We start from the raw sequence: 72,089 nt of genomic DNA on the forward strand, positions 1-72,089 counted from the left end.
TCTATAGAGAATGGGTTACAGATGAAAACAGAAAGACAAATTAGGGTTATTTTTTTGTATAAATTCCCTACATTGTCCACACCGATTGTATTTATTTCTGAATTTTGTAACTCTTTGCTGTTAAGGGTATGTGGTAACACATGGGACTGGTAAAAACTGAGAAGTGCCACTAGTTATATACTATGAATTCAACCACAGGCTGAAGGGTTGAAAATGTAATTTTATTAAGGAAAAGTATAGGAAAGGCCATTACTTGTTACTACACAGGCAGTAACCGGTCTATAGCACAGGATGGACAAATCGCCAGAAAGGTTTTCTCTACAACAGTGATTTATTATCAGATAAAAAGGAAAGCAAAGAATGGATTTTATTCAGGTATTCAGGAATTTCATGTCAGTTTTATTGGGGAATTTCTTAATAATATGAACATCGATGAAATTCAGGCTGAACAATGATTTAGGTAAAGTGTTTCTGTAACCTGTGTCCTTTACACTTCACCTCAGGATTTACCAGGATATTGTAACATTTGGGTATAAACATGCAGAACAATATTCCTCCCCCTGAGGACAATATGGCAAATATCTCTACGATGACCATGTATTTCCCTCTGCTGCTCAGATAGGCCGGGATGGCACAGATCCAGACACTGCAAAACAGCAGCATGCTGAAGGTGATGTACTTGGCCTCATTATAGATATCAGGTAATGCCCTCACCATGAAAGCCAGAACAAAGCTCACAGCCGCCAGGAGCCCCAAATAACCCAACATGAGGTAAAAGGCCAGGACAGAACCTTCATTACACTGGATGATGGTCTTCCCAGGATAATCCCGGTTATAACCTTATTATCTAGATGAAAATGTAAAACAGTTTTCATAGCTATTAAAAATACCGCCTTCTCTTGTAATGACAGTGAGTGGTGTATTATAGGATAATTCTTATTATAAAATTGGATCTCATCCGACTCTAGCAAATGCAGCTCCTGTCAAAAAAGTACACGATAGATAGAGGATAAAATTGGTTTCCAAGTCAGAGTTTCCTTGGAGAGTTAAGGTCGTTTACATTTAGCAAAAATAAATTAGATCGCATTTATAGTCTTACAATAATCTTATTCAATCTATTAACAGAGGAAAATAATAGTCATAGTGTAACTTCTTATATTTACCGTATTACAAATTCTAATCCTGGTAAAAATCCTGGTAACGGAAGGTTCCCATGGGCCATAACCAAGTTTCCAAATATTTTTTTTGTTTTTGAGCTTTACAACATACTGACTCTGAGGGACAACATTTATGGTTATAAGTTTTGAACGCTTTAAATGACCAAAACGATTTTGTGATTGTTTTTTGTGACACATTGAACTTATACTGGTAAATTTTGGTTGATATGCTTTGTGTTTATTTATAAAAACGTTGTTTATTTATAAAATATAAATGACGAAATTTGTAATTTTCTAAATTTGCAATTAAGCTTTTGAGACTGATAGTAACTCATTTCAATCAAACGGAGATTTAAAATTTTTTTCCAAATGTATTAAATTGAAATTTTTGGAATCATTATTGTTTTAAATGAGTTTGAAATATAATTATTTCTATTAGATTCCCACTATGACCCCCCTTTTTTTAAAGTACACCCCTCAGATTCTTTTAGTAAGTTTTTTAACCCTTTGCACGGTGCATAGTAATTAAAACAATATTGAGGTGAAGTTTAGAATGGTCTAATTTTGTTTGTAATTAATTTATCCCTAAAATTTACACATTTCTAAAAGAAAAAAGAGAAAACCCATCTTTAAATGGATTTAAACGTAATATTTGTTTAATGGGTCAATCCTCCCCCAGGTTTCAATAAGATACATTTTTCATGATAAGTTTCATGTTAATTTTTACAATTTTTTCCCCTATTTTCCTTAGGTGCAGTAAAAGAGCCCATGAGGTAAGGTTAAAAGAATAATAAAAAATTACCAACAAGATCATAATTTAAGAAATTCATTTACCTTCTGGGTTCTTTACTCTACCACTCTATCAAGTAATACTATAGTATTATCACCATAATTGTAAAAACTTTAATGATGTCATATGGATTTATAGATAACATATTTTGTAAGGGAAAGCACAGACTTTCCTAACACACAATTATTAGTCAGTGTTAGATTTATGAATTATTAAAGTCAAAACTGTGATCATGTATTGGATATACACTACTTACACTGGCAAGAAAAAAACTTGTAACCAGATGGACGTTCCCTGATGTCCTGAGGTCTTATAAACAGACTCGGATAAGAACCCCTGGGTGTCAATGCCCCAGTAACTAGTAATGTGCATGAGGACAATAAACAGACTCCACAGGTGACCAAACAAGTGAAATAAAACCTGGGGTGCTAAGGCCAAGTTCTCATGGAAGAGGGAAATAAACATAAAAGTCCACCGGTAATAAAGCAACAGATTGAGAGACAGGTCTAGGCATCAACGGCCCAAAGGAAGTTGGTATTTTTTTAGGTGGAACATAAATATCATCCCAGGAGATCAACAAACCATTTGGCTAAGACCTGGCAAATGAGCGCCCATCCCTAATACAAGAACCCCATCCTAAGAAAGAAGTGACCTACGACAGAGATGTCAATATCTTATCACTGCAAGCCGATCGGAGAAGAGTCATCATAGGCCGAGAGATACCTCAGTAGGATGGAGGCATGGGCATTAGTAGTTGTGATAACAGTTTGAGGAATGCCTCCTCAATGTCCTATACTGACATAAACTAACCTCACATAACATGACTGATGGTTACATCACTAAAGCTAACTGCAAAATTACAAGACTGCTAGGCTATATCTGGACTATATATATATACATCTCATCTTGTTTTACTAACTATTTATTTTACCTTTTAGTTTTACCTTCTGTAAGTTTAGACTCTACATCTCTGAAGACAATTGCAGGATAGGACAATAAGCAGGGACAACCCACTAGTTACAGTCAGACATCCATTGCATTATTTTTTTTTCTGTTGAACTACAATGCAAATGTAATCCATTGCAGGGATCTATTTCTAACAGAAATATGCCAAACATTTTTTTCCACATTTTTACATTTCCATAGGGGTTAAAAGGGTTGGCCACATATGCCATATTTTTACAAGACAAATTTTGGGTCTCCTATATTGGGTCTTCTATCCTGTGTCCTGCTAGCTCCCGGCAGAGGGTGGAGGCCATGCAGAAATTTCTGTCTTCACATGTCCTCCATCATAACTACTCCTATGTCAGTGGTTGGAGGGGCATGCCGATGTCTTTGGTACTCCCTCCAGCCACTGACATAGGAGTAGTTATGATAGAGGAGACGTGTAGACAGGAATGGTCTGCATGGCCTCCACCATCTGCCGGGAGCTAGCAGGACACAGGATGTCACAGGAGTCCTGCTGCCTTGGGGTCATGTGACACATGGCTCCTTGTAGCTCCTTGTAAATGTTAAAATGGTAGGTAGAAAATGTTAGACCCTATTAAGATCTTATACTTTCCTGTTAAAGTTTAATATAAGTTTATATACTTTATTAAATTAATCCCACATAAAGATCTCTATTTATTTATTATAAGTTTTGCAATGTTTGAGAAAACATAGAAGCGTCATTCCACATTGTACATAATCTGGAATAGGAGATTTCATGTTCATATAGTTTATGTGTAATATGTGTATACATTACCATTATTACCATTGTGAACAAGGAGTAAGAATTTGCAATCATTCCTTTCTTCTACCCAGCAAATCAGATTTTCTGTGCATTTCTGATTTATTCAAAATTATTAAACATTTTGGGAAAAACACACAACCCAAAAGTCCAGCACTAGAAGCAAGGACAGCGAATACCTCCACAGCCACCATGTATTTCCCTCTGGTGCTCAGATAAGCCGGGATCATGGCGATCCAGACACTGCAGAACAGCAGCATGCTGAAGGTGATGTACTTGGCCTCATTAAAACTGTCCGGTAATGTCCTCACCATGAAAGCCAGAACAAAGCTCACAGCTGCCAGAAGCCCCATATAACCCAACATGGAGTAGAAGCAGATATCTGACCCCTCATTACACTGAATGATGATCTTCCCAGGAGAAGACTGAGTGTCCGTGTCCTGATACGGGGGAGAATTAGACAACCAGATTACACAGATTACCACCTGTATGTTTGAACAAAACAACACTATGGTATAAGACAGTTTCACACTTAGCAATTTTCTCCAGGGGCTTCCAGGCTTGGTGGACTTAAAGGCAACACAAACCATAACAGTCTTTGCGAGAAGTGAAGAAATGGCTACTGAGAAAAAAACTCCAAAACTGGTTTTACTTAATGAACAACTTATATCACTGGGACGACCGAGAAACAAAAAGACAGATAGGAAACTAAGGAAGATGGAGACCAGGAGGAGATAACTCAGGTTCCGGTTATTGGCTTTCACAATAGGAGTGTCCCGGTGGTCAATAAATATTTTGAATATGAAGCCGGTCACCAGACATCCGAAGAGCGAAAAACTGGAAAATACAGAAGCCATTGTGTCATTTTGGTAAGAGATTAAATCCATCACTTTGGGGAGACATTGACCCCTCTTCTCATCTGGCCATTCATCAATTTGGCATTTAATGCAGTTTTCAGCATCTGTAGGAATATTACATACATTTTTACATGTTAAGACGTAAGTGTGACCTGAGGCGTAATCAAACCATGTAGCAGATTTATGAACGACACCTGCTTCCTTATTAAGAAATATACATGTATAGATTTTAGATTCACACATGTGAGTTACTATCACACACATGTATACACGCATATATACACACATTTGTCACGGGTGCTGTGATTTTATTCCCCGTTGTGACCCCGGATATGTTCCCGTTTATGTTCCTCTGCTGGCAGCCCTGACCTTGTGCTCTGCCTCTGACTCCGAACCTCGGCTTCCCATCTTGACCTCCGGCCTGTCCCCGACCATGAACTTGCCTAACGACTCTGTACCTCACCTTGGCTGCCACTGCAGACAAAGTCACACCTGTGGAACGACCTGGTGGTACCACGCCGCAACAAGTCCACTCCCTTTTGCAGTGGGCTCTGGTGAAGAACCACTTAGAATCCGGTCCCAGGTGTCTTCTTTCATTGTCTGTGGTGGTCTATTGGGTCTGCTACCCTTGGAGCCTGACAACATTTATGTACATATATGTATACTGCATACACACAGTTTATACACACCGTATACCATATACACACACACATATATACACTCACCGGCCACTTTATTAGGTACACCTGTCCAACTGCTCGTTAACACTTAATTTCTAATCAGCCAATCACATGGCGAGAACTCAGTGCATTTAGGCATGTAGACATGGTCAAGACAATCTCCTGCAGTTCAAACCGAGCATCACTATGGGGAAGAAAGGTGATTTGAGTGCCTTTGAACGTGGCATGGTTGTTGGTGCCAGAAGGGCTGGTCTAGGTATTTCAGAAACTGCTGATCTACTGGGATTTTCACGCACAACCAACTCTAGGGTTTACAGAGAATGTTCCGAAAAAGAAAAAACATCCAGTGAGCGGCAGTTCTGTGGGCGGAAATGCCTTGTTGATGCCAGAGGTCAGAGGAGAATGGGCAGACTGGTTCGAGCTGATAGAAAGGCAACAGTGACTCAAATCGCCACCCGTTACAACCAAGGTAGGCAGAAGAGCATCTCTGAACGCACAGTATGTCAAACTTTGAGGCAGATGGGCTACAGCAGCAGAAGACCACACCGGGTGCCACTCCTTTCAGCTAAGAACAGGAAACTGAGGCTACAATTTGCACAAGCTCATCAAAATTGGACAGTACAAGATTGGAAAAACGTTGACTGGTCTGATGAGTCTCGATTTCTGTTGCGACATTCGGATGGTAGGGTCAGAATTTGGCGTCAACAACATGAAAGCATGGATCCATCCTGCCTTTTATCAACAGTTCAGGCTGGTGGTGGTGGTGTCATGGTGTGGGGAATATTTTCTTGGCACTCTTTGGGCCCCTTGGTACCAATTGAGTATCGTTGCAACGCCACAGCCTACCTGAGTATTGTTGCTGACCATGTCCATCAGTTAAAGGGCTAAACTGCCTAACAAGGAGAGATTTCCCTGCTGGCGATCAGCAGGACAAAATAGAAGTACCCACTATTTAGGACAATCTATCCCGTCCTGCATTGGGAAGCAGTCAATTATAACTTTGACTTGACCGGTACATGATCACTGTTTGATAAGTTGTGTTTTGTTTCCTTGGCAATGTCTGGCAGCTGATATACTGGCTAATACTTTGTACATGTTAAAGGCATTTGAATGAATTCCATGCTTTAGAAGAATGACAATTTCACCCATACCATCACCCCTACCACCTAGTACCAATAGGATGGATTTCATATTCTTTTGTTTTAAAATGAACTTTTTAGGTTTATTTTGGACATTAACCCCTTATTGCTCAGCAGCGGATATATCCACCTCTGAGCTGAAGCCGGCTCAGCTCTGGATCGGAGCTGAACCGGCATCGGGAAACACGGGATGCTGGCTGTAACTAATAGCCGACCCCCCATTGTAACACCCGGGATCGGAGTGGGCTCCGATCGTGGGTGTATAACCCGTTAACCTGCCTTTGGGGGGACTTTCCCTCACGATCGCCACCACTGCTGTGGCACATTAGACTTCGACCACATTCATGTGAACGTTTTGTTTCATATGTCTTGTGTTTACAGCCATAAATTCAGGACGTTTTACACCCGTATGACACTGTAAGCGAGCCGTATTCTTATAAAATATGGTGGGCAGAGAAATGACAAAATGGTGACAAATGATAGTCCTGCCCCAAATTTGGTCATCTGGTCAGACACAATTAGATAGATACTTACCCTTTCAGGACGCTGTCAGCTTAAGTCTCAGCCCCATTTTTTGGATTCTGTCATGCGTCGGTTTATATGGTTATAACTCTTAAACACTTTTACTTATCAAAGAGATCTTAAGATAGTTTTTTTGTCACATGGTGTTCTTCATTTTATTGGTAAATTTTGGCTGATAAGTTTTGCGTTTATTTATAAAAAAAATGTAAAAAATTATAAAATTTTAGAAAAATTTGCCATTTGGCAAATAGTTTTACCACCTAAATAGGTTTCTGAATAACATTTCCCATATGTTCACTTTACGTTTTCATAATTATTAAAATTTCTGGAAAATGTATTTTGATGTCACGCGGCTTACAAATTGAACATTGATTTTCCGTATATTTTTTAGGAAATTTCTGAATTTAGTTTTTTTGGGATCATTATTGTTTTTAATGAAATTTGAAATATATAATATTAGAAATCCCCTATATCTCAACCCATTTTAAATCTGATCCCCTCAGAAACCTCTCAATTTAGCCCTAAAATTTATTTGTTTCCAAAAGATAAAAAGAGAAAACCCATTTTAATATTTGTTTTGCAGTTTTTCCTGTGCACAGAGACCCCCCACATTTGGATGTTACTTATTGTAGGGGCGCACAGCGAGGCAGAGAAGGGAAGGAGCGCCCTGCAGCTGCCAGTTTTGTCCTATAGACATTGCCACCATTTTGTCAGCTATCAAATTCTAGCTTTTCCGTTAGTGGGACCATGTGTGGGCATTTTTTTGTAGGATGAGATGTATTTTCTGCTGATATGATTTTGGGGTTGGTATCCCCTATTGTTGAAAACATTTTTTTTGGGTGTGGAGGAGTAGAAAAAAATCTATTTAATTTTTGGTGTTCACCTTATACAGGCAGTCCCCGGGTTACATACAAGAAAGTGTCCATCAGTTTTTTCTTAAGTTTAATTTGTATGTAAGTTGAAACTGTGTATTTTATAATCGTAGGTCCAGAAAATTAGCTTTTTGCCCCAGTGACAATTGGATTTTCAAAATTGTGGCTGCAATGGGACCAAGAATTATCAATAAAACTTCAGTACAGACACCTTACATCTGATCACTGCAGTCTGGGACTATAGTACAGCATCCAGAGAGCTTCACCAGATATCATTGTGGGCAGAGGGGTCCATCTGTAACTAGGGGTCGTCTGTAAGTCTGGTGTCCTTAAGTAGGGGACTGTTTGTAGCCTAATAAACATCTTATTTTTATTCTGTGGGTCAATAGGATTATGAGGAAACCAGACTTAGATATTTCTTCTTACATTTAACTAAATGACTCAAAATAAAACCTATTGGGACACATTTACTAAGTGTCGGACTTTGTGAGTTCTTTCTAGTGTAAACTGCCTGCACAGGTATTTAAGAATGGGGTGTTTGAGTGCTCAGTTGGAAAGTGCACCTGATTTATCAATGTTTGTTGCACGCCCTATGTTAAAGGTGAACCACAAAAAAGTTGGTGAACTCTGTTGGGCCAGTGCAGGGACAGATTCATGATTTCTGGTGCAAGCTCTTAATGGATGTGTCGCAACGTGCATAATACACGGACTTTTAGTGCAGTTTCCCACATTCTTAGTTAATGTGCCCCAATATGGGAAAAAAATCTATTGTTTTAGTATCGCCGTCTTCATGTTATCGCATGCTTTGTTATCACACAACACTTTTATTTTTTTGTCTACAGAGCTTGTGGAGGGCTTTTTTTGCGAGCCTTTTTGCCAGTATCATTCTGGTGTAGATCACTGGTGTTTTGATCACTTTTCATAACATTTTTTGTGAGATGAAAATGGTAAAAAAGATGTTTTTTACAGTTTTTTTTACGGTGTTCTTTGTTGCTGGTTTAAAAATGATATCATTTTATTCTACAGGTCTTTACAGACGCGGTGATGCTATAAATGTGAGGATTGTGTAATGATTCTGACCGTTTTCACATTAAATGTCATTTTATGTGTTAATGGGGATTTTGGGCGATTTTATCAATTTATTTTTTATTGAACAACAATTTTTTTTTACTTTTTTACTTGCACCATGGGACATGAACAAGCAATCAGGCTGACACTGTGCCTTCAAGATCCTGCCATCGGACCTCAGTGCTGCCATTGCAGCGATCACCGCCCCCTGAAAATGGCACGAGGATGAAGGGGTGATCGTGGGGGAGAGAACCCCAGAAGGCAGTTTAAATGCTGCGGTTGCGCTGTCTCTGTGTCCCTCCAAATCATTTAAATAATGGTCCAATAAATCATCACAAACCCTGGTGAGTAGAGATAAGCGAGCACTAAAATGCTCGGGTACTCGTTATTCGAGACGAACTTTTCCCGATGCTCGAGTGCTCGTCTCGAATAACGAGCCCCATTGAAGTCAATGGGAGACTCGAGCATTTTTCAAGGGGACCAAGGCTCTGCACAGGGAAGCTTGGCCAAACACCTGGGAACCTCAGAAAAGGATGGAAACACCACGGAAATGGACAGGAAACAGCAGGGGCAGCATGCATGGATGCCTCTGAGGCTGCTTAATCGCACCATTATGCCAAAATTATGGGCAACAGCATGGCCATGACAGAGTGACAGAATGAAGCTAGATAGCATCTAAAACATCCAATAATTGACCCTGACACTATAGGGGACGGCATGCAGAGGCAGCGGCAGCAGGCTAGAGAGTGTCATGGCGACATACCCTAAATGGACTCAGGCTTCAAACCAATGGGTGGCAGAGAGGAACCAAAGGAGGTGAGCAAGAAGCGCTCAAATAATATCGGTACATGATAAAAGTTTGCCAGTATATTTTGTGGATTACACAGCAGGGTGGCGACAAAGTTAACATGGAAGCCATGAAAACAACCCAAAATTCTGCCTGACACAGCTCGTTTGATAAGGGGAACATGTATGGAGGCAGTGAACTAGTAGTAGATTAAAGGTGCTGCAGTTAAAACTATGTTAGTTGGATCTTGGCATGGAGCTGGCGCTCCGCTGCCAGGCGAGCTTTCGCCAATCCAAGCCCCTGTCTCTAGGCTACTCCCCAAACAGCACTTCTAAGAACCTTTTGTATAAGATCAAGTGTAGTAGCGTTCTTATAAGTTTGGGATATGGCGGGTGAGGGGAATGTAAACAGATGCGCAAGAAGCGCTGAAATAATATCGGTAAATAATAAAAGTTTGCCAGTATATTTTGGGGATTACACAGCAGGGTGGCGACAAAGTTAACAAGTTTGATGTGGAAGCCATGAAAACAACCCGAAATTCTGCCTGACACAGCTCGTTTGATAAGGGGACCATTTATGGAGGCAGTGAACTAGTAGTAGATTAAAGGTGCTGCAGTTAAAACTATGTTAGTTGGATCTTGGCATGGAGCTGGCGCTCCGCTGCCAGGCGAGCTTTCGCCAATCCAAGCCCCTGTCTCTAGGCTACTCCCCAAACAGCACTTCTAAGAACCTTTTGTATAAGATCAAGTGTAGTAGCGTTCTTATAAGTTTGGGATATGGCGGGTGAGGGGAATGTAAACAGATGCGCAAGAAGCGCTGAAATAATATCGGTTAATCATAAAAGTTTGCCAGTATATTTTGTGGATAACACAGCAGGGTGGCGACAAAGTTAACAACTTTGATGTGGAATCCATGAAAACAACCCAAATTTCTGCCTGACACACCTCGTTTGATAAGGGGACGATGTATGGAGGCAGCTATATGGACGACTTTTGGAGGTAGCAATGGAGACAACGTGTGGAGGCTGCTATGGAGACAATTTAATTTGGATAGTGCCTGTATGTGGCAGTCCAAAAAAGTTTTCAAACCAGAGGAGCAGGTAGGTGGCCCTCCAGAAAAATGGAATAGATTGAGTGCCTGTATGTGGCAGTCCAAAAAAGTTTTCAAACCAGAGGAGCAGGTAGGTGGCCCTCCAGAAAAATGAAATAGATTGAGTGCCTGTATGTGGCAGTCCAAAAAAGTTTTCAAACCAGAGGAGCAGGTAGGTGGCCCTCCAGAAAAATGGAATAGATTGAGTGCCTGTATGTGGCAGTCCAAAAAAGTTTTCAAACCAGAGGAGCAGGTAGGTGGCCCTCCAGAAAAATGAAATAGATTGAGTGCCTGTATGTGGCAGTCCAAAAAAGTTTTCAAACCAGAGGAGCAGGTAGGTGGCCCTCCAGAAAAATGAAATAGATTGAGTGCCTGTATGTGGCAGTCCAAAAAAGTTTTCAAACCAGAGGAGCAGGTAGGTGGCCCTCCAGAAAAATTGAATAGATTGAGTGCCTGTATGTGGCACTCCCAAAAATTGTTTAAAACAGAGGACCGGGTAGGTGGCCCTCCAGAAAAATTAAATGCATAAAGTACTATAGCTAGAGCCAGTGGGCCCTGTCAAAAAATAGCCAGTTTCCTCTGCTTTAGTGTACAAAGAGGAGGAGAAGGAGGAAAATGAGGAGGAGGAGGAGTGCATAAATTATTCAGGTTGAGCTTCCTTCACCTGGTGGAGATTGGAAATTATGAGAAATCCAGGCTTTATTCATCTTAATAAGCGTCAGCCTGTCAGCGCTGTCAGTCGACAGGCGTGTACGCTTATCGGTGATGATGCCACCAGCTGCACTGAAAACCCGCTCGGACAAGACGCTAGCGGCAGGGCAGGCAAGAACCTCCAAGGCGTACAGCGCCAGTTCGTGCCACATGTCCAGCTTTGAAACCCAGTAGTTGTAGGGGGACAGGTGACAGTGTCTTGCTGGGGTGACATAAAGCTGGCAAAAGCCTTGTAAAGCGTACCCTTGCCAGTGCTGGACAAGCTGCCTGCTCGCCTACTCTCCCTCGCTACTTGTCCCGCAGAACTACGCACTCTGCAGCTAGCGCTGTCAGAAGGGAAATACTGTGGGTCCAGGAGAGTGAACACCCAGTAATCGGTGCTGGAATAAATTCTTTGAACGCGAGGGTCACGGGATAGGCAGCCTAGCATGAAATCTGCCATATGCGCCAGAGTCCCAACGCGCAAGAATTCACTCCCCTCACTGGCCTGACTGCCCATTTCCTCCTCCTCCAGCTCCTCCAACTCCTCTTCTTCTGCCCATACACGCTGAACAGTGAAGGTCTGAGCAATGCTCCCCTCTTGTGTCTCGCCAACATTCTCCTCCTCTTCCTCCTCATCCTCCTCCACCTCCTCCGATATGCGCTGAGAAACAGACCTGAGGGTGCTTTGGCTATCACCAAGGGAATCTTCTTCCCCCGTCTCTTGTGACGAGCGCAAAGCTTCATGCTGATCAGAGAGTTTTTCAACAGGCCAAGCAGCGGGATGGTGAGGCTGATGATGGCGGCATCGCCACTGACCATCTGTGTTGACTCCTCAAAGTTACTCAGCACCTGACAGATATCAGACATCCACGTCCACTCCTCATTGTAGACTTGAGGAAGCTGACTGACCTGACTACCAGTTCTGGTGGAAGTTGACATCTGGCAGTCTACAATCGCTCTGCGCTGCTGGTAAACTCTGGATAACATGGTTAATGTTGAATTCCACCTCGTGGGCACGTCGCACAACAGTCGGTGAGCGGGCAGTTGGAGGCGGCGCTGCGCTGCCCTGAGAGTGGCAGCATCTGTGCTGGACTTCCTGAAATGCGCACAGATGCGGCGCACCTTCGTGAGCAAATCTGACAGATTGGGGTATGTCTTGAGGAAACGCTGAACTATCAGATTTAACACATGGGCCAGGCATGGCACATGTGTCAGTCTGCCGAGTTGCAGAGCCGCCACCAGGTTACGGCCGTTGTCACACACAACCATGCCTGGCTTCAGGTTCAGCGGTGCCAGCCACAGATCAGTCTGCGCCGTGATGCCCTGTAATAGTTCTTGGGCGGTGTGCCTTTTATCGCCTAGGCTCAGCAGTTTGAGCACCGCCTGCTGTCGCTTAGCGACGGCACTGCTGCTGTGCCTAGAGCTAGCGACTGATGGCGCCATGCCCACGGATGGTAGTTCGGAGGAGGAGGTGGAGGAGGGGTGGGAGGAGGAGGAGGCATAGTAGGCCTTTGAGACCTGGACCGAGGTAGGCCCCGGCGTCGGCAGTATATGACCAGCCCCAGGGTCAGACTCGGTCCCAGCCTCCACCAAGTTAACCCAATGTGCCGTCAGCGATATATAGTGGCCCTGCCCGGCAGCACTCGTCCACGTGTCCGTGGTCAGGTGGACCTTGTCAGAAACGGTGTTGGTCAGGGCACGGATGATGTTGTCTGACACGTGCTGGTGCAGGGCTGGGACGGCACATCGGGAAAAGTAGTGGCGGCTGGGGACCGAATACCGAGGGGCGGCCGCCGCCATGAGGTTGCGAAAGGCCTCGGTCTCTACAAGCCTATAGGGCAGCATCTCCAGGCTAAGCAATCTGGAGATGTGGACATTAAGGGCTTGGGCGTACGGGTGGGTTGCACTATATTTTCTTTTCCTCTCCAGCGTCTGGGGTATGGAGAGCTGAACGCTGGTGGATGCTGTGGAGGATCGTGGAGGCAACGATGGGGTTTTTGTGCCAGGGTCCTGGGCAGGGGGCTGACTATCAGCTGACACAGGGGAAGGAGCAGTGGTGTGCACGGCCGGAGGTGAACGGGCTTGGTGCCACTGATTCGGGTGTTTAGCATTCATATGCCTGCGCATACTGGTGGTAGTTAAGCTAGTAGTGGTGGAACCCCTGCTGATCCTGGTTTGGCAAAGGTTGCACACCACAGTCCGTCGGTCATCCGGTGTTTCCTTAAAGAACCTCCAGACTTCTGCAAATCTAGCCCTCGCCGCGGGAGCCCTCGCCACGGGAGCTTCACTACGTGACACATTTGGCGCTGATGCACCTGCTCTGGCCCTGCCTCTCCGTCTGGCCCCACCACTGCCTCTTCCAACCTGTTCTGCTATAGGACTCTCCTCCGTCTCAGAAGCACTGTGTTCACCCGGCCTCTCAACCCAGCTTGGGTCTGTCACCTCATCATCCTCCGATCCCTCAGTCTGCTCCCCCCTCGGACTTCCTGCCCTGACAGCAACTTCACCACTGTCTGACAACCGTGTCTCCTCATCGTCGGACACCTCTTTACACACTTCTTCCACTACGTCAAGAAGGTCATCATCACCCACAGACTGCGACTGGTGGAAAACCTGGGCATCGGAAAATTGCTCAGCAGCAACCGGACAAGTGGTTTGTGACTGTGGGAAGGGTCCAGAAAACAGTTCCTCAGAATATGCCGGTTCAAATGCCAAATTTTCCTGGGAGGGGGCAGACTGGGGGGCAGGAGGCTGAGGTGCAGGAGCTGGAGGAGTGCCGATTTCGGTGACATGGGTGGACTGCGTGGAAGACTGACTGGTGGACAAATTGCTCGAAGCATTGTCGGCAATCCACGACATCACCTGTTCGCACTGTTCTGGCCTCAACAGTGCTCTACCACGAGTCCCAGTAACTTCAGACATGATGAACCTAGGGAGTGTAGCTCTGCGGCGTTCCCCTGCTCCCTCATCAGCAGGTGGTGTCTCACCCCACCCAGGACCACGGCCTCTGACCCCTGCAGTAGATGGACGCCCACGTCCCCGCCCTCGTCCTCTACCCCTAGCCCTCGGGTTAAACATTTTGAAAATGAAAGTTATATAACTTTAATTTTTTTTTTAACTTTTTTTTGTGTTTTTTTGTGTTTTTTAGTTTTTTTTTTGTGTTTTTTAGCTTTTAAAACCAAACAATGCTATCCTATTGCTATGGCTATTTTCTAGCCAAGTATGAAAGCACACTGATGAGATGACGCTGAGTTATGAAAAAATAAACGTAAAATAAAAAGGAAATGGCAGACTGTGCCTAATTGAAATCCAACCCCTAATAAATTTTCCCACTTCGGTCTTTGCGATGGATATGTGCGTCACTAAGCGCTAAACACAGCGGTCGCAAGTCTCACTCCAAATTCCTCACAATTGGCTAGTATATGCACTGCAGCAAGGACAGCCACCAGCAGATCAACCAGAAATAAAATATATATAACGCTATTGTAGGCGTAAGTAAGCCGTTTGGATTCTCCTTTGGCTATTTTCTAGCCAAGTATGAAAGCACACTGATGAGATGACGCTGAGTTATGAAAAAATAAACGTAAAATAAAAAGGAAATGGCAGACTGTGCCTAATTGAAATCCAACCCCTAATAAATTTTCCCACTTCGGTCTTTGCGATGGATATGTGCGTCACTAAGCGCTAAACACAGCGGTCGCAAGTCTCACTCCAAATTCCTCACAATTGGCTAGTATATGCACTGCAGCAAGGACAGCCACCAGCAGATCAACCAGAAATAAAATATATATAACGCTATTGTAGGCGTAAGTAAGCCGTTTGGATTCTCCTTTGGCTATTTTCTAGCCAAGTATGAAAGCACACTACTATGCCAGATGAGATGACGCTGAGTTATGAAAAAATAAACGTAAAATAAAAAGGAAATGACAGACTGTGCCTAATTGAAATCCAACCCCTAAAAAATTTTCCCACTTTGGTGTTTGAGGTGGATATGTGTGTCACTAACAGCTAAACACTACGGTAGCAAGTCCCCCTGCAAATTCCTCACAATATGGTACTAGCTGCACTACTAGTGCCAGCAAGCCCAGCCACAAGCAAACAAAAAAAAAAAGTATAACGTTATTGTAGCCCTAAGAAGGGCTGTTGGGTTCTTGTTGAATCACTCCTGCCTAACAGTAATCTACTAGCACCCTAACGCTGTCCCTGACCAGCAGCAGCTCTCTCCCTAGCGGCATCCAGACACAGAATGATCCGAGCAGCGCGGGCAGCGGCTAGTCTATCCCAGGGTCACCTGATCTGGCCAGCCAACCACTGCTATCGACGTGTAAGGGTACCACGTCATGCTGGGTGGAGTGCAGAGTCTCCTGGCTTGTGATTGGCTCTGTTTCTGGCCGCCAAAAAGCAAAACGGCGGGAGCTGCCATTTTCTCGAGCGGGCGAAGTATTCGTCCGAGCAACGAGCAGTTTCGAGTACGCTAATGCTCAAACGAGCATCAAGCTCGGACGAGTATGTTCGCTCATCTCTACTGGTGAGATAATACCACTATACCACCATATACCGGTTACATTGGAGATCTCTCCTTCTGTACATGCGACACAGTCATAACAGCAAATGTGAATTGTTTCCCGAGGCTTTTTCCTGCTTCCAGGTAAGCACGGGGCGGAGCAGCGGGACACCGGGACCTAAAAAGAAACAAACTTTTATTAGAATAAGAAAGAGACAATTGAGACCGAGAAGGGTGGAACGCAGACAGTGAGGTGCCCATTCAAATGAATTATTTTCCTTAACCTCCTAATTAGATAATATGGATATTATACTGTACACCGCAGGCATATTGTGGATATCCATACACTGCATAAGTTGTGCCATTTAAGTAATTCTTATGCAGTTTTCTCTGCAGTTTACACTTACTTATTAATCCAAGTACCGTCTCTGTGGTAATCTTCTTAATACTATTTGTTATCCATGGTCACTTTTCTTCCAAAATCAACTTTTAAGATTACGCCAATGGACTAGAAGGGCTTTTGAGGCTTTACCAGAGCCCAAGCATCAGGAAGAAAAAAAGGGGTTTCCCAGCTCACCTCCAAGGTCACGTTGAAGTTGGCACGGAACCCGCCTTGTTTGCACAGGCAAAATACTGAGAGGAATAAATTTGATGGTCCAGCCAACATCGGTGATCTTTCAGACTTTTATTTCGTCAAATTTCATTTATCCACCGTGTAAATCCATAGTTCCTACGCGTTTCGAACAAACTAGTCGCTCTTAGTCATGGAATTCCATGACTAAGAGCGGCTAGTTCGTTCGAAGCGCGTAGAAACTATGGATTAACACTGTGGATAAATGAAATTTGACGAAATAAAAGTCTGAAAGATCACTGATGTTGGCTGGACCATCAAATTTATTCCTCTCTTTACCAGAGCCCATCTGTGTCCCGGCTTCACAGTCTGTTACACTGCCTCCCTCCCTTGTTCCTTTGCCTTTCTCTATTTGCCTTCTGTAACCAGACACTTTGGGAGGGGTACACTTGTTCCTGCAAAGTGTTACAGCCTGTGCAGCTCCTACTGAGTAGATCTGGTATTGCCCACCAGAGCCCTTCTGGCTCATTAGCATATTTTAAAAGTTGATTTTAGAAGGAAGGAGGCCATGGATAACACATATAAGAAAATTGCCAGTAAGTATCTCTGGTTTATTTTGCTTTATTTTGGTGGTAAGTTTCCTTTAAACAGGCACTGAATCTTAGGACTGCTCAGAGATACCTATACATAAAAATCATGCATCATAATAGGATAAAAGCTCATGGCCCTCATGTCCTCTGTTATTTATCTTAACCATTGAAACATTGATACAGCACATAAGGGACCATCACTTAATCAGAGGAGTCAGTATAGGAAACAGCTCCAGCAAAGTGGCTGCCACTTCTTTCCACTGTCTAATTTACAGGTCAACACAACTAAATGTGTCGCCTTCAACATCTTGTGTCCCTTGAATATGTAAGACCATGTTCCATTGATGCAACTGTATCTGACTACAAAAACTGTCTACAAAAACTACCAGACAAAGCAGCTGTCAGGAATTACTGACCATCAGAGAAGCATTACCACTAATTCATATGTAGCAATTGAGGAAGTTGCATTTTCGAAACCCCTGACCAAACTTCCACACCACAAATGTCACGTTACCAGATACATCCAAACTTTCACACCAGATATGCCGGTATCTTAATCCCCTGACTAAAGGCCCCCTAACAAAGGCCCTGCTGTGTGTTCCTAAGTCCCATCAACATCACTCTGCCGCACGGGCCTTCCCCCGTTACGCTACCTCCACATAATGGGAAGGGCATTAAGTGGGGTCGGAGCCTTTTGACATAACCAGCAATGCACCAGAACTTGATAATCTACCCCTATACATATATAGTAGGGCAGATAGAAGCTTTACGTAATGACATGTATAAGGGAAGACTTCTTACCTCTTGTGTGTGTCTCCAAATTATAGACTGGGGATTAATGTAAAGCTTCTGACCACTGACACCCCAGGGGGTAAAATTTCCTACTTCATTATCATGTGTGGCTTCCTCTTTAAATATTAAATTTAGTATTTTGTATGGATGAACAGCTTCCCCCTGGTCATTGAAGTAATATGAAGGAGTCGTTGGATCCAGTGTGTTCCTCATCCTCTTTATGTAGTGATGTAACCTCCGTGTGTATTGCACAAGTCCAGTTATTGGATTTTCATAATATTTGTCTTTTAGAAATAAGAAGATTTCATGTAGAGACTTTGCCAGGATTTCTACTGCTCCATACAATCGTGGAGTGACCCCGGATAGGAGGAGACTCCTCATACTGGGAACTCTATACCTATGCATTATGTTCCGAACTCCCTGCCACAATCTCAATGAAATGAATGAATTTTTATCCTTGTTTCTTGCGATTGAATCTAATATTTCCCAGTAGGATTTATCATGGAATATATCAGGGAGTTTCTTGTAATGTTTTACAAAGTCTTCCAGTTCTGGAAAAGGCTGTGAGGAAAAGTCCACGGCAAGACTTGTATTTATTTCTATGTACTTGGACTCCGGAAGGACAGAACCAGAGACCCAGGATGGTGAAAGGAGGAGATTCTTGTTCACGAGGGCAGATTCACAGCGGTAAAGTATCACCTCTCCATACATAGAGAACGTCCCGCACATTATGATGATACTCACTTGCGGGCTGTTTAGGGCAGACAAAACGGGCTCAATATAGTTGCAATTGTCCTTTGTAAGTTTTATGGTGAAGGCGGCACAGATCCCGTTCTCTCTCATGTACTTTTTGAGTATCTGCAGTTCTTTCTCTCCGTTATCATCATCCGATACGAAAATCCCAACCCAGGTCCAGCCAAAGTATAGCAACAGCTCGATGATAACCATATTGTGCATGTGGCTACTTTGGACTGTTCTGAAAACATGTGGATAGAGGAGTCTATCCGATAGTAAGTGGTCAGTGGCTCCATAGCTGATCTACGAGACAAGAAGATAATAATTATATACGACTTTGTGGCTCTTAGTCAATGGTAAGATCCATCAAAAAAACCTTGTCACTCAGAAAACCACAGGACTAAAGAGATGATGACCTGAACCGCAACGTTCGGCTAGTTTGAAGTTTGGTTTGAGGTTTGGCTTTCAGTTCAACACCCCACGGTTACTACCTGTGACTGGTGCTGGCTCACTGGTGTTTACTCTTTTAATAACTTCAGCAGACCTGTCGGCGACAGATAAATATCAGTATGCACCAATACAAATGCCTGTGGTCTGTGTGTGCAACCATTTACTTGAGAATCATCACACCTTGATGACGTCACAGGGAGCAACATGGTGTTGCTTGGCAATCTCCGTAAGCTCCATAGAGATGAATGGAGCAGAACGGTCAAGTGCGGCTTCATTACTCTCCCGGAACAATGAGGGGTCTGACTAAGGTAACTGGGGCCTTATCAGACCCCTTGTTTTTGTGATCTGTGGGGTATTATATAACTTATATTTGTGGGAAAACCGCTTTAATTAAAACAATATCTTTATTATTTGGGCCAAACTAAATGAAGAAATTAATTTACATTCATAGGCACCGTGTCTTCCATCTTGAAAATGCCAGCCACAAATGCAGTCTTGGCATAATGACATCATTGAACAACTTGTGTCTTAATGAAGTAATTACATTATGCAAATGAGCATGAGGGGCTCTGAGCCCCATAGATGTTAATGTTCCCTGAGCCCCTCAGGCTCATTTGCTTCATTTTTATAGCCATTTTTTCTGGGTATAGGAAGCTCAAAAAAGCAGATCCTTCCAAAGAAGGCAGACACCAGCATGACAGTGTGCTTAGTTTACAACCCTTCATCCTGTTTGTATATGTCCTTTAAGGCCACAGTACTAAGGAACCCTAGATCAATCCTGTCTGCTGGGATTATTATGTTGCATACTTTTTGACCATTGTTTTAAGCAAATTGATCTTCACAAACATAACTCATATATCCCACTGCATTGATGTTACACTTATACTAATAGACAGTGACTAGAGTCTTCATTACCTGAGGATATCCATATATTCCAAGGATTTGTGCTGCTGTGATGGTGGTAGATGAGTGTTGGTCTCCAATGACACCAACGAGTTTGTCCTGGTCCTCACAGATGTAATTAGGTGTCGCCTTATTGGTGCCAGACAGAAGATGCAAAATGCTGCTCACAGCCACTCGCTCATTCAGACAGGAGTCATAAACACGATATCCCAGTGTTATATTGGGCAAAACGTCAGGATTTCGATTAATATTATCAATAGCAAAGAAAAAAATCAGAGAATATATAAATCCCTCAAAATCCTCACTGTGTATAGAAAAATAGGTTATTTTTGGTGGGATAAATTCTACTTCCTTGTGGCAGCGTTTAATATTCCATTTAATGAACTGGAGGTTTAAATAAAATGTAGTTGCTGCATTTTCTTGCACTTTTTTGTCCACGGATATCCAAAATTTACTAGGGTTTTGTTATGTTTGTTTTTCTTAAGAAAATGTTTTAACTGTATCGACATATACAGACACATAGGTGGAGATTATCAGGACTTGTAAGGCAGAAAACTGATAGACAAGGAGTGAAATAATCACATTTTCTAGGGAATCACTAGTAATTGGGGTGAAGATGCGGTGAGGGGGGCCTTACTTCCGCTTACTTGCTACAATTAGTGACTGTTATAGCTGAATTAATTGTGCAATTCTACACCAGGTAGAACCAGACGTAGAAATATGCACTGTCATGATTTGAGGGTTATAAAAACGCTCCTTTTTGGGGGGGGGGGGGGAAAGGTCAACATATAGATACCGCACAGAATGTATGTTACTCCTTCTATTCTACTATATTCTATTTTGCTGTAAAAAGGCTGCTTATTATTGTGATTTTTGGAGCTATATGATCTTTTCATAGTTTTTCATAACAATTTTTTTTGTGTGACATGGGATAAATATTTTTATATTTTGAAACATTGGGCATTTTGCAATCTGAGATACTTTATTTATTAGTATTAGTAGGATATTAAGAATCCACTGCCACAGGTTGTGATTCAGATTGGCTGATAGACAACCCTGAAAGACCTTGAGATAGTATCGGGTGGTCTTGGATGGTAAAGCATCACCGCCCCCGATGACAACCAAATGGAGGCAAGTAAATCATAACTCGCATGGCCGCTGCCATACAGCATCTGCCACTCAACACTGCTACTTTACACCATGATTGATATCCCTTTGCAGATAGACTGTCTAGCAGGGTCATAAACCCGTATACACTAAGAACCCAGGTGTGAAGGAAACCGCAACGTTCCGGACCCCTGAAGGGTACGTAAGGTCACTCAGTTATCCTTTTACAGACACTCCCAGAACGCACGGGTTCTGAGAGGCGCAGGAAGTGATTTAAAGTTGTCCACACAACTTCCGGATTTGGCACAACCCTAAATCAAATCCCTGAATGGCTATAAGATCCCTCTCACTAGCCGCAGTGAGACAGAATATTATCAGCCTTATGCTGCCACCAGTTCTCCTTTAATATAAGCCCGGTCCGTAACGGGATTATATAGGGTGAGGAACCAACCCGGTAGCATGTATATAAGCGAGAAACCCGGACGTAAGATTCGTGATCGAGATAAAAGAGCAACACAGATTAGATTTTATATTTAATTGCCTTAAGGGCACACTAGACAATACAGTACACACAATAGATATATACAGTAACAGAGTACAAATTACACAGGTAGCACCACAAGTCTAAGCAGTTTAGTTAGTTAGTTAGTTACCTTTGTGTGTGGCCTAATGGGGATGGATAGTCCACACTTTTAGATCTTCCCTGCGCTTAGTTGATGTTAGTTTCCCCCAGGACAAAAGACACCGGCCCCTTCAAGGGCGCCCGATTATATCAGGTGTGGACACACCTCTGTCCACCCTAAGGGGGGTCAATGGTCCCTCCTACCTGATATTACATCCAGAGCCCTGGAGAAGCCACAGCTACCCCAGGGGAAGGTCCTGGGGTCATGGTTCTGGTATCATTGGATCCGGGTGAATCCCAGGATCGCATTGACACCAAACCTGACCCATTTGCTGTGGTCCTATCCAGAGATATTGATATCTCTGGATCTGAGTATCCTAGAGCAATGAACAATGGGTTGTTATGATTTACGGAGAATAACCAATCCAAAAATGTATTTGGTGTTCTGGTGAGACGGACCATAACTTCATAACTTCATCTTCAACCTGGTGATTTGAAAGTTTTAATGGCTCTTTGTTTGAGACTGGGGAGGCGAGGGGGGGTGAGCCTGTAGTCGGTTTGTCTGTATAGGTCTTTGAAGCCCGGTCACATGCTGGTTTTGTCAACAAACTGGCTCATTTAGGTTAATTTATGGTGGTGAATACCAGCAGCCCTCCCCTCCCCCTGGTCCCATCATCACACCTCCCTCCTATAGAGGGCGCTAAGGGGTAATACCTTTGTGTTTCCCCATGTGCCCACTCACTACCTCTCTATGCCTGAGAGATACCCAGCTTCAGCATCACGTCAGTCGCCCAGCTGTGGCACTGTTGCACCTCAGGAGGGACCCGGTATGCTGAAAACTGGGATGGGGTTTGGTCCCCGGGGTCCATGTGATGGACTGCCAACGGGTTCCTCCCAGGTTGGTTGCTGAGCAACTCCCGGAAGGGGTGAAGGGTTGCCCGCAGCTGGGACCTTTGGTCCGCCCGGAGCTGCGGGCAAGCCTCTACGTCCGCAATGGGTTCCTCTGCCCAAACTGGACAGAGTACCATTGCATGTGGGTCACTGGGCCATACCTCTGGTGTACCCTGCTGAATTGTCCTCTGGTACAGTCGCCCTTGGTCCCAGGCCCGCTTGGAGTCGGAGTCCAAGGGAGACTCTACCACCTGCTTCTCCTTAATTTTCAGGCAAGCGTCAGCATCTACCGCTGCCGGAAACTCCTGGCTGGACGTGGCAAGAATTGGTGCAACTGCCCCATCTTCTGCTGACTTCCCAGGATCGATCTCCTGGCCTCTGTCTGACTTGGCAGCCAATTGGTCGGAAGGGAGGAAGGCAGTGGACCTCCAAAGGGCCTTGACGCTACGCCTGCACGTCACCGCGGCGATGGTCGCCGTGACCGCAGGTAGTGTCTGCTTCCTCTCAGCTTCCCACCCAGTCTCCAAGGCAGACAGACTGACCTGGTGCTGTGACATTCCAGTTGGGGATGGGTCATGTAGCGAGTCCTTGCCGTGAAGACCTACCTCTACCGGCACTTTCCCGTCCTCGCTGACAGGCCCTCCCTCCTGAGACCACTGACTCGACGTGGTGAGAGTAGAAGAAACCCCCACGCCTTCTGCCAGTTCCCCCGGATCTGTCTCCTGGCCTCCATCTGACCTGGCAGCCACTTGATCAGAAGGGAGGAAGTCGGCGAGCCCCCGAGGGGCTACAACGCTCCAGCTGCGCGGCCCAGCGGCGATGGTCGCGGTGACCGCAGGTAGCGTCCGATTCCTCACTGCCTCTGACCCAGTTGCCAGGGCAGACAGGTGGGCCCTGTACTGAGACAGTTCAGTTGGGGATGGGCCATGTAGCGAGTCCTTTCCGTGAATACCTACCTCTCCCGGCACTTTCCCGTCCTCGCTGTCAGGCCCTCCTTCCTGAGACCACTGGCTCGATGTGGGGAGAGTAGAAGAAACCCCCACATCTTCTGCCAGCTTCCCCGGATCTGTCTCCTGGCCTCCATCTGACCTGGCAGCCACTTGATCAGAAGGGAGGAAGTCGGCGAGCCCCTGAGGGGCTACAACGCTCCGACTGCGTGTCCCAGCGGCAACAGTCGCTGTGACCGGAGGTAGCGTCCGCTTCCTCTCCACCTCTGACCCAGTCGCCAGGGCAGACAGGTGGGCCCTGTCCTGAGACAGTCCGGTTGGGGATGGGCCTTGTAGCGAGTCTTTGCCGTGAAGACCTACCTCTCCCGGCACTTTCCCGTCCTCGCTGACAGGCCCTCCTTCCTGAGACCACTGACTCGACGTGGTGAGAGTAGAAGAAACCCCCACGTCTTCTGCCAGTTCCCCCGGATCTGTCTCCTGGCCTCCATCTGACCTGGCAGCCACTTGATCAGAAGGGAGGAAGTCGGCGAGCCCCCGAGGGGCTACAACGCTACGACCGCATGTACCAGCAGCGATGGTTGCTGTGACCGTCCACTTCCTCTCCACCTCTGACCCAGTTGCCAAGGCAGACGGACAGGCCCGGTCCCGAGACAGTCCGGTTGGGGATAAGCTCTGCACAGAGTCCTTACCTGGGCACTTCACTAGTCCCGGTATTTTCCCGTCCTCCCCTGCAAGCTTTTTCCCCGCAGCTGTTAGCCCCCTGTCTCTCCCTACTCTCGGAGTGTCAGAGGACAACAGGTATCCAGAGAATGACAGGCCACTTCCCATAGTAGCCTGACCCTCTGCTTGGATGGTCCCCTCCCCCGAGGGCAAAGTGGGACCCATGACCCTACCCACCCCCACATTCCTGGCAGTAGGTAGGTCACACACATCAGTATTATCATTGACAATATCAACATCAGAGTCATAACAATCAATCTCAATAACAGTTACAGCGGCCGGCTGCATATTGCTGTCTGAACGATCAGTCCCTGATGATTCTGGGGGTCACATACTGTGACACTAGTCGGCCTAAGTCTGTTCCCAGCAGAACACTCACAGGAAGGTCAGGTGACACGCCCACCTCCCTCATGCCCCTCCCCGTACCCCAGTCCAAATACACCTTGGCAATGGGCAGTGCCGGTTCTGTTCCTCCAATTCCAGAAACCGTGAGGGTTTTCCCAGGTATCAAATCCTGTGGTGACACCAGTTCAGGCCGTACAAGGGTCAATCCAGCACCAGTGTCTCTCAGTCCCATGGCCCTAGCCTGGCCTATGGTGACGGGCTGCAAATTATCGGGTGACCTCCCACCACCCCCACCCACAAACAAAACAGGAGATGGTGTCAGGGATGGTCCTGGGCCTCTCTGGCGCTGTGGACACGTGGCCTTGAAGTGTCCTGGCTGTCTGCAAAAATGACACAGATGGTTTTCACCCACTGATGTGGAGAGGGGAGGATGGGCAGGTGCCCCCTTGGGTGCAGGGGCAGGGGTAACAGGGATGGTGTTCGTCTTACCCCCTCTCCAAACAGCAGGTCTCCTGGCCTCCAGAGTCCGGTTGTTGCTGTATTCATCTGCCAGGCCAGCTGTTTCCAAAGCATCTTTGGGTTTCCGGTCACGAAGGTGCTGCTGTAACTCCTCCGGGCAATTCCACAAAAACTGCTCGATGGCGATTAGCTCTTTCAGCTGCTGGAAGGTGGTAAGTCCCAGTCCTGAGGTCCACTGGTCCACTGCTCGGAGAAGAGCCCTCATGTGATCAGTCCAGCTGTCAGCAGACCCCCGCTGCAAGCTCCGGAGCTTCTTCCGGTAAGTCTCAGGGGTCAGGTTGTACTGACGGACCAGAGCCTGCTTGATATCCTCATAAGTCAGGGTGGTCTCGCTAGACAAATAGCCGAATATTTCCAGGGCCTTCCCTCTGAGACGAGGGGTGAGGTACCGAACCGACTGGTCCGCAGGCACATGGTACTGTTGGCACGTTTTTTCAAAAGCCAGCAAAAAAGTGTCCAAGTCAGTACCCTTATCCAGCAGGGGAAAGTCCTCAGTCCGCAGCTTTGGGACATGGTTCTCCGGCAACACTGGACTAGCAGGAGCAGACTGTTGTAGCTGAAGCATCTGCAGCTGGTGTTCACGCTCCCTTTGCCTTTCTGCGGCCTCTGCTTCCACTCGCTCCCGCCGTTCTGTAGCCTCTGCTCGCTCTCGCCGTTCTGCAGCAGCCATGAGGGTCTCGTATGCAGCATGGTTCCCCGCCTGTAAACTGGACAAGGCAGCTTGCAAGATGGCCGCCGAGCCCATCAGACCATGTGGGTGGGCGGGCAGTGGGCGGTCCAATGTGGGACTGACCACTGGCGACTGGCTCCTTGGGGAGTCTAGGCAGAGCTCCCCCTCGCCTTGAACAATAGCGCCCCCCACCTCCTCCTGGTCCAACTGCAGTACTGCATCGTCCTCTGTAATGTCCACAGCACTGGCAGCATTCTTCCTGCCTTTGTTCCTACCGGCCATTATCACAGCTGTTGGTAACTAACAAAGAACTGCAACTTGATGTACCTCACACCTTACTGTAATTGCACTCTGCTTGTGTCTAGTGCTGAATTGGTCTTAAGATCCCAACACAAACGCTGCTGTTGGCAATCTTTAGTATTTGAGAGTATGGATTACACAATCAAACACTATTATCTCGATTATCCCACCGCTTGCCACCAATGTGAAGGAAACCGCAACGTTCCGGACCCCTGAATGGTACGTAAGGTCACTCAGTTATCCTTTTACAGACACTCCCAGAACACACGGGTTCTGAGAGGCGCAGGAAGTGATTTAAAGTTGTCCACACAACTTCCGGATTTGGCACAACCCTAAATCAAATCCCTGAATGGCTATAAGATCCCTCTCACTAGCCGCAGTGAGACAGAATATTATCAGCCTTATGCTGCCACCAGTTCTCCTTTAATATAAGCCCGGTCCGTAACGGGATTATATAGGGTGAGGAACCAACCCGGTAGCATGTATATAAGCGAGAAACCCGGATGTAAGATTCGTGATCGAGATAAAAGAGCAACACAGATTAGATTTTATATTTAATTGCCTTAAGGGCACACTAGACAATACAGTACACACAATAGATATATACAGTAACAGAGTACAAATTACACAGGTAGCACCACAAGTCTAAGCAGTTTAGTTAGTTAGTTAGTTACCTTTGTGTGTGGCCTAATGGGGATGGATAGTCCACACTTTTAGATCTTCCCTGCGCTTAGTTGATGTTAGTTTCCCCCAGGACAAAAGACACCGGCCCCTTCAAGGGCGCCCGATTATATCAGGTGTGGACACACCTCTGTCCACCCTAAGGGGGGTCAATGGTCCCTCCTACCTGATATTACATCCAGAGCCCTGGAGAAGCCACAGCTACCCCAGGGGAAGGTCCTGGGGTCATGGTTCTGGTATCATTGGATCCGGGTGAATCCCAGGATCGCATTGACACCAAACCTGACCCATTTGCTGTGGTCCTATCCAGAGATATTGATATCTCTGGATCTGAGTATCCTAGAGCAATGAACAATGGGTTGTTATGATTTACGGAGAATAACCAATCCAAAAATGTATTTGGTGTTCTGGTGAGACGGACCATAACTTCATAACTTCATCTTCAACCTGGTGATTTGAAAGTTTTAATGGCTCTTTGTTTGAGACTGGGGAGGCGAGGGGGGGGGGAGCCTGTAGTCGGTTTGTCTGTATAGGTCTTTGAAGCCCGGTCACATGCTGGTTTTGTCAACAAACTGGTTCATTTAGGTTAATTTATGGTGGTGAATACCAGCAGGCCTCCCCTCCCCCTGGTCCCATCATCACACCAGGTAATTTGTATAAAGATAATATCTGATGAAAACAAGCACAGCATATCAGCAAAATCAAATCATACCAACTATCAAGCATCATGGAGAAGGAGGTTTGAACTTGTTTTGATGACACAGGATCTGGTCACCTTTCAGTCATCAAGTCAACTATAAACCCCTGTATACCAAAAATATGCACCAATCCAAAAACAGGTCATGTAACAGGACAATGATCCCAAGCACCTAAGGACATCTATAGCTGAAAATTAAAACACTTAAGGTGCTGCAATGAACTTTTCACAATTCGGACCTCCCTGTGAAGACTTGTTGGTGGTCAACATTGGCGAAATGGGGGATTCAAAATCTCTACAGAACAATATGATACACTGATAAAGTCAAACACATAAAGCAAGGAAATTGTTGCTGTAAAGGTAAAAGATAGACTATGTGGAGGCCAGCAACTTCCAAGGCTTCCCCACAGGTGTGCGGGTGATCCTGAGGATAAAAGTTTGTAGATCCAGAAGTCTAGTGCTCATTCAAGAAAGCTTCAATTTGTATCTCTATGATTATACACTAAAATTAATCAGGTACAAACAGACAATCAACACATTTTGATTTATGGGTGGGTGGGGGGCAGAGCCAGCGCCAGCACTGGGCATACAAGGGCAAGTGCCAGGGCCCAGAGCTGGGGGGTCCACATAAGGCTATAGATAAGGAATCCATGAAGGGTGCGGGTGGCTGTATGAACTGGTGTTACCTGCCTTAGTGCAGTTTTCCTCACTAATGGGCACTTTGCGCCTGATTATTTAATAGCGTCTCATGCTCTTAGTTAATCTGGTATGTTTTCGGGATGTGACACTGTTACATCATTCTTTCTTGATACTTTTCTTCATACTGTTACAAGACAATTATTGTGCAGCTCAGGAACATGTTTTCTAAAGTGTCGGACAAAATTTAACCTCAACAAAGTTGTGGCACAAACACATAATAAATACATGCGAAAGCTCCAAAGACACTGATTTTCATGGAAACTTTGCCAAAAAAACTGGTGTAGAAACACTAATATATCAGGGACACTGTATGGTGACAATGATAAAGCTGAATTTGCATCTATAGCTTCATCTAAGAATCTGTTATAAAATCCCAATCAACTAAAGGCCTACAATGGAATTTTTTTCCTAGTAAAATAATACACACACTGAGAAACCTCTGTGTAGTTGGGCACCATTGTTGTACATTTCATACCAGGACTTGTGTTCATTTCCTCAGAAGAACTGGAGCTTTGATGGCATAGTTGGCATATTATATAGAAAAGAGATGAGAATATGAAGACATCTCCAGAATTTTCCTGCATTGAGAAACCCCTGAACATTTCAATAATTTTATGGCACTGGCAGGAAGTCCACCAACTTCACATTTTTGGGTAACACCTGCCAGGACTGATCGTAGATGCTACTGGCAGAGGTATCTGAACAGAACCTGAAGGTTCGCTCATCCCTTGCCCTGACTGTGTCTGTCCTAACCTTTTTACTTATCTAGAAATATTCTGACTTAAATGATTGGACCTGAACAGATTAAACTAACCAAATAAGAAAACCATTGACACTACTTACATCACGTAGAAGAGTAAAGCGGTTGCCACATAGTCTTTCTTTTACCTTTACAGCAACAATTTCCTTGCTCTATGTGTTTAACTTTATCAGTGTATCATATTGTTCTGTAGTGATTTTGAATCCCCCATTTCTGCCAATGTTGACCACCAACAAGTCTTCACTGGGAGGTCCGAATTGTGAAAAGTTCATTGCATCACCTTAAGTGTTTTAAATATTCCTGTAGCTGCTCCTCTCACATTTCTGATCTCCAGTACCTCACACCGTCCCCAGTACTTCTCCTATGGACAATACAAGATACTAGCACTTACTCTGCACACCATATACTTGGGTATTTCTCCTTTGGGTATTGTAGATCAGATGCAGATTTATGCATTGTAAACAACCCACCAATGATGAGATCTCCGTCCTGGAAACATTTCTTTACAATATTTTTAACTTCCCTTATCCTAAGATTACAGATTAATTCTGCTAAAGGAAACCATGTAAGAAGCAACAAAGGAAAGCAAAGGACCATCTCTTTCTAGAGACAGTGTGATGATGGAGAAAAAGGATATCCTACTGTTCGTGAGGCATGATGAAGGGAAGCAGCAAGACAAGCAGCGACGCAGGGAGCTCGGCTCCCACTATCAAGGATGACGACTGCTATTAACTTCCCTCTTTTTATACAGTAAGATGGGATATATTTTAGACATCACACATCATTGTAGATCTGCTCCCAGAAGACTATGGCCTAAACTGTCTTTACTTCAGATAATTGTAGAAGAAGATGATGAAACAGAAATTAGGATTTCCAGCTGTCCTTGTGTTATACAGATTCAGGGTGCAGACACACAGTCAGTTTTTCAGGTACAGTTTTTGTAGCCAAAGGCAGGTGTGGATGATACTGGGAGAGGACTTATCATTAAGAAGTGCAAGCTCCTCCTCTATTTTCACTCTACTTTCGGTTTGGGCATCAAAAACTGTATCTGAAAAACTGAAATGTGTGAACCCACCCTTTTTTCCATAGCCCTCATATTATACAGTGACACCCCTGAGGCTTCTAATCTCATGTTTCTTCTCTTTACTACAAATACATACTAGGTCCCTTATCATAAGGCTCTAAATATAATGGAGGCAGCAGAGAAAATGCTGATAAGTGAAATGGATGCAGCTTCAAAGCATGGTAAAGTACTTATCATGGGGGACTTCAATTACCCAGATATTGACGGGGGGCAGAAACCTGCAGATCCTTCAAAGATAGCAGTTTTTTTGTTGACAACAAAAGACAATTACCTGTCACAACTAGTCCTGGAGCCAACAAGAGGGGGCACTGCAGGACCTTATCCTAATCAACAGACCTGATCGGGTATCAGAATTACAGGTCGCGGAGAACCTAGGTAATAGTGATCATAATATCATTGATTTTGTATTACGCTTTACTAAGAGCATTAGTGGAGGGGCAACCAACACTCTAAACTTCAGGAGGGAAAATTTTCAGCAACTAAGGGAAGACCTTAAAGGCATAGACTGGGACAGTGTTCTCAAAGACAAAAGCCCCCCCCCCCCCAAAAAAAAAAATTGGATTTTTTCTCATATATTCTAAAAAAGTCCTGTGAGAAACACAAACCATATGGGAAAAATCATAAAAGGAACAAGAAAAAGCCAATGTGGCTAACTAGTCTTGTAAGTAAAGCAATAAGCGAGAAAGATAGCTAAAACATGAAGGTAGCAATGAGGCATCACAGGATTATAGAGAGAAAAATAAATCCTGTAAAAAGCAGATAAAGGCCGCAAAAATAGAGACTGAGAGAAATATTGCCAGGGAGAGCAAAAATAATCCCAAATTATTTCTCAAGTATATAAATAATAAGAAACTAAAAACGGAGAGTGTTGGCCCCCTTAGGAATAACATGGGGGTCATGGTGGAAGGAGATGAGGAAAGGGCCAATCTACTGAATGTCGCCTTCTCAACTGTCTTTACCCCGGAAAATCCCCTGGTGGAAGACACAATGAGGAATAATGTAAATTCTCTTTGGAATGTCAACAGTTTAACCCAGAAAGAGGTACGGCGCCGCCTCGCAACCACTAAGATAGATAAATCACCGGGGCCAGATGGCATACACCCCCGGGTTCTGCATGAACTATGTACCGTGATAGACAGACCATTATTTTTAATATTTGAAGATTCCCTGAGGACTGGTTATGTTCCACAGGACTGGCGCATAGCAAATGTGGTACCAATATACAAAAAAAAGGATCAAAAGTGATCCTGGAAACTACAGACCCGTGAGTCTAACTTCTGTGGTGGGGAAAATATGTGAGGGATTTGTTAGAGATGCTATCCTGGAGTATTTCCCTGTGCACAACCTTATAAGCCAGCGTCAGCATGGGTTAATGAGAGATCGGTCCTCTCAGGCTAATCTGATTGGTTTCTACAAAGAAATAACTTTCGGACTGGATCTGGGGGATGATGTGGAGGTTGTATATCTGGACTTTTCGAAGGCATTTGACACTGTGCAGCATACAATGTTGGTATATAAAATGAGACTGCTGGGACTAGGGGAAAATTTGTGTATTTGGGTAAGTAATTGGTTTAGTAATAGAAAACAGAGGTTTGTCAATAATGGCACATTCTCAGATTGGGTTGACGTTACCAGTGGAGTGCCACAGGGGTTAGTATTGGAGCCACTTCTTTTTAATATTTTTATGAATGACCTTGTAGTGGGTTTACACAGTCAAGTTTCAATTTTGCAGATGATACTAAGCTTTGTAAAGTAATAAATACTGAGGTCAATAATTTAGCATTACAGAGGGATTTGTGGAAGCTTGAGGAGTGGGCAGAGAAATGGTTGATGATGTTTAATGTAGATAAATGTAAAGTTATGCACTTGGGCCATGGAAACAAAAAGTATAATTATGTTCTAAACAGTCAATTACTTGGTAAAACTGGAGCTGAAAAGGACTTGGGAGCATTGGTGGATGGTAAACTTAATTTTAGTGACCAGAGCCAGGCGGCTGCTGCCAAAGCAAATAAAATTATGGGATGTATCAAGAAAGGAATAGATTCTCATGATAAAGACATAGTTTTGCCCTTATACAAATCCCTGGTCAGACCACACATGGAATATTGTGTACAGTTTTGGGGACCGGCATAGAAAAAGGACATAGTAGAGCTGGAATAGGTGCAGAGGAGAGCAACCAGGATTATTAGGGGAATGGGGGAACTAGAATACACTGACATATTACAAAATTTGGGATTATTCAGTTTAGAAAAAAGATGACTGAGGGGAGACCTCATTACAATGTACAAATACCTGAACGGACAGTACAAGGATCTCTCCAAAGATCTTTTTATACCTAGGCCTGTGACCAGGACAAGGGGGCATCCTCTACGCCTAGAGGAGAGGAGATTCTACCATCAACATAGACAAAGGTTCTTTACTGTAAGAGCAGTGAGACTATGGAACTCTCTGCCGCAGGAGATTGTTATGGCGGACTCTATGTATATGTTCAAGAGAGGCCTGGATGCCTTTCTGGAGAGAAAAAATATCACAGGATAAAACATGTATTTAATTCTTAAAGGTTGAACCTTATATACTATGATCATCTATAGAGATAAACAAATCATCCAAACATAAACATATTGCTGCAAACACCCATCGCAAACACCCGTGGTCGGTGGTTGTATCGAACATGGGTGTTAACTAGAGATGAGCGAGCACTAAAATGCTCGAGTGCTCGTTATTCGAGACGAACTTTTCCAGATGCTCGAGTGCTCGTCTCGAATAACGAGCCCCATTGAAGTCAATGGGAGACTCGAGCATTTTTCAAAGGGACCATGGTTCGGGAATAAAATGTGTTAATTAATTGAAAAAGAATGTCTTCTGATAAGTTAGCAGATGTATGCAAACATCTGCAATCTATTCTTCACTGTTCCGCGCGTATATTATCTCCCGACAAGTTAACAGATGTGAAGAACAGTGAAGAATAGAATAAAAACAGTGAACACAGGATCATTTAAGTGAAAAACACAGTGAAGAATAGATTGCAGATGTTCTGCACATCTGCTTACTTGTCGGGAGATACGCTGTCCCGGGATCCGCTGCTCTTCTTCCACTGAAGTCTCCCCGATGTCTCCCCGTGCCCCTCGATGTCTCCGTGCCCCTCGATGTCTCCCCGTGCCCCTCGATGTCTCCGTGCCCCTCGATGTCTCCGTGCCCCGATGTCTCCGTGCCCCTCGATGTCTCCCCGTGCCCCTCGATGTCTCCGTGCCCCTCGATGTCTCCGTGCCCCTCGATGTCTCCGTGCCCCTCGATGTCTCCGTGCCCTTCGATGTCTCCCCGTGCCCCTCGATGTCTCCCCGTGCCCCTCGATGTCTCCGTGCCCCTCGATGTCTCCGTGCCCCTCGATGTCTCCGTGCCCCTCGATGTCTCCGTGCCCCTCGATGTCTCCCCGTGCCCCTCGATGTCTCCGTGCCCCTCGATGTCTCCGTGCCCCTCGATGTCTCCGTGCCCCTCGATGTCTCCGTGCCCCTCGATGTCTCCGTGCCCCTCGATGTCTCCGTGCCCCTCGATGTCTCCGTGCCCCTCGATGTCTCCGTGCCCCTCGATGTCTCCGTGCCCCGATGTCTCCGTGCCCCTCGATGTCTCCCCGTGCCCCTCGATGTCTCCGTGCCCCTCGATGTCTCCGTGCCCCTCGATGTCTCCGTGCCCCTCGATGTCTCCGTGCCCCTCGATGTCTCCCCGTGCCCCTCGATGTCTCCGTGCCCCTCGATGTCTCCGTGCCCCTCGATGTCTCCGTGCCCCTCGATGTCTCCCCGTGCCCCTCGATGTCTCCGTGCCCCTCGATGTCTCCGTGCCCCTCGATGTCTCCGTGCCCCTCGATGTCTCCGTGCCCCTCGATGTCTCCGTGCCCCTCGATGTCTCCGTGCCCCTCGATGTCTCCGTGCCCCTCGATGTCTCCGTGCCCCGATGTCTCCGTGCCCCTCGATGTCTCCGTGCCCCGATGTCTCCGTGCCGCTCCCTGATGTCTCCGTGCTGCCGCTGCCCCATGTCTCTGTGCTGCTCACCGTGTTCTTCACACATATATATTGTTCTTCACATACTATTTTGTTCGCACAGTTCCGCGCGTATCTTCCGACAAGTAAACAGATGTGCCGAACATCTGTAATCTATTCTTCACTGTGTTCTTCACTGTGTTTTTCACTTAAATGATCCTGTGTTCACTGTGTTCACTGTTTTTATTCTATTCTTCATTGTTCTTCACTGTGTTTTTTTAATTAAATGCTCGATCTCGAGCAGGGGAAATACTCGTCCGAGCAACGAGCCGTCTCGAGTACCTTAATACTCGAACGAGCATCAAGCTCGGACGAGTATACTCGCTCATCTCTAGTGTTAACTCCTTGATTGCCACCACCAAAGAAGCCAATGGTATTTAGAAGACAGTTACATATGGGTCAAGCTGCATGGTTTCTGAAGATCTCATTGTAATGAATCATATGTAAATGAACAGTTGTATTGCAATATATACGATAGTAACGTCTAGGATTAAATTACCCTAGAGGGTCTAAAAAATAGTAAAAAAATGTAAAAAGTTAAAAAATAAAAAATAATGAGAATTTAAATCACCCCCCCTTTCCAAAGAACTGATAAAAAACTAAATAAACAGTAAAAATCTCAAACACGTTAGGTATCGCCGGTATCGTAATTGCCCACGGTGAACCACATAACGCAAAATAGTTCCCAAATGTCCAAAAAACGTGACTTTACACCATTTTACATGAAAATTTTATATAAGGTTTAAAAAGGTTGCACAGTCCTCAAAATGGTAGCAATGGAAATATCAGCTCATCTTGCAAAAAATGACAACTCACACAGCCCCTTACACCAAAGTATAAAACAATTTAATTTTTCGTACAAATTTTTTTTTATTTGGGAAAATGTATTATGATTAGAGATGAGCGAACATGCTCGTCCGAGCTTGATGCTCGGTCGAGCATTAGCGTACTCGAAACTGCTTGTTGCTCGGACGAATACTTCGCCCGCTCGAGAAAATGGCAGCTCCCGCCGTTTTGCTTTTTGGCGGCCAGAAACAGAGCCAATCACAAGCCAGGAGACTCTGCACTCCACCCAGCATGACGTGGTACACGTCGATAGCAGTGGTTGGCTGGCCAGATCAGGTGACCCTGGGATAGACTAGCCGCTGCCCGCGCTGCTCGGATCATTCTGTGTCTGGATGCCGCTAGGGAGAGAGCTGCTGCTGGTCAGGGAAAGCGTTAGGCTGTTCTATTAGAATATTGTTAGGCAGGAGTGATTCTCCAAGAACCCAACAGCCCTTCTTAGGGCTACAATAACGTTTTACTTTTTTTTTTTTTTTTGGATCTAGTACCATTTTGTGAGGAATTAGCAGGGGGACTTGCTACCGTTGTGTTTAGCTCTTAGTGGCACACATATCCACCTCAAACACCAAAGTGGGAAAATTTAGTAGGGGTTGGATTTCAATTAGGCACAGTCTGCCATTTTTCCTTTTTTATTTTACGTTTATTTTGTTTAATAACTCAGTGTCATCTCATCTGGCATAGTAGTGTGCTTTCATACTTGGCTAGAAAATAGCCATAGGAGAATCCAAACGGCTTACTTACGCCTACAGTAGCGTTATATATTTGATTTCTGGTTGATCTGCTGGTGGCTGTACTTGCTGCAGTGCATCTACTAGCCAATTGTGAGCAATTTGTAGTGAGACTTGCGACCGCTGTGTTTTGCGCTTAGTGACGCACATATCCATTGCAAAGACCGAAGTGGGAAAATTTAGTAGGGGTTGGATTTCAATTAGGCACAGTCTGCCATTTGTCCTTTTTTATTTTACGTTTATTTTGTTTAATAACTCAGCGTCATCTCATCTGGCATAGTAGTGTGCTTTCATACTTGGCTAGAAAATAGCCATAGGAGAATCCAAACGGCTTACTTACGCCTACAGTAGCGTTATATATTTGATTTCTGGTTGATCTGCTGGTGGCTGTACTTGCTGCAGTGCATCTACTAGCCAATTGTGAGCAATTTGTAGTGAGACTTGCGACCGCTGTGTTTTGCGCTTAGTGACGCACATATCCATTGCAAAGACCGAAGTGGGAAAATTTAGTAGGGGTTGGATTTCAATTAGGCACAGTCTGCCATTTGTCCTTTTTTATTTTACGTTTATTTTGTTTAATAACTCAGTGTCATCTCATCTGGCATAGTAGTGTGCTTTCATACTTGGCTAGAAAATAGCCATAGCAATAGGATAGCATCGTTTGGTTTTAAAAACTCAAAAACACAAAAAAAAAAAAAAAAAAACACAAAAAAAAGTTAAAAAAAAATTAAAGCTATAACTCTCATTTTAAAAATGTTTAACCCGAGGGCTAGGGGTAGAGGACGAGGGCGGGGACGTGGGCGTCCAACTACTGCAGGGGTCAGAGGCCGTGGTCCTGGCCGGGGTGAGACACCACCTGCTTATGAGGGAGCAGGGGAACGCCGCAGAGCTACACTCCCTAGGTTCATGTCTGAAGTTACTGGGACTCGTGGTAGAGCACTGTTGAGGCCAGAACAGTGCGAACAGGTGATGTCGTGGATTGCTGACAATGCTTCGAGCAATTTGTCCACCAGTCAGTCTTCCACGCAGTCCACCCATGTCACCGAAATCGGCACTCCTCCAGCTCCTGCACCTCAGCCTCCTCCCCCCCAGTCTGCCCCCTCCCAGGAAAATTTGGCATTTGAACCGGCATACTCTGAGGAACTGTTTTCTGGACCCTTCCCACAGTCACAAACCACTTGTCCGGTTGCTGCTGAGCAATTTTCCGATGCCCAGGTTTTCCACCAGTCACAGTCTGTGGGTGATGATGACCTTCTTGACGTAGTGGAAGTGTGTAAAGAGGTGTCCGACGATGAGGAGACACGGTTGTCAGACAGTGGGGAAGTTGTTGTCAGGGCAGGAAGTCCGAGGGGGGAGCAGACTGAGGGATCGGAGGATGATGAGGTGACAGACCCAAGCTGGGTTGAGAGGCCGGGTGAACACAGTGCTTCTGAGACGGAGGAGAGTCCTCGACCAGAACAGGTTGGAAGAGGCAGTGGTGGGGCCAGACGGAGAGGCAGGGCCAGAGCTGGTGCATCAGCGCCAAATGTGTCAACTAGTGAAGCTCCCGTGGCGAGGGCTCTTGCGGCGAGGGCTAGATCTTCAGATCAAGCCCTTAATGTGCACATCTCCAGATTGCTTAGCCTGGAGATGCTGCCCTATAGGCTAGTAGAGACCGAGGCCTTTCGCAACCTCATGGCGGCGGCCGCCCCTCGGTATTCGGTCCCCAGCCGCCACTACTTTTCCCGATGTGTCGTCCCAGCCCTGCACCAGCACGTGTCAGACAACATCATCCGTGCCCTGACCAACGCCGTTTCTGACAAGGTCCACCTGACCACGGACACGTGGACGAGTGCTGCCGGGCAGGGCCACTATATATCGCTGACGGCACATTGGGTTAACTTGGTGGAGGCTGGGAGCGAGTCTGACCCTGCGGCTGGTCATATACTGCCGACGCCGAGGATTGCGGGGCCTACCTCGGTCCAGGTGTTTCAGGCCTACTAGGCCTCCTCCTCCTCCCACCCCTCCTCCACCTCCTCCTCCGAACTACCATCCGTGGGCACGGCGCCATCAGTCGGTAGCTCTAGGCACAGCAGCAGTGCCGTCGCTAAGCGACAGCAGGCGGTGCTCAAACTGCTGAGCCTAGGCGATAAAAGGCACACCGCCCAAGAGCTATTACAGGGCATCACGGCGCAGACTGATCTGTGGCTGGCACCGCTGAACCTGAAGCCAGGCATGGTAGTGTGTGACAACGGCCGTAACCTGGTGGCGGCTCTGCAACTCGGCAGACTGACACATGTGCCATGCCTGGCCCATGTGTTAAATCTGATAGTTCAGCGTTTCCTCAAGACATACCCCAATCTGTCTGATTTGCTCACGAAGGTGCGCCGCATCTGTGCGCATTTCAGGAAGTCCAGCACAGATGCTGCCACTCTCAGGGCAGCGCAGCGCCGCCTCCAACTGCCCGCTCACCGACTGTTGTGCGACGTGCCCACGAGGTGGAATTCAACACTGACCATGTTATCCAGAGTTTACCAGCAGCGCCGAGCGATTGAAGACTGCCAGATGTCAACTTCCACCAGAACTGGTAGTCAGGTCAGTCAGCTTCCTCAAGTCTACAATGAGGAGTGGACGTGGATGTCTGATATCTGTCAGGTGCTGAGTAACTTTGAGGAGTCAACACAGATGGTCAGTGGCGATGCCGCCATCATCAGCCTCACCATCCCGCTGCTTGGCCTGTTGAAAAACTCTCTGATCAGCATGAAGTTGGAAGCTTTGCGCTCGTCACAAGAGACGGGGGAAGAAGATTCCCTTGTTGATAGCCAAAGCACCCTCAGGTCTGTTTCTCAGCGCATATCGGAGGAGGTGGAGGTGGAGGAGGATGAGGAGGAAGAGGAGGAGAATGTTGGCGAGACACAAGAGGGGACCATTGTTGAGTCCTTCACTGTTCAGCGTGTATGGGCAGAAGAAGAGGAGTTGGAGGAGTTGGAGGAGGAGGAAATGGACAGTCAGGCCAGTGAGGGGAGTGAATTCTTACGCGTTGGTACTCTGGCGCATATGGCAGATTTCATGCTAGGCTGCCTATCCCGTGACCCTCGCGTTCAAAGAATTTATTCCAGCACCGATTACTGGGTGTTCACTCTCCTGGACCCACGGTACAAGCAAAATCTTTCCACTCTCATCCCTGCAGAGGAAAGGAGTGTGAGAATGCATGAATACCAGCAGGCCCTGGTGCACAAGCTGAAACAGTATTTCCCTTCTGACAGCGCTAGCGGCAGAGTGCGTAGTTCAGCGGGACAAGTAGCGAGGGAGAGTAGGCGAGCAGGCAGCTTGTCCAGCACTGGCAAGGGTACGCTTTACAAGGCTTTTGCCAGCTTTATGTCACCCCAGCAAGACACTGTCACCTGTCCCCAGTCTCGGCAGAGTAGGGCTGATCTTTACAGAAAGATGGTGAGGGAGTACGTAGCTGACCATACCATCGTCCTAAATGATCACACAGCTCCCTACAACTACTGGGTTTCAAAGCTGGACATGTGGCACGAACTGGCGCTGTACGCCTTGGAGGTTCTTGCCTGCCCTGCCGCTAGCGTCTTGTCCGAGCGGGTTTTCAGTGCAGCTGGTGGCATCATCACCGATAAGCGTACACGCCTGTCGACTGACAGCGCTGACAGGCTGACGCTTATTAAGATGAATAAAGCCTGGATTTCTCATAATTTCCAATCTCCACCAGGTGAAGGAAGCTCAACCTGAATAATTGATCCACTCCTCCTCCTCCTCATTTTCCTCCTTCTCCTCCTCTTTGTACAGTAAAGCAGAGGAAACTGGCTATTTTTTGACAGGGCCCACTGGCTCTAGCTATAGTACTTTATGCATTTAATTTTTCTGGAGGGCCACCTACCCGGTCCTCTGTTTTAAACAATTTTTGGGAGTGCCACATACAGGCACTCAATCTATTCAATTTTTCTGGAGGGCCACCTACCCGGTCCTCTGTTTTAAACAATTTTTGGGAGTGCCACATACAGGCACTCAATCTATTCAATTTTTCTGGAGGGCCACCTACCTGCTCCTCTGGTTTGAAAATTTTTTTGGACTGCCACATACAGGCACTCAATCTATTCCATTTTAGTGGAGGGCCACCTACCTGCTCCTCTGGTTTGAAAAATTTTTGGGACTGCCACATACAGGCACTATCCAAATTAAATTGTCTCCATAGCAGCCTCCACACGTTGTCTCCATTGCTACCTCCAAAAGTCGTCCATATAGCTGCCTCCATACATCGTCCCTTTATCAAACGAGGTGTGTCAGGCAGAAATTTGGGTTGTTTTCATGGATTCCACATCAAAGTTGTTAACTTTGTCGCCACCCTGCTGTGTTATCCACAAAATATACTGGCAAACTTTTATCATTTACCAATATTATTTCAGCGCTTCTTGCGCATCTGTTTACATTCCCCTCACCCGGCATATCCTAAACTTATAAGAACGCTACTACACTTGATCTTATACAAAAGGTTCTTAGAAGTGCTGTTTGGGGAATAGCCTAGAGACAGGGGCTTGGATTGGCGAAAGCTCGCCTGGCAGCGGAGCGCCAGCTCCATGCGCATCAGCCGCTTCTTGCGCATCTGTTTACATTCCCCTCACCCGCCATATCCCAAACTTATAAGAACGCTACTACACTTATCTTGGTGCAGGCTGGGACCGAGTCTGACTCTGGGGCTGGTCATATACTGCCGACGCAGAGAATTGCGGGGCCTACCTCGGTCCAGGTCTCAAAGGCCTACTATACCTCCTCCCAGCCCTCCTCCTCCTCCGAATTACCATCCGTGGGCATGGCGCCATCAGTCGGTAGCTCTAGGCACAGCAGCAGTGCCGTCGCTAAGCGACAGCAGGCGGTGCTCAAACTGCTGAGCCTAGGCGATAAAAGGCACACCGCCCAAGAGCTATTACAGGGCATCACGGCGCAGACTGATCTGTGGCTGGCACCGCTGAACCTGAAGCCAGGCATGGTAGTGTGTGACAACGGCCGTAACCTGGTGGCGGCTCTGCAACTCGGCAGACTGACACATGTGCCATGCCTGGCCCATGTGTTAAATCTGATAGTTCAGCGTTTCCTCAAGACATACCCCAATCTGTCTGATTTGCTCACGAAGGTGCGCCGCATCTGTGCGCATTTCAGGAAGTCCAGCACAGATGCTGCCACTCTCAGGGCAGCGCAGCGCCGCCTCCAACTGCCCGCTCACCGACTGTTGTGCGACGTGCCCACGAGGTGGAATTCAACACTGACCATGTTATCCAGAGTTTACCAGCAGCGCCGAGCGATTGAAGACTGCCAGATGTCAACTTCCACCAGAACTGGTAGTCAGGTCAGTCAGCTTCCTCAAGTCTACAATGAGGAGTGGACGTGGATGTCTGATATCTGTCAGGTGCTGAGTAACTTTGAGGAGTCAACACAGATGGTCAGTGGCGATGCCGCCATCATCAGCCTCACCATCCCGCTGCTTGGCCTGTTGAAAAACTCTCTGATCAGCATGAAGTTGGAAGCTTTGCGCTCGTCACAAGAGACGGGGAAGAAGATTCCCTTGTTGATAGCCAAAGCACCCTCAGGTCTGTTTCTCAGCGCATATCGGAGGAGGTGGAGGTGGAGGAGGATGAGGAGGAAGAGGAGGAGAATGTTGGCGAGACACAAGAGGGGACCATTGTTGAGTCCTTCACTGTTCAGCGTGTATGGGCAGAAGAAGAGGAGTTGGAGGAGTTGGAGGAGGAGGAAATGGACAGTCAGGCCAGTGAGGGGAGTGAATTCTTACGCGTTGGTACTCTGGCGCATATGGCAGATTTCATGCTAGGCTGCCTATCCCGTGACCCTCGCGTTCAAAGAATTTATTCCAGCACCGATTACTGGGTGTTCACTCTCCTGGACCCACGGTACAAGCAAAATCTTTCCACTCTCATCCCTGCAGAGGAAAGGAGTGTGAGAATGCATGAATACCAGCAGGCCCTGGTGCACAAGCTGAAATAGTATTTCCCTTCTGACAGCGCTAGCGGCAGAGTGCGTAGTTCAGCGGGACAAGTAGCGAGGGAGAGTAGGCGAGCAGGCAGCTTGTCCAGCACTGGCAAGGGTACGCTTTACAAGGCTTTTGCCAGCTTTATGTCACCCCAGCAAGACACTGTCACCTGTCCCCAGTCTCGGCAGAGTAGGGCTGATCTTTACAGAAAGATGGTGAGGGAGTACGTAGCTGACCATACCATCGTCCTAAATGATCACACAGCTCCCTACAACTACTGGGTTTCAAAGCTGGACATGTGGCACGAACTGGCGCTGTACGCCTTGGAGGTTCTTGCCTGCCCTGCCGCTAGCGTCTTGTCCGAGCGGGTTTTCAGTGCAGCTGGTGGCATCATCACCGATAAGCGTACACGCCTGTCGACTGACAGCGCTGACAGGCTGACGCTTATTAAGATGAATAAAGCCTGGATTTCTCATAATTTCCAATCTCCACCAGGTGAAGGAAGCTCAACCTGAATAATTGATCCACTCCTCCTCCTCCTCATTTTCCTCCTTCTCCTCCTCTTTGTACAGTAAAGCAGAGGAAACTGGCTATTTTTTGACAGGGCCCACTGGCTCTAGCTATAGTACTTTATGCATTTAATTTTTCTGGAGGGCCACCTACCCGGTCCTCTGTTTTAAACAATTTTTGGGAGTGCCACATACAGGCACTCAATCTATTCAATTTTTCTGGAGGGCCACCTACCCGGTCCTCTGTTTTAAACAATTTTTGGGAGTGCCACATACAGGCACTCAATCTATTCAATTTTTCTGGAGGGCCACCTACCTGCTCCTCTGGTTTGAAAATTTTTTTGGACTGCCACATACAGGCACTCAATCTATTCCATTTTAGTGGAGGGCCACCTACCTGCTCCTCTGGTTTGAAAAATTTTTGGGACTGCCACATACAGGCACTATCCAAATTAAATTGTCTCCATAGCAGCCTCCACACGTTGTCTCCATTGCTACCTCCAAAAGTCGTCCATATAGCTGCCTCCATACATCGTCCCTTTATCAAACGAGGTGTGTCAGGCAGAAATTTGGGTTGTTTTCATGGATTCCACATCAAAGTTGTTAACTTTGTCGCCACCCTGCTGTGTTATCCACAAAATATACTGGCAAACTTTTATCATTTACCAATATTATTTCAGCGCTTCTTGCGCATCTGTTTACATTCCCCTCACCCGGCATATCCTAAACTTATAAGAACGCTACTACACTTGATCTTATACAAAAGGTTCTTAGAAGTGCTGTTTGGGGAATAGCCTAGAGACAGGGGCTTGGATTGGCGAAAGCTCGCCTGGCAGCGGAGCGCCAGCTCCATGCGCATCAGCCGCTTCTTGCGCATCTGTTTACATTCCCCTCACCCGCCATATCCCAAACTTATAAGAACGCTACTACACTTATCTTGGTGCAGGCTGGGACCGAGTCTGACCCTGGGGCTGGTCATATACTGCCGACGCAGAGAATTGCGGGGCCTACCTCGGTCCAGGTCTCAAAGGCCTACTATACCTCCTCCCAGCCCTCCTCCTCCTCCGAATTACCATCCGTGGGCATGGCGCCATCAGTCGGTAGCTCTAGGCACAGCAGCAGTGCCGTCGCTAAGCGACAGCAGGCGGTGCTCAAACTGCTGAGCCTAGGCGATAAAAGGCACACCGCCCAAGAGCTATTACAGGGCATTCCACATTAAACTTGTTAACTTTGTCGCCACCCTGCTGTGTAATCCACAAAATATACTTGCAAACTTTTATCATTTACCGATATTATTTCAGCGCTTCTTGCGCATCTGTTTACATTCCCCTCACCCGGCATATCCTAAACTTATAAGAACGCTACTACACTTGATCTTATACAAAAGGTTCTTAGAAGTGCTGTTTGGGGAGTAGCCTAGAGACAGGGGCTTGGATTGGCGAAAGCTCGCCTGGCAGCGGAGCGCCAGCTCCATGCCAAGATCCAACTAACATAGTTTTAACTGCAGCACCTTTAATCTACTACTAGTTCACTGCCTCCATACATGGTCCCCTTATCAAACGAGCTGTGTCAGGCAGAATTTTGGGTTGTTTTCATGGCTTCCATGTTAACTTTGTCGCCACCCTGCTGTGTAATCCACAAAATATACTGGCAAACTTTTATCATGTACCGATATTATTTGAGCGCTTCTTGCTCACCTCCTTTGGTTCCTCTCTGCCACCCATTGGTTTGAAGCCTGAGTCCATTTAGGGTATGTCGCCATGCCACTCTCTAGCCTGCTGCCGCTGCCTCTGCATGCCGTCCCCTATAGTGTCAGGGTCAATTATTGGATGTTTTAGATGCTATCTAGCTTCATTCTGTCACTCTGTCATGGCCATGCTGTTGCCCATAATTTTGGCATAATGGTGCGATTAAGCAGCCTCAGAGGCATCCATGCATGCTGCCCCTGCTGTTTCCTGTCCATTTCCGTGGTGTTTCCATCCTTTTCTGAGGTTCCCAGGTGTTTGGCCAAGCTTCCCTGTGCAGAGCCTTGGTCCCCTTGGTCCCCTTGGTCCCCGAGCATTTTAGTATTCGCTCATCTCTAATTATGATGCAAAAACACATATTTTATCATATATTATCATGTTGAGCGTACAGTGAAAGTCATAAAAACCGAGCCCACAAGAGAGTGATGCAAATGCGTTTGTTCACCAATTTCACCACATTTTTCCAGTAAAATCTCCCTTTCAACTCCTATTCTCTATTCTCGACTTATCTATTATCTCTCTTCTAACCCCTTCCTTTAGCCCTTACAATCTGGTTTCCACACTAAGCACTCCACTGAAACTGCTCTTTCTAAACTCTCCAATGATTTCTTTACTGCTAAACCCAAAGCTGACTATTATCACCTCATTCTTCTGGTTCTCTTCAGTGTTTGATACTGTGGACCACCAGCTCCTCCTCAGGAGGCTTTGCTCCTTTGACCTGAAGGACACTGCACTAGTTTTCTTCCTATCTCTCTGACTGTACTTTCAGTGCCCCCTTCTCTCGATCTTTCTCTCTTCATCTTCCTCTCACTCAGAGTTCCTCAGCCGTCAGTTCTGGGTCCTCTTCCTTTTCCCCTGTATACCACCCCTATTGCTCTACAAAATCATCTCTGTGCTGATGATACCTAACTAAATAGGTCACCCCTGCTTTGCTTCAGAACACCAGAGACTGTATCTTAACCTCCTCTTTCTTCTCATTAAGACAGAACTTCTTGTCTTTACATCATCTGCTAATAGACCAAACCTTAACCTCTCCATCTCGGTCGGTGGGATCAGCATAACCCCAAGGCATCAGGCCTGCTGTCTCGCGGTTGTGCTAAACTCTGAACATTGTAATCTTACATACAATCACTTGCACGCTTTTGCTGCTTGCACCTTAAAAAGTTTTCTAGAAGCCAACCTTTTTTTCCCATTGAAACCTCTAAAAGAATAATTTTCTCACTGATTTACTCTCATTTTGACTATTGTAACTAATTGGTCTTTCGCTTACTAAACTATCTCCTCTCCTATTTTTTCTTAAAGCAGCAGCCAGGCTAGTTTTTTAGACCAAACGCTACAAAGATGCCTCCTGTCTATGCCAGTCACTGCACTGATTTCCCATCTCCTTCTGAATACAGTTTAAAATAATCACCCTCATCCACAAAGCTCTGCATAATGCTGCAACTGCCTACCTCTCCTCTCTTATCTCAGTCTATGGCCCAACCCATGCTGTTAGATCTGCCAGTGATCTTAGATTATTGCCTTCCTTAATTCAAACCTCTCACTCACCTATACAGGACTTCTCCTGAGCTGCACCAATTCTCTGGAATGTCTATCCCTAATACAATCAGACTATTAACGCATCTACATAGCTGCAAACATGCTCTTAAAATCCATTTCTTTAAGCAAGCCTATTACATTCTCCAACTGCATGAAACTTCAACTCTCTTTGCCATCCCATCCTGTGCACTCCTCCCAGCTTTTATCCAGAAAACACCAGATATCAAGCTACAGGCTTTCCTGCAGTCTCTTTGACGCTAAACTATATAAGATTACATTTTTATGGGCCGTGGCCTGGTTGCTGAGCTGATCAGCCACATGTGAGAACAGCTCCTCCAGATAATAAGCTGAAACAGCACTAACCTGCAAAAGCTACATCATAAAGCCATCAAAAAGTGACAGGAGCAGGATGAGTGTCCCCTCCAGGAAGAGAAACTCCACGGAGGAATTAGGAGGGAAGATAAGGCAGCAGCATGGGGAGAAACAAAGATGGTGCTGATACGCATGCTGCTCTGTCTCTCCCACAGAGATCAGGAAGCAGGAGAGTGGGACAGTTAAAAATTAACCCACAAGGCACCAATCCAGACACACCACAAGCCAGCAGAGGATCTCCCAACCAAGGTACAATAAAAAGGAGCCAAAAATCCCACAACAAAGTTCACACCAACGCCCTCTTCCCTCCACACCTAGAAAGGGTAAATACAAGGCAACCCTCCCCCACCATCACCAGAGAGGACCTGCAGGTGTCATGCTCCTCTTACTCCTCATCCTCCAATAAATCACTATCTCCCACTGTAAGCCCAGCTAAACAAAAGCAATAGCCAGATGAGAACCTGCAGGACAGTGAACCAGACATGAACACACCAGATGCGTTTGCTGACTTCCAAGCATCAGATAAGACAGTACAAGAATCACTACTAAAAAACATGCTGGAAGCCTTCCGCAATTCTTTACAAGCAGATATATCTAAACTCATATCCCCCTTACAATCCTCAGTAAATCAACTGGGGACTAGGGTCTCTGAAACAGAAGACAGAATGACCTCCATCACTGATGCCCACAATAAGCTGGTAGACTCACACAATGAGCTAGAGGACAAAATGTACAAGATGCAAGCAAAACTTACCGACTACGAAGATAGAAGCCGGAGAAACAATATAAAATATCAAGGCATCCTTGAATCCGTGCTGGGTCACCAACTAAAACAATACATCCAGGACATGACTAAAGCCCTGCTGCTGGATCTAACAGACTATGAACTATGTGCAACACCCCTGCCGATGCAAGGCAGAGGGGTTGGTGCAAATACGTCCCAATATGTAGCTTGCAACCTGTGTGGAGTCTGATCAACCCCACAGCAGGTCACTACACAACACGGGGAACATTGCAGCGCTAGATTCTGCCTGGTAAGGCAGGAGTTAATTGTTTTATGTTATGTAATTCCATCAGCCAATCACATCTGTTTCAATACTGTATTGTAAGCTGGGATGCTATTGGAGGAGTAACCACCACCTGACCAGTCAGGAAAGTTCTAGAGTCTAGAGTTAGTGCACAGTCTGTGTGCAGCCAGAGCTCAGCTCACTGCCTGAGCAGCTCTGAGGAGCTAGAGAGAGAGTAAAAGGGTATCATCCTACCTTCAAGGGTGATATCTGAAGCAACCCAGGACAAGCTGAAGCATCCTACTAGGACACAGTTATCTCCCAGCCTGCCCTTGCATTCAGGCTGGTGATCTATCCCTGTGGTTCCCTTTCCAACTGCACCCCCAGCCTGCTACCATTGTCAAGATTCGTTTGGAACGTTATCCACTGTTCCTGTCGGTTCCAAAAAAGAACTGTAAGTTACTTTTGTACAACGTCTGCCTCCGTCTGGTCCCTGCTACTACGGCTGTCACCATCACGGGCACCCTATCCACTGCACAGGGACTTATACTCCAGACCCCAAAGGGTTGCCCCAGGGAGAGCTACTATAGCTGCCTCTCACTTATCATTTCTTGCCAACACCACCTGCTGGAGACCTGCCAGGCTGTAGGACAGCCCTCCAGTCCCCATACCAAGCACCGTGACACTAGCGTGCCTAGGCCGCAACCGCCAGTAACTCAGGTATTCCGGGCCCCGGCTGTCTCCAGGCCGCAAGAAAAGGCTGGGCCCCGGCTGTCTCCAGGCCCCAAGAAAAGGCTAGGCCCCGGTGGGGGATGTTGCATATATGCATGGACCGAGTACATAGATCAACCTCGCAGAAACAGTCCCTAGGGACACACTATCAAGATTCACCTTCTTCCATGTGAAGGAATCCCTACTCAACAAAACAAGGAAACTACAATCCCTACCAGCGCCTTATACAGATTTTCACAGATCTTTGCAGATCTTCACAGATCTCTCAGCTGCCACTTTAAAAGCTAGAAGAGAATTCAATCCCTTCACAGCTATGCTAAGGAACCACAACATCCCATACAGATGGGAACTCCCTACTAAAATCCTGATCAAGTGACAAAACACAATAATTCCAGTAACCTCAGCAGACTACGGATTCAAACTACTAGAAAAATGGAACATCATATCACCGCACATCCAAACATCCCCAAGTCCAAACTCAAGCCCACCTGGGAGAATGGATTCCGAATGGAAAAAGTTGTCATGAAAACCTGGAGCCGAAAGCAATAATACTGTCAGCTAAGTAGACAGAACTTTATTTGTATATGTATGTTCTTTTTGGTTTCAAGAGGTTAAGTGATTTACTCCTGTTGAAACCCCACCCGCAAATTTGCGGAGGTTATATACCCACTGCGAAGTTTAAGTGCACTATGTTAGATATATATATTGTAAAACAACAGATTTGCTTTAATATGTTTTCCCCACGTTTTGCCTGCTCAACCTCCCCTGGTAACCGATGGTATCTCACTCGAATAACCAAGCAAAAAAAATGTACTAAAGATGGGTATTAAGATAATGGGGCAGATTTACTTACCCGGTCCATTCGCGATCCAGCGGCGCATTATCTGCGGTGGATTCAGGTCCGGCCGGGATTCATTAAGGCAGTTCCTCCAACGTCCACCAGGTGGTGCTGCTGCACTGAAGAGAATCGGAACGCACTCAAGTTCACCGGCCTATTCCAGGTGAAGGTAAGTGCAGGCTCCGCGAAACTTTTTTGTTTTAAATGCGGAGGTTTTTTCCGAATCTGTCGGGTTTTCGTTTGGCCATGCCCCCGATTTCCGTTGCATGCATGCCAGCACCGATGCGCCACAATCCGATCGCGTGCGCCAAAATCCCGGGGCAATTCAGGGGAAATCGGCGCAAATCGGGAATATTCAGGTAACACGTCAGGAAAACACGAATCGGGCCCTTAGTAAATGACCCCCAATGTCTCTAAATGTCCAAGGTCTGAACAGCCCATATAAAAGATCCCTACTATGGCAAGAAACAAAACGCAACAAAATAGACATCTGCTGCATACAGTAAACACACATTAGTACAACCAACCCTCCAAAGATCTCACACCCAAACTTCCCCAATATCATTCACTCTACATACAAGAGGAAAACGAGAGGAGTGCTGATAGCTTTCAGCACAAATTTACAGGTCAAACTTATCGACACAATCATTGATCCCAACAGCAGATTCATTATTACCATATGTGAAGTAAACAATAGGCTAATAACAATAGCTTACATATATGTTCCAAACAAAAGACAACATAGATTTATAAATAGAATCCTCAAAAAAATCCAATCAGTACAAAAAGGCTCTTATTTTATGTGGCGACTTCAACGCCACAGTACAACCAGAAATAGATTCCACATCCCAACCCAAAAGAAAACCCTTCTCATTATACACAACCCTATGGGACAATGCTCTCTTTGACATATGGAGAGTACAGCACACCTCAGAGAGAGATTACACCTTTTTCTCTCACAGACATAACATATACACTAGAATAGATATGTTCTGGTTAGATCACTCCCTCTAGATAACATAGAAGGTACCTCTATTGGTGACATAACGTGGTCTGACCATGCACCAATATTCCTCACAATCTCTGATGCCCAACCAAGACACAATGATCATATTTGGAAGGCAGATATCAAATTGCTCTCAAATGACTGTAATGAAATATTGCTTGAAGCAGCAATAACTGAATTCTTCAAACTAAACGACAGTGAAGAAGTTAACTTCTCCTCAGTGTGGATTACACATAAGAAATTAGTAAGGGAAGAAATAAGTAAACTAGCAGCAAAAGCAAAAAAAAATAGAAATAAAGAAATAACAGAAACAACCCAAAAAATTCACCAACTGGAAAACCTAAACAAAACAAAATACTCATACGCCACAACGGTAGAATTAACCAAAACAAAAGATCATCTACGAAACATACTACTAGACAAATCCGAAAAGGCGCTACGCATTACAAAAGCGGAAATTTACTCCCAAGACCAAAAAGCCGGTGCAGTACTAGCCAATAAACTGAAAAAAAGAGCATTAAAATCTAGAATCCCCTATATAAAACACCCCCCTAATGGTCCAAACATTCTATCCCCAAGGGGCATTGCTAACGCCTTCAAAGAATACTACCAAAGATTATAGAACTTATTTTCAGACCACCAAACACCACCCCCAGACAAGGTAACAACTGAAAATTTCCTCAAAAAATTAAACCTCCAGACCAAAAACAGCAGAAAACCTTCCTTTCACACTAACAGAAATCCAAAACACAATCAAAACCCTCCCCAGCCACAAAGAACCAGGCCCGGACGGGCTACCAGGAGAATACTACAAGAAATTTGCCTACATCCTTCTTCCACACCTCCACAAACTATTCTCCGTAGGAACTAAAAAAGGAGAATTCCCAAAAGATATGGTTAAATGCTCTAATAATCACAATACCAAAACCTGGAAAATCCCCAGAAACTCCAACAAATTACAGACCTATATCACTCCTCAATAGCGACATAAAAATCTATGCTAAACTTATAGCCAACCGACTACAAACCATCCTCCCCCAGCTAATAAAAAACGACCAAGTAGGGTTCATCCCCAACAGACAAGCACCAGATAACACCAGAAGACTAATCTCTACCATCCAACACTGCAAACTAAATAATATCTCAGCTACAATATTAGCAATAGACGCCGAAAAGGCATTCGATAGACTAAATTGGAACTTTGCCTTCAGGACACTAACTCGCTTTGGAATAACAGGCCCCATATACTCAGCAATAAAAGCCCTAAACTCCCACCCAGCAGCCAATGTATATGTAAACGGTACTTTATCCCAACAATTCAGCATAACAAACGGCACAAGCCAGGAATGCCCTCTCTCACCAATATTCTTTATACTTTATATAGAACCACTAGCAGAAGCCATCAGACAAAACACACAAATATCAGGAATTAGAATAGGACCAAAAGAATTTAAAATCGCTCTCTTTGCAGACATTATCATATTAACATTAAGCAATCCTGCTGACTCCCTACCCGCATGATATGAAACAATATCAGAGTACAGCCATATATCCTACTATAAAATGAACACATCCAAATCCCAAATATTACCCATACACATAACCAAGCCTGACCTAAACTCACTCAAAAGGAAATTCAAATTAGAATGGCAAAAACAAAAAATATCTTATCTTGGTATAAACCTAACACATCCCATCAGCCAACTATACAAAGCCAACTTCCCGCCACTACTACAGTCTATTAAAACACAACTAATAGATTATTCCAAACACCAACTTTCGTGGTTTGGCCGAATAGCCACCTTCAAAATTATGATACTGCCAAAATTTCTTTATCTATTTAGAACATTACCCACACAAATTAACAAAACCTTCTTCCATAAAGCCAAGTCCCACCTACAGAGTTTTATCTGGCAAAATAAAAAACCTAGAATTGCCTGCTCCGTAATGACCAAAATAAGAGTAGCCGGAGGACTAGGCCTCCCAGACCTAAGAGACTATTACATAGCAGCCAACTTAGACCAGCTGAATCACTGGTGGTCAGATAACAATGATAAAGTCTGGGTACACATAGAATAATAACACCCCACTAAAAAAACTGCATGCTGGCCACCTGCTGGAGAACAAATCCCCCAAAAACAAACCTCATTGCCATGCGTACAGCAGACTGGACCTGCAAACTCCTCTGGGCTTCCCCCCAAAACACTGAGAAAATACCTATGGAAAAAATCCCCTTAACCTTTATAGAAAATCAAGACTTCACCCTCAATCTACAGACGTGGAAAGAGAAAGGCATAACAAATATCAAACAACTATTAAACAACAACAATGACCTGGACTTTGTCCACCTACACAGAAATCGAGGTGTCCCACTCTCAGAACTCAGCACACACAATAAAATCAAAACAATGCTAAACAAGCTTCTATATGCGACACCATTCATCAACAAGGACGTCCTCAAATTCTTAAGCAAAGAAGATAGGAAGAAAAAAGGCATCTCCTTCTTTTACAACACATTAGGCCAAAGATCAATACCAGCACCATCAAACAGAATGGAAAAATGGGAAAAAGACCTCGCAACCACAATATCCCAAAAAGAATGGAACGACGCCTACCTATTCATCAAAAGAAACTTCCGCTGCATCTCTCACCAGGAAGCAATACTAAAAACACATCTACGCTGGTACTATACTCCCTCATTACTACACAAAATATATCCCAACACCCCTTCCACATACTGGCGCAACTGCAAAAAAGAGGAAAGACCTTCCCACACGCTCTGGAGCTGTGACCGGATACAACCTCTATGGGCGGCCTCATACAACATCATCAGAAGACTAACCAAAAAATAAGTCTCTAAATCTCCGGCCCAAGCCCTACTTATGATCAACATGAACTCCTTTGCTCCAGCGCACAGGACTATAATAGGACACATTTTTATGGCAACAAAACTGGTGATCACAAGACACTGGAAATCAATAGAAGCCCTTTATATTAATGAGGTTATAGCGCAGATTAACACCACCTGTGCCTATGAGAAAATCCTGGCCTACCAGCTCTCAACTACATCAAAATTTACCAAAAACTGGGACACCTGGATGACTAGTACTTTCTACATCCAATAGCTTTATCATCAGCCATAGCCAACTATGAGTCCAATTATACCGCCCAACATAATCAGATCCAACGAGAGAACTATCTGTTGCCAGACTAGCCCCCCACCCCCACCGTTTGTGCAGGCTCCATCCCCAAAGTTGTTAGTTTTCTCTCTTATTATTATTACTGTATCTATGTTCTGTTTGATTAAAGTTAATGGAACTTAGCAGACTAAAAGGAAAAAAAAAGTGGATCCATTTCTAACTACTCATTAGAGACTCTGACAAAGCACATTTTGTATTGGGAAAGGTGGATCTTGTAAAAGGACGTTAGATTTATACATTTGAAAGCCTCCCCCAAAAGCCATAAATGAAGGTTTTACATATAAGAACTATAAACTGGGATCGCTGTCCTTTGTGTTCATAGTATACACCTAGCATAGGACTGTTGGGGAATGTACTGACACTTTATTAGTGCCACAAATATATTTTGAAAACTCAAAAGTTTACATACCTCTGCAGAATTTTGGCTTTCTTTACCTTTTTTCTCTGAATATGAATGAAAACACAAAAACTTTTTTACATTTCTGGTTAGTTGTTGGGTGGAGCCATTTATTGTCAAACTACGGTGTTATCTCATGAGTGCCAATGTTTTTTTTGTGTTATAATTCATATTCACTGAAAAAAGTATAAGAAATCTAAAGTTCTGCAGGGGTAAGCACACTTTTGAGGACAACCACAATATATCCATATTAGGACCAAATCAACAGGGTCCTTACTGTATTTTGAGATCACATGACTTTTTATAGTAGTATAGAGATGTAAAAATTCTGAAATAATAGTCAAGTTTTAGTGGAAATTGGGTCAAACTGGCCCCCATTGTGCCGTCTGTGATTCATACAATACATTGAGAAACCCAACCACTTCAGCCCAACATTGAATTTTATTGACTCTAATAAGAACACATTTCTTCTTAATCTGGAAATTGGGGGCTGTGTGATCACGTTTCTCAACATTTGTGTTCCAAACCAGGGATACCCTATACACCTTCCTGATCAAAATCTTGATTTGAGGTACAGTAAAACTCTGAGGGGATCTGAACCTCACCCTTGACCCTACAACTCCTCAGGTCACCTATGTTGTGAGATGAGACTACAGCACCACTCAGATGGGTTACAGCTGCTACTCCCCTGCTACATATTATAGCAGTATATCCTTGTATATCCTTGTCTAACACATTGTAATTCCGTGGCTAGTCTCTATAGGTAACATTGTTGAACCATGCCGCCTTTCCAGTACTTTTGAGATTACATTTTTATACACGGGAATGGATGTAACACTCAAGTCACTGATTTTAGATTCTGTCTTACATATCGTAGACAATTGTCCACTTTCTCTCCAACTATGAATATATTATAGATTAGAATAGATTATTTTATTTCCCCTCGTCCTGTTAAAAATCATAAGAAAGAAAGAAATGGGCCTAGCAGAAGTAAATATAGTGCAAATAAGTATTTCCCACCAACAAAAATACAACACATATAAATATATACCTGAAATGAATGTGGCAAACACATACATATATTCCAGCAAAGAATACACCAAATACATAAAAATATATCCTGACCATATAAATATAAACCAACAATGAATATACTGCAATAACATTAAATAACCACAAATAAATATATACCAGCATAAAATGTACTGCACACATGGGCTTCCATCAGGCACAGACATCACTTACTGTTCAAATTAGGCTTCAGCTGCTAGGTTTGTGTTGGCCTGGTCTATCTTAATATTTTTCATGTAGTCTCCTTATTGTTGGAAATTCTTCTCCATCAGGTAGAAAACATCATAGAAACATTTTCCAGCTGAAACTTATCTCTTCAGAATTTGCCACCTTGGTGCCTCTGGCTTTCTAAAATAATTTCCTTATCAGTATAATGTTCCTTAGATAAAAGCTATGTTCTCCTTAAAATGACCACAGTTTACCCGCTGCATATACAGCTAATACACTGTGACTCCTCAATGTATTATAATATATACTACCATATACTCTCCTCCTAATTCATTTATATTTTTCATCAGCACATCCTCACTAATTTATAAAGAACAGCTGCCCCAGTGTATAGGTAGCCCAGCACATGCCCCAGGTATATAGAAAGCCCAATACATGCCCCTAGCAATAGGAAGCCCAACACATGCCCCCAGTATATAGGAAGCCCAATACATCCCTCAAAATATAGAAAGCACAGCAGATACCCCCAGTATATAGGCAGCCCAGTACATGCCCCCAGTATATAGGCAGCCCAGTACATGCCCCCAGTATATAGGTAGCTCACTACATGCCCCTAGCACAAAATGAAAAACTAAATTATACTCCCCTACTACCTCAGTGATGACACTGCTGCCAGCGTCCTCTCTATGACCAAGGTAGGTCAAACAAAGAATAGATATACTGGTTTGGCTTAATCTCACATCATGTACTAGACTTCTTGTAGGTCATGCTTGGTTTTAAGAGGGATGATTTTCAAGGTAGCAAAAGGAGGCATTGTTCTCCATTTAACACCTTGGAAAACAAATTGCTTACTTCCCATGTTAGAAATGCACATGATGTTATTTACTACTAAAGGGCTGTGATGGAGCCTCCAGGGTGATAGGCTGGGTGGCACCCTAAGTAATTGTCCACCCTCCCCACACCCTGTCCCGACACTGTTAGATGATGCATGGAAATTTTATTAAAAGCTTTCAAACATAAAAAACTTCCAACTTTTACTAATTGGGCATCACAAGTGACCTCTACTAGAGAATGAGATGACCTCAATCCAATGACTTAGACACATAGGGGCAGATTTACTTACCCGGTCCATTCGCGATCCAGCGGCGCGTTCTCTACGGTGGATTTGGGTCCGGCCGGGATTCACTAAGGCAGTTCCTCCGACGTCCACCAGGTGGCGCTGCTGCGCTGAAGTTCCCCGGAATGCACTGATCTTCACCAAGCCGGACCGAGTGAAGGTAAGCTCGAGTCCCGCGCCACTTTTTTTTTTAAATGCTGCGGTTTTTCCAAATCCGTCGAGTTTTCGTTCGGCGACGCCCCCCGATTTCCGTAGCGTGCATGGCAGCGCTGATGCGCCAGAATCCGATCGCGTGCGCCAAAATCCCGGGGCAGTTCAGGGAAAATCGTCGCAAATCGGAAATATTCAGGTAACATGTCGGGAAAATCGGGCCCTTAGTAAATGACCCCCATAGACTGGGATTTATCTTCCAATGTTACAGAGAAGTCAGTGTAGAGTTAATCACATTTACTGAAAATGAACAGCGATAAATTTACACAATAATATATAGATGTCCAAGATTTATTTATCATTTCATTTTTTTCTGTAACCTTCTCCTTGTCTCTGAGGGTAAAATCAGCGGCGAGTTGTGTATATAAGCGGCTGCAGAGTGACGGCCTGTGCCTCTCCTGTGCTGAGGATCTGCAGAGCCGGGGGACGCTGTGCTGGAGGAGAAGACCTTGTCCCTGTCATGAGCTGCTCTCCTCTTCTTACTGCCGCTTATGTCTTCATATTCTTACAATCATTACCATGTTATGGAAATTTTCATTTTCAATTATATACATCAGCATTGGTGCCATTACTGGACTATGAATATTACAGGAAAGGAGATTTTATCATTGCCGGCCTGATCTCTGCTCACAGATATGTTACTAAAACTACATTTTATGACAGATCAGATTTGTTAGACATATTCTGTGGAAAGTGAGTGTGTTTCCTTCTTATGTTATGTTCTATATTATACAGTTTACTTCACCTGGATTTTATGTTCAATCAGTTTTATTAAAGTTTTTAGATTTATATAACCACATAAAAGAAACAGTGTAAAGGACATCAAAATCACAACAAACAGTACAGAGAATAAGGGATATACAAGAAATTACACTTGTGGATATATATTATGCGTACAATACGTGGAATGGTGAAGCATAAGTAGGCCTCCTGTTGGGCAAGCACGACCAAGGACTTTGATTATCATAGAAACAGGGCCCTGGGGCTAGAAGAAGTTCTGCGAGCACTGACATTGTCCTATCGATGTATATATATGGAGCACCCTATGTCAGCTTGAAAACAGAATAATAGAGCTTCCAACTGTGAGGGTGTCAACAGGGACTCTATGCTTGAGGGGTGTGTTGTGGATTATAGTATATTTCTCATGTGATATATCGCATTTTGAACCCTACTTGATGATGGGCTATACATCCAGTGCAAAGGTGAAAACAAAGCGTTCATACCAACAAGACCCATCTAGGAAAATTACAATGACATAGGCTATAAAAGAAGGGAAAAGAAAGCAGGGGAAGGAGCAAGGAAAAAGCGTGCTGCCAATAAGACAAAAGGAAGCAGGCTACGCTTTAGTTTCCCGATCTCACCGGGTAATATAGAAAGCAAGACTCTTTCCGGTTCACCAGAAATCTGGGTGTTCAGATAGGTCTTAGAGATCCCAAATACCAGAATCTAGAATGGTAGAAGTTTACTGCACAACCCCCATATGTCTAGATTTCTCAGTACCGTATCTTCAACACATGTCTGGCAGTGAGGGATAGACAGAATGCAGGAGGGCCGGGACCCTATACCATCTTGAGAGTATTTTGTAGTTGCGTTCTTGCAAGCAACACACAATTGAGAGTTTGTGGGTAAAGAGAAATGACTTGTCCCAGTCTTTTGCCGACAAAGCCACTCCCAATTCCCTTTCCCAGCTAGCGACATATGGCAGACTACAGTTATCTGATTCTTTCACTAAGAGACTGTATATTTGTGAGATACAGTGTTCCGGAGGAAATATTTGGCAGAAGAATTTGGCAGAGGGAGTCAGAGGGTCATTGAAAGCTGTATTGGAGCCCAGGCGACCAAGAAAGGAACCTAGCTGAGAGAGCTCTAGCCATGATAGATGGGATGTCCCGGGGTTTGTGGCCAGGTCCCTGAATTAAGGTACCGGGGCCTCGCCTAAAAGGTCTTGCACGTGGAGATCCTTGTTAGCCGAATGGCCCAGAAAGATGGATACAGAGAAACTGAGAGGGAATTCTGGATTTCTAAATAGGGGTGTCAGAGGGCTGTGTGGTCTTGAATTTTACGCCTATTGAGCGAATCCCATAATTTGAAAGTCTGCGAATGGAAGAGGGTCCATGGTTCCAGGTCTACTTGTCGAAAAGGCACCCAAGGAAGCAGACGTAGTGGGATCAAAGAGCTATATTGCTCAATCCAGACCCGCTGTTTAGATGCTTAGTGATAGTGCCAATCCAATAGCCTCACCAAAAAGGATGCCGTTTTGACAAACCAATTCTCGGGCGAGCTGTGCCCCAGATAAAACGTAACAAAACTCAGCTTGATGGATTTGAAAAAAGGATGCAGGAGGTTGGATCAGAACTCCCTGGAAAAGGTAAAGGAACCGGGGTTGCATATCCATTTTAATGGCGTTGATACGACTGAACCAAGACAGGTTTTTTTTTAATCGTAGAAAGAGATGTCTTTGAGCGTACGTTCCAAGAGCGGCAGGTAGTTCAAGGAGTACAGATTGGAGGGGTCGCTGGGAACCTGTATCACTAGGTATGTAATTGCGTCTGAATGCCAGCCGACTGAAAAGAGATCTTTAATGTACTGAGCCTCGGTAGATGGTAGTGAAATGTTTCTGCCACCAGCTCTATAGACCCCATGCTCATGTGAGTTCCAGGTGTGCAGGGGTTAATCAGAGCTGCTGGATCTAATCGGACCAGTAAAGCTCTGCCCCCACAGAGGATTGCTTTCTCAGGTAATTGGGGCTCTTATAGATGATTGTAGAAAACTTGTAAGAAAAAAAAATAAAACTGTTAAAATGTGGGCGGTCATTTCTAACCTCAAGAATGCGGGAGATTTAGAGTAAAAAATACACAAATTTCAATCGGCGCAAATCGGAAATATTCAGGTAACACGTCGGGAAAACGTGAATCGGGCCCTTAGTAAATGACCCCCAAAGTCTTTACTGCAGTTTCTTCTACATTCTGGAGGGGGCCACACTTCAAATGTCTATAAATATCTACTGAACCCCGACATTGATTAACCCCTTAACGCCAAAGTCGATTATTTACCTTCATGACACAACCCATTTTTTTAAATCTGCCCTGTGTCACTATAAATGGTTATAACTTTGAAAGGCTTTAACATATCCGAGTGACTTTGAAATAGTTTTCTCTTGACGCTTAGTACTTCATGTTACTAAACAAAAACAAAAAAATGGTGGTATGTTTTGCGTTTATTTATAAAAATACAGATATTTGGTGAAAATTTTGAAAAAGTCTCGATTTTTGTAATTGAAAATGTTCTACTTTTTCCACACATAGTCATAACAGCAAGCCCGACTCTCAATCCAGGAACTTTCCAGACTTTGTAAGTAGAATCTTTGCTTGTACTGTGCCAGTCTTAAGCACTTCATCGGGGCTTGTCCGGTTCATCCCCAGCTTCCAGGAAACACCAGCACCTAGGGCTCCTGGGAGAAGTGTCTGAATACAGCTTCTCCACACTTGACAGTTCCTGTACTCTCAGTGTTAGTACCCGCACTCCTACACAAGTCTCAGCTTTCTTGGACTCTGGTTCTGCGGGGTACTTTGTGGATGCCGCTCTGCTCTCCCGGCATCACATTCTGGTGGTTCCTCTCGAGAAGCCTCTTGTCATATCTTCAGTCAGTGAACAAATCCTGTCCGATCCGGTCCGGTGCCGCAATGAACCGTTCTGTCTTTAAGTGGGGGTCCTTCACAAGGAGAAACTATTCATCTATGTGTTGCCACACTCCACTTCATCCATCCTCCTGGGTCTTCCATGGCTGCAACTCCATACTCTGGTCCTTAACTGGAAGAAGGGGGAAATCCTGCATTGGGTACCAGAATGCCAGTCACGTTGCATGGGGATATGTCTACCAGTCCACTTCCTATGTGTCTCCCAAGTCCGTGGAGGGTCTACCTGCATGCTACCGGGACTTTACTGATGTTTTTTCCAAAAAACAAGCAGAGACTTTGCCACTGCATCGTCCCCATGATTGCCCTCCGGATCTCCTGCCAGGCGCCTCTCCTCCTAGAGGTCGTGTCTACCCTCTTTCAGTTCCAAATACTGCTGCGATGTCTGAGTATATTAAAGGCAACTTGCAGAGAGGCTTTATACGCAAATCCTCCTCTCGGGCTGGTGCAGCTTTCTTTTTCGTAATCAAAAAAGATGTCTCTCTCCGTCCTTGTATTGATTACCACCGGCTGTACAAGGTTTTTGACCGCCTCTGCGGCTCCAATGTTTTTTCTAAGCTGGACTTTCATGGGACCTACAACCTCATCTGGATACGCAACAGAGACAAATGGAAGACAGCATTTAACACCCATGATGGACATTTTGAGTATTTAGTGATGTCATTCCAGGAGTCTTCCAGGAGTTCGTGAATTACATTTTCCGGGATCTGCTGTATATGTGTGTTGTGGTTTACATTGATGACATTTTGGTGTATTCTCCAGACCTCGAGACACAGCAGTCACAAGTGCTCGGCCAGCTACAGGCTAATCATCTCTAAGCCAAGCTTGAAAAATGTCAATTTTACCAACAGAGCCTTCCGTTCCTTGGCTACATTATCAACGATAAAGGTCTCCAGATGGATCCAGCCAAACTGTCTGTGGTTATTCAGTGGCCACGCCCAGAAGGTCTATGAGCCACACAAGGGTGTCTAGGTTTTGCAAACTATTACCGGCAGTTTATTCCGCATTTCTCCACTTTGGTGTCCCCCATCGTGGTGCTCACCAAGAAAGGCGACCATCCCTCGACACTTGCCCTCGACGGCTGAAGGGACCTTCTCAAGCTTGAAGTCCTCTTTTTCCTCGGCTCCTGTCCTCACTAGGCCTGACACAGAGAAACCCTTTCATCTTGAGGTGGATGCCTCCTCCATAGAAGCTGGAGCTGTGCTCACCCAGAAAGGGCTAAGGGCTGAACTCTCACATGCGGTTTCTTTTCCAGGACTTTCTCCTCTGCAGAGAGAAAATGCTGTGTTGGTGACAGAGAACTGTTGGCCATCAAACTTGCTATTGAGGAGTGGTGGTATCTACTGGAGGGAGCTCTCCATCCCGTTTGTGTGTATACAGTCCACAAGAACCTTCTCTACCTCCAGACAGCCCAGCGCCTGAATCCCTTGAAGGCCTTTTGGTCATTGTTATTCTCACGCTTCAACCTGTTGATTCACTTCCACCCTGAGGGAAAGAATTTCAAAGCTGATGCCCTGTCCCATGCTTCAGATGTTGTTGGAGATGAGCCGGTCCCTCGGCTTATCATTTCTCCTGAACAATTTGTTATTGCAGCTCCGGTGGATCTTCGGCAGCTACCTCCTGAGAAGACGTATGTTAGACCTGCACTCCGGAAGAGTATTCTGTCTTGGGGACATTCTTCGCGATTGGCTCGGCACCCAAGGGTGCATTGTTCCGTGGCCATCATCTCCCGCTACTACTGGTGGTCTGACCGGGTCAAAGAGGTTCGGGATTCTGTGGAATTCTGTGGGATCCTGCTCCTCTTGTGCCCGTAACAAAGCATCTCACCTCAAACCGGCTGGACTGTTACTTCCGTTGAATATACCCAGTTGCCCGTAGTCTCGCATGGCTATGGACTTTGTCACTGATCTTCCTCTCTTCTCTGGCAATGTTATTATCTGGGTGGTGATGGACCAGTTTTCCAAGTTGTTGCATTTTGTTTCCCTTCCGTGTCTTCCGTCTTCTCCATGGCTTGCCAGTCTGTTCTTTCAGCAAATCTTCTGGCTGCTTGGACTTCCGCGACACCGCGACCGAGGGGTCCAGTTTATATTGAAGTTCTGGCATTCCTTGTGTAACCAGCTTCAAGTAAATTGGGACTTTTATTCAGCATACCTTTAGTCGAATGGTCAAGTAAAAAGGGTGAATGAGACTTTGGGCTTTTACCTTTGCCTCTTCGTCTTAGCCTGTCAAGATAACTGGGCTGATCTACTACCATGGGCTGAGTTCTCCTATAATTCCCTGGACTCTGGGTATGCTGGCGCAGCTCCATTCTTTGTTGCCTATGGACAAATCCCTTGTCCTTCTCTTCCGCTGCCCACTCCCTCCGATGTTCCTGTGGTAGAGGCTCTGGCGCAAAACCTCAAATCTATTTGGGAACAAACTCACCAATCTCTCCTCAAAGCCACTGATTGCACCAAGACACAGGCTGATAAGAAGCATAGGACTCCTCCTGTCTTCTCTCCAGGTGACAAGGTGTGGTTGTCTTCCAGATATATCCGGCTGAAAATACCTGGCTACAAGCTTGGTCCCTGCTTCTTCAGTCCTTCTCAGGTTATTCAGCGCATCAATCCGGTAGTCTACAAACTCCGCCTTCCTCCATCTATGCACATTCCAAACTCCTTCCATGTCTCCCTCCTAAAGCCTGTCATATTCAACTGCTTCTCTCAACAATCTCCTGCTCCTGAGGCTGACTCTACTGATGTCAATGAAGTCAAGGAGGTGTTGGACATGAAGACAGTGAGAGGTAAGTCCTTCCTTGTTGAGTTGAAGGGATTTGGGCCTGAGGAGAATATCCTGGACCGAAGTCTCCTCCAAAGATTTCTTCACACCAAATAGAGGGGGAGGCCGAGGATGGGAGGGGTACTGTTATAGGTGTCCCTGTGATTCATAATAATAATAAATAAATAAATAAATAAATACCAATAATAGCATACAGGACCACATCAATGAAGTCACAATACATGAACAATAGAATAAAATCTTCAATCTTTATTTCCACAAGGCAACCAAAAAGGACAAAACAATTTAAAATCATCACCTAAAATGCACAACAAACACACAAAAGCGGTGGTGGTCAATGAATCACATATCCACCTCAATATGTATAGAAATAAATCTAGAGAGCACAATATAAGTATATGTGTATATACCGGAACCCAAAAGTAAAGTGCTCGTGAAAAAAGTGAAGAAAACAAATAAGTGCAGAAATTATTGTGAATTATGTTTATAATCATGCATATATAATAACACTAAACAATGTAACAATGTAAAATTCATTTTATCTACATCAAAAAGGTTATTCATATACAAAAACAAATATATACATTAATACATAATACTTAATAATTATAAATACCAATTTCGGCATGTGCATGTTGCATATAGTGCACATATATAGTAACGCCTTTAGACTAACGGCTGAAAATTACAAAAAGTGTATATGTCGGGATTGAGAATATCCTGTTAGTAATAATTATACCATATATGAGTATTTGTGAAGATATGTGCATATTAAATAGCTGAGAACAAATGATGTTAAGTGTAATATGACAGTGAATGCTCGCAATAAGTGACCAATCATGTGATTCATGCCTTGGATCGCAGGCACACCCGTGCCTCTTTCCGTGGTGGCACCCCCAGCTCTCACTTACCTCTCCACGCTCCTGATCCCAACCCCGGCTAGGCCACGCATGCGTTCCTGCTCCCTAGGACATGCTCGCCGGCACTCGAAGATTTAAAGGGCCAGCGCACCACTGATTGGCGCTTGTCACTTCCAGGTTCCTATTTAAACCGGCAGCTTCCAACACTCCCCGCCGGATCTTTGAGCTATATTTCAAAGAGCATCCTAGCGTTGTTCCCATCCTTGTTCCTGTTTCCCTTCTTTCTCAGCTTGATCTCCTGTTGCTGACCCCGGACCTGACCTCTGACCTCTGTATCTCTGCCACCCGTCCTGACTGCCTGCGTGTGCCAGACTCCGAGACTGCCCGTTGATTCTGTACATCGACCTTGGCTGCCACCGTGGGCTAGTCGCAGCTGTAGTACGACCTGGAGGCCCCATGCCGCAGCAAGACCATCACGCTTTGCGGCGGGCTCTGGTGAAGATAAGGTCATTTCTGACATTTTGGTTTTCATATCAATAAATTCTGGTTTTCTCTGCTTATATAAGACTTCATGAACATTCACCATCTCTTAACTCCACTGGGGTTTCTTTCCTTTATCTCATTACACAATTCCATTTGCATATTTTTATTCAAATTCTTTAACTGCTTCATTTTCACTCGGCTATCTGTCCAATTCAAGAGAATTTTTTTTCTAAATTGCTGGAAGAATTGCATGAGCCACTTGATCCTGGTTTATGTTATTTAGAATTCATGAAAAAGAAACAGTATCAATACATCAAGTTCAACTTTATTTCTGACTATTTTCCAAAATCAACTCCTTCATAAATCTTTGTCTTGTCTGATGTTACATGACCATAGACAGTGTGATAATGTGACCCCCCCCCCCCATGCGTGGGGCACTGGTTCATACACTAAACTCATTTTACATTCTATTTACATTATTAAAATGCATTTTTCTCCAAAGCTCAGATTTTAGTTTCTCCCACATATTTTGTTTCTTTCAGGATGTCATTCCTTTCATTATCACCTATATTTATTTTCATATCTCTTCTCCATCCCAACTATTTCATTGTTTATTTTGTTAGAAATCTGTCCCAACGACAGAGAGGTTCTAGATGAAAACAGTCCTTCAAACATTGTGGATGTTCCGATGCATTCACAGATTTAATTTTCCCTCTATAACTGAAAATTATTTGTCTATGTGAAAAATAATGTTTATTCTCTAAGCCATAAGGTTCTCATAGAGAAAAACCTCTTTATTTTACCATCTAATTCCACAATATCTTCATCATCTTCCAACTTTAAAATATTAGACAGGCAACCTACACCATTTCCTAATTATAGACCATACCCTCTTTATATCAGCAAAGACACTCATCTTCTAGGTTTTTCGCATATCTCCATTTTTTGTCTGTATTATGTATTATCAGGGTAAAGGGAGCGTCCAATTACTCCTCCAACTTTATTTATTCTTTATGTAACCAATCAATGAAATATCTAGTTAGGCACTATACTTCCTCATATCAGGAAATCAAATCCTTCCCCTACGTTTAGATACCATGAGTTTCCTTAACCGTATGACACCTTTCCTCTGCTTGACCCACTACCTGCATCAGTGACCCCATCCCATCACATCTCGTACAGTCTCTCACCCCAGCAGTCACTTCTCACCTCACTAAAATCTTCAACCTCTCTCTATCTTCTGGTGTCTATCCCTCTTCTTTCAAGCATATTGTTGTTACCCCTTTACTCAAGAAACCTTCACTGGACCCATCCAATGCTGCTAACTACAGACCAGTTTCTAACCTCCCTTTCATCTCCAAACTCCTGGAACATCTGGTCTATTCTCGACTAACCCGCTATCTCTCAGCTAAATGCTTCCTTGACCCCCTACAATCTGGTTCCCACTCTATGCATTCCACTGAAGTTTCTAAAGTCTCCAATGACCTCACTGCAAAATCCAAAGGTGACATCGGCAGCATTCGATACTGTGGACCATCAGCTCCTCCTCAGGATGCTTTGCTCCATTGGCCTAAACAACATTATACTCTCTTTTTTCCTATCTCTCTGACCATACTTTCAGTGCCTCCTTTTCTGCATCAATCTCTTCTCATCTTCCTCTCAGTGTTGGGGTTCCTGGGGGCTCAGTCCTGGGTCCTCTTCTCTTCTCCCTCTATACTGGCCCCATTGAACAGACCATAAGCAAATTTGGTTTCCAGTATCATCTGTATCCTGATGACACCCAGCTGTATACTTCTGCATGTAACATCACCACTGCCTTAATCCAGAACACTAGTGAATGTCTCTCTGCTGTCTCAAACATCATGTCCTCTCTTTTTGTTTTTCCACCATCTACTAACTTACCTAACCCTGACCTCTCCATCTCGGTCTGTGGGATCACTATAGCACCGAGGCAGCAGGCCCGCTGTCTTGGGGTTGTGCTGGACTCTGACCTCTCCTTTTCACCATATATTCAATCTCTTGCTCGCCCTTGCCACATACATCTTAGAAACATCTCCAGAATCTGACCGTTTCTGACAATTGGAACTTCTACAGTTTCAGGCTCGTCTTTCAGACCAAATGCTAAACGGATGCCTTCAGATTGTGCCAATCACTGGCTGCCTGTCTCCTTCCGTATTCACTTTAAAATAATAACCCTAATCCAAATATCTCTCAATAATGCTGCCTATCTCTCTTCACTCATCTCAGTCTATCGCCCTTCCCGTGCTCTTCGATCTGCCACTGATATTAGATTAAAACTAAAACCCACCCTCAAAAGCTTCAAACATGCTTTATTTAGACAATCACACTTGCTAACTGCATGAAACATCAACTCTGCGTTTACTAATCCATCCTATGTCCTATCCCCCATCTGTTATCCGGCAAACAGCAGATATACACTCACCGGCCACTTTATTAGCTACACCTGTTCAACTGCTAGTTAAGACTTAATTTCTAATCAGCCAATCACATGGCGACAACTCAGTGCATTTAGGCATGTAGACATGGTCAAGACAATCTCCTGCAGTTCAAACCGAGCATCAGTATGGGGAAGAAAGGTGATTTGAGTGCCTTTGAACGTAGCATGGTTGTTGGTGCCAGAAGGGCTGGTCTCAGTATTTCAGAAACTGCTGATCTACTGGGATTTTCACGCACAACCATCTGTAGGGTTTACAGAGAATGGTCCGAAAAAGAAAAAACATCCAGTGAGCGGCAGTTCTGTGGGCGGAAATGCCTTGTTGATGCCAGAGGTCAGAGGAGAATGGGCAGACTGGTTCGAGCTGATAGAAAGGCAACAGTGACTCAAATCGCCACCCGTTACAACCAAGGTAGGCAGAAGAGCATCTCTGAACGCACAGTACGTCGAACTTTGAGGCAGATGGGCTACAGCAGCAGAAGACCACACCGAGTGCCACTCCTTTCAGCTAAGAACAGGAAACTGAGGCTACAATTTGCACAAGCTCATCGAAATTGGACAGTAGAAGATTGGAAAAACGTTGCCTGGTCTGATGTGTCTCGATTTCTGCTGCGACATTCAGATGGTAGAGTCAGAATTTGGCGTCAACAACATGAAAGCATGGATCCATCCTGCCTTGTATTAACGGTTCAGGCTGGTGGTGGTGGTGTCATGGTGTGGGGAATATTTTCTTGGCACTCTTTGGGCCCCTTGGTACCAATTGAGCATCGTTGCAACGCCACAGCCTACCTGAGTATTGTTGCTGCCCATGTCCATCCCTTTATGAGCACAATGTACCCTGTAACATCTGATGGCTACTTTCAGCAGGATAATGCGCCATGTCATAAAGCTGGAATCATCTCAGACTGGTTTCTTGAACATGACAATGAGTTCACTGTACTCAAATGGCCTCCACAGTCACCAGATCTCAATCCAATAGAGCATCTTTGGGATGTGGTGGAACGGGAGAATCGCATCATGGATGTGCAGCCGACAAATCTGCGGCAACTGTGTGATGCCATAATGTCACTATGGACCAAAATATCTGAGGAATGCTTCCAGCACCTTGTTGAATCTATGCCACGAAGAATTGAGGCAGTTCTAAAGGCAAAGGGGGTCCAACCCGTTACTAGCATGGTGTACCTAATAAAGTGGCCGGTGAGTGTATACTGGGCTCCAGGCTTCTCTGCATTCACTTTCCTTTTGGACCCTGTCAATAAGATGCGGCTGATGGCTGGTTCAAGCAGCAAAATTTGTATTTATTAAATTATTTTATATTGTTCCCTTATAAAGAATAGCTGGACCATGATACAACCTCTTGTGTCACCCCCTCATCCTCATAGTCTGTAAGCTCTTGTGTCACCCCCTCATCATCATAGTCTGTAAGCTCTCGTGTCTCCCTCTCATCCTCATAGACTGTAAGCTCTTGTGTCACCCCTTCATCCTCATAGACTGTAAGCTCTTGTGTCACCCCCTCATCCTCATAGACTGTAAGCTCTTGTGTCACCCCTTCATCCTCATAGACTGTAAGCTCTTGTGTCACCCCCTCATCCTCATAGACTGTAATCTCTTGTGTCACCCCCTCATCCTCATAAACTGTAAGCTCTTGTGTCACCCCCTCATCCTCATAGACTGTAAGCTCTTGTGTCACCCCCTCATCCTCATAGACTGTAAGCTCTTGTGTCACCTCCTCATAGACTGTAAGCTCTTGTGTCACCCCCTCATCCTCATAGTGTGTAAGCTCTTGTGTCACACCTCATCCTCATAGACTGTAAGCTCTTGTGTCACCCCCTCATCCTCATAGATAGTAAGCTCTTGTGTCACCTCCTCATCCTCATCGACTGTAAGCTCTTGTGTCACCCCCTCATCCTCATAGTCTGTAAGCTCTTGTGATCAGGGCCCTCACTCCTATTGTTCCATATGACTGTTTGTTCTTTGTAATGTAATATAGTTGTATATGTCCCCTATGATTTGTAAAGTGCTACGGAGTTTGATGGTGCTATATAAATAAAGATTATTATTATTATTATTATTATTATTATTATTATTATTTGGGCATACATATATGTATGGAAATACGATGTGTTGCTGCATCCCGACGTACATGTACATCTCAGCGATCGCCCGGGCTTAGTAGCAGAGCCTGTGCAATTGCTGCGGGAGCTCGGCTGAATGTGAAAACCAGGATCCTGCATTAACAGCTGGGATCGTGATACTCACCATCCTGGCTGTCATAGTGACCACGACATTTATGGAGCAGACCCGTTTAAAACAGTTAAAAAAAAGTTTTTTTAAATAAAAAATGTATAAAATAAATGAATAAAGATCCCGTAATTCCTCATTACATATAAAAATCTAATTTAAAATTTACCAGAAAACACTACATAATGGGTATCACCACGCCCGTAAATAAAATAGAATAAAAGAAAATGTTTACTGAGCCTGTGCAGTGACCCCATAATTAAAAAAAAAAAAAAACAGCTAAAATGAAAGCTTTCCGCCTGAAATCTCCATGCCGAAGATAAAACTACCTTATATACTCGAGTATAAGCCTAGTTTTTCAATACAAAATGTGTGCTCAAAAACCCTTACTCGGCTTATACTCGAGTCAACTAAAAAATTAAGTCAAAACTCACCTTTCTGACATCACCTGTAGGTCCTCTTCTGTCTGGGACAGTCTGAGACAGAAGAGGACCTATGGGGGACGTCGGAAAGATGAGTACAGTGTTATTTTTTTTTCTACTACAGGGGCTGGGCAGGCTGTATGCTACAGGGGTTGGGCAGGCTGTATGCTACAGGGGCTGGCAGACTATATACTGGGAGGCTGTAACCAATGCATTTCCCACCCTTGGCTTATACTCGAGTCAATAGGTTTTCCCAGTTTTTTGTGTTGAAATTAGGGGTTTCGGCTTATACTCGGGTCGGCTTATACTCGAGATCTCTATAATCACATTGTATTCTTAGCTCCTTGACTCTCTCCAGTTCTGTAATTCTTTATACCTATTACCTGCCTGCCTGTATTCCTGACTTATTTTCCAATATTTTTGTTTCATCTTTTTCTGATATTGCTTAGTATATTGGGGGTCATTTACTAAGGGCCCGATTCGCGTTTTCCCGACGTGTTACCCGAATATTTCCGATTTGCGCCAATTGTACCTGAATTGCCCCGGGATTGTGGCGCACGCGATCGGATTGTGGCGCATCAGCGCCGGCATGCGCGCGACGGAAATCGGGGGGCGTGGCCGAACGAAAACCCGACATATTCGGAAAAACCTCCGCATTTAAAAACCGAAAATGTGTCGCTTGGGAAGCACTTACCTTCACCTGGTCCGAGGTGGTGCATTCTGGCGCGTTGAGATGACTTTCAGCGCAGCAGCGCCACCTGGTGGACGGCGGAGGAACTACCTTCATAAATCCCGTCCGGACCCGAATCCTGTGCAGAGAACGCACCGCTGGATCGCGAATGGGCCGGGTAAGTAAATCTGCCCCATTGTGTACTATTATGGACTCTGACAAAATTGGGTTGTTTTTAGAGATGAGCGAGCACTAAAATGCTCGGGTGCTCGTTATTCGAGACGAACTTTTCCAGATGCTCGAGTGCTCGTCTCGAATAACGAAGTCAATGGGAGACTCGAGCATTTTTCAAAGGGACCATGGTTCAGGAATAAAATGTGTTATTTAATTGAAAAAGAATGTCTTCTGATAAGTTAGCAGATGTATGCAAACATCTGCAATCTATTCTTCACTGTTCCGCGCGTATATTATCTCCCGACAAGTTAACAGATGTGAAGAACAGTGAAGAATAGAATAAAAACAGTGAACACAGGATCATTTAAGTGAAAAACACAGTGAAAAACACAGTGAAGAATAGATTACAGATGTTCGGCACATCAGCTTACTTGTCGGGAGAGGAGATACGCTGTCCCGGGATCCGCTCCTCTTCTTCCACTGAAGTCTCCCCGATGTCTCCCTGCTGCCCGATGTCTCCCTGGTGCCCGATGTCTTCCTGCTGCGCGCGATGTCTCCCTGCTGCGCGCGATGTCTCCCTGTTGCGCGCGATGTCTCCCTGCTGCGCGCGATGTCTCTCTGCTGCGCCCGATGTGTCTCTGCTGCGCCCGATGTGTCTCTGATGCGCCCGATGTGTCTCTGCTGCGCCCGATGTCTCCATGGTGCGCGATGTCTCCCCGTTCCGCGTGTATCTTCCGACAAGTAAGCAGATGTGCCGAACATCTGTTATCTATTCTTCACTGTGTTTTTCACTGTGTTTTTCACTGTGTTTTTCACTTAAATGATCCTGTGTTCACTGTTTTTATTCTATTCTTCATTGTTCTTCACTGTGTTTGTTTAATTAAATGCTCGATCTCGAGCAGGGGAAATACTCGTCCGAGCAACGAGCCGTTTCGAGTACCTTAATACTCGAACGAGCATCAAGCTCGGACGAGTATACTCGCTCATCTCTAGTTGTTTTTTACTTCTTTATTTTCCCCTATACATCAGGTACATTTATTTTTTATAAATCCTAAAAAATCTTCATCACCCAATAACTGGGTAGAGAATCTCCACATCTGTTTCTACCAATTGACATTCAATATGCCACAAACCAATAGAGATCAATGTAAAAAATGTTACATAGAGATTTCAACATGTTAGATGTCCTTGATCGGTCCTTGATAAAAACCCATAAGCAGGCGATGAGAAAGCACAGTCTCTTCTGATTGGATCCATATTACGCCATGTATCCACTGTATCGGTCAGGCATAATATTTACTTAAACATCACTGGATCACATTCCACTTTTATTTAACCTTCTCTTACATTGTTGAAATCTCCTATTATTTTTATGGTTCTGTTTCTTTAATTTTCTTAATAGCCATATTTTTAAAAAATGTTTTCTGATCTTTATTCACAGCCTATAAATTATAAATGCAAGTGATGTTTTTTGTAGAAATTTTAATTATTATTTTCCCCCCATCTCCCTGAGTCATTATAGGCAAAAGATAACAGAAGAATCGGCACCCCAACTTTGTAACCTGATTCAGAGGAGTCAAATCTTGATCTACCCAATGTTGGTCTACCCCCTACCTACCTTAACAACAGGTAGGTAGGAAAGGGTATGTCATGATAATACAGAGGCTTTCCCATGGCTTCCTATGGCTGTTTTTGATATCCATTTAGAGATATCATGCTGCAGTGCGGTGTCATTCTTCATGTCACTTTGTACAAATAAAAGCAGCCAAGTTTGTGAATCTTAAAGGTGCTGTCCAAGATTAAAAAAAACATGTTAAATGCCTCTGATCCACTTGTTATAAAGCAAAACTTTCTCACCTTGTTTGCCCACTGATGATCCAGCACTGGACCTCCCAGAGAAACCCCAGTATCTGTTATTAGATTTGGGACTTGGTTACTTTACAGCCACTTGGCTTGAGGGTCGGTGTCTAAAAGTATATCATAGAATTGCCAAATCTCGGGTTTGGATTTTTCCCTTTATTTTTTTTTGCATTCTTTGATTGTCAACCTTTATTTTTGTCTCGTCTCGGAGCACATTGTCTACATACATCATTCCCTTTATACAATCGTCATTATCCTTCTTAGGAAGCTCTGAGATTGATTTTTATAACTTCCCATTATCTGCTCAGTGCGAGATTGTGTTTTCATGCACTGTCTATGACTGACAGTATATCTTAGTCTGGTTTGGTGACTCTTCGCCACGTGCACACTATGTTTACACATTTATCTCTACAAACTCAATTTTTTTTCATGGTTTTTAGATTAACATTAAAAGTTATACTTTAACACGCACCATTTATACTACACTGCTCTGTATATACCCAGGGTGACGTAGGCGGGGGACCATTCCACCCAACTATTTGCATTACTCAAATGCTGGGAGATAACTCATTTGAACTCTCCCTGTAATTTCCTTCTCTGGGAATACATTGATCTTTGAACTGTGTGGGTTGTAAAGTTCAGCTGTTCCGGGCTGGTATCTCACTCTTATCAGCAGTACACAGTGAGGGGCATACGTCTACATGCCACCGCTCAGCTCTAGAGATGAGCAAACATACTCGTCCGAGCTTGATGTTCGTTCGAGCATTAGCGTACTCGAAACTGCTCGTTGCTCGGACGAATACTTCACCCGCTCGAGAAAATTGCAGCTCCCGCCGTTTTGCTTTTTGGTGGCCAGAAACAGAGCCAATCACAAGCCAGGAGACTCTGCACTCCACCCAGCATGACGTGGTACCCTTACACGTCGATAGCAGTGGTTGGCTGGCCAGATCAGGTGACCCTGGGATAGACTAGCCGCTGCCCGCGC

General features: G+C 44.9%; 1 protein-coding gene across 1 annotated transcript; it reads right to left on the reverse strand.

The window, feature by feature from the left end:
- Positions 1–3,729: 3,729 nt before the first annotated feature.
- LOC140131158 (vomeronasal type-2 receptor 26-like) lies at positions 3,730–45,794 on the reverse strand. The gene is made up of 4 exons (XM_072150875.1): positions 45,712–45,794; positions 17,850–18,878; positions 15,942–16,065; positions 3,730–4,637 (listed from the first exon to the last, which is right to left on the reverse strand). Exons 2-4 carry the CDS (start codon positions 18,795–18,797, stop codon positions 3,730–3,732), a joined length of 1,980 nt encoding a protein of 659 aa, XP_072006976.1. The 5' UTR covers positions 18,798–18,878; positions 45,712–45,794.
- Positions 45,795–72,089: the final 26,295 nt, after the last annotated feature.

Source organism: Engystomops pustulosus, chromosome 1 (assembly GCF_040894005.1).
Source record: "Engystomops pustulosus chromosome 1, aEngPut4.maternal, whole genome shotgun sequence".
Lineage (NCBI taxonomy): Eukaryota > Metazoa > Chordata > Amphibia > Anura > Leptodactylidae > Engystomops > Engystomops pustulosus.

What these genes read in the sequence shown, in the direction of transcription:
- LOC140131158 (XM_072150875.1), bottom strand. Translation starts at nt 18,797, where the DNA reads ATGCACAATATGGTTATCATCGAGCTGTTGCTATACTTTGGCTGGACC. An exon ending in TTTGGAGACACACACAAGAG is followed by an intron (nt 16,066 to 17,849) that starts GTAAGAAGTCTT and finishes GTTTCTTTTTAG; the next exon opens with GTCCCGGTGTCCCGCTGCTC. An exon ending in AGAGATCTCCAATGTAACCG is followed by an intron (nt 4,638 to 15,941) that starts GTATATGGTGGT and finishes ATATTCCTACAG; the next exon opens with ATGCTGAAAACTGCATTAAA.